Consider the following 72,089-nt stretch of genomic DNA (forward strand, 5'->3'; position numbering starts at 1 on the left):
AGAGTCATATTACTCTCTACTTGATGAGGAAATTAAATGGTATAAAAGTGCTTGAGGTCCAGTTATGTTTTTCTAACTTCTTGACTTTATCCATGAAAAAAAAATATGGGCAATTAGGGGCTGGAGAGATGGCACAGTGGTTAAGAGCTCTAGATGATCTTCCAGAAAACCCAGGTTCAATGGTTCAACTCCCAGCACCCACGTGGCAGCTCATGTTGCTCATCTATAACTCCAGGTCCAGTGGGTTGGCACCCTCACACAGATGTACATGCAAGCAAAAGACGAATGAACATAAAAATAATTTAAAAAAAGAAATATGACCATTCAAATATACACTATTTCACACTTCTAAAGACAGAGTTGACATTGAGCTATTTTAGACATGTGGACTGGCATGTTTTAACAAAGAGCTTCTTAGGTTTTAGAATAGGGCATTCCATTTCTGCCTTGGTAACCTGAATAATTGCTTTTTCCATGATTGTCTCTGTTTACACATGGGTGTTTATACATGTATTACAACAATTTAATAATCCCCACTGAAACTCCACCAGCAGTGGTGGAACTAGCCAGTAGGTTTCCACTTGCTTGCTCAACTATACTTAACTCTCATAATAAGACTGAGATTAAGGGACCAGGACATGACACAGGAGCCCAGTGCACATGCTAAAGATAGAAACCAAAGAGATTTCTTGTATTGCCTCTAAAGTCTTTGAACACCAGCCAACATAAGTCAATATGTGTGAATATGTGTACCTATGTGTTTTGATAACATTTTAATGACCCCTTAAAATTGTGTGGTCAAGGCTACAGTCAGTTACTTCTGCTTTCTTGTCCAGTGATATTCCTTTTTCCAGGCTTACATTAAGCCTGAAGCTGAGGGATTTGAATATAAGACTGGAACACAGCAGAACCTTGAAGATGTGACTCTGAGTTTGCTGCCAAGACAAATGGAGCAAGGACACTAAGATATTCAAGCATGCAAAGGGCTTTACCTTCAGAAGCATCTTTCAAAGATTAATACCAACAGTTGCTGTACCCTGGATCTAATATCATATCATTTTATCTGAGTTTTTAAGGTGAAGGCAATAGGTAAAGATACTCAGCTGCTACCTAGGATTGTGTGCATATTGAAATAGAGATGCTGTCGCTGTGTTTAACTTTAAATATTTTCCAGAAATATTAAGTATTTCAGACCAAAGGCAATCTTCTCACTGGTAAACAAAGGTAGGTGTCAAGTACTGGAAGGGGATTTAGTGTTAAGAAGAATTCATAAGGTAGCCTGGTTCTGATATAAGGAATTAGACAAGTGTTGAGAGCTTTTCGATGGTTTAATGTGTGGCTGACACATGTTAAAAATCAATGCAAAAAAATGTTTTCCAAGAAATGCAATTCTTCAGATTTTTCTCAGATAACCTTGTAATACAAAAATGTAAAGATACATATGTTGACTTGGAAGAAAGAAAGAGCAATGTTTCTCTATTCTGATTTCATCTCCTCCAGCTTATACAATCTTCCTTTCATGAAAAGCATACCCAATAGATAGGATGCTTAGGTCAATCATTCACTGAGGTGACAGCACTTAAGAGACATGTGATTCAATAGTGAAATATTTATTGATGATGTAATGATACAAAGAATGATGTTACGAATAAAGGTCTCCTTTGACACCACACTTTTCACGCCCAACAATCCACTGCACTGCTTTTCTTGGTGCTTTCTGTGTGGCTGTGACATTTCACCAGTTATGGGCATTATTTCTCTGCCTCTGGTATTGCAATTCATCCAGACAGTGACAAATTTTTATCTCCACTGTTAAAGTTTGAAGTTTCCTATAACAGCCCGAAATAGAGCCCTACTGTGATTCTATGACATTGGGCCATCATTGGTTGTCCCCATGGCTGTTGATGCCCTTAAGTATTTGTATTTCCATCAGACTGAACATGGACCCAGAATAAGACTTGGCTGCACTTGTGTGTGATATAGCTAGCATGTGGCATAAGTCATGTGCCAACTGTTCTGAAAGGACCCAAAAACTGTGTGAGGAAAGACTGAAGGATATATTGATTAGATGTATGCTTTTTAAATTCCTAACAAACTCAACGTCAGGGATACAATCAAAACTAATGTGGGGGAGTCGGGCTCTATATTTTGATTATCAGGTTTTGGTGCCAAGTCTTAGGGGTGCTGCAGATGTGTGAGAAAGTGGACTGTCTATGATGTACCCAAGTTTATCTGGAAACTCCTTGACTTTTCAATTAAATAGCCAATCAGGAAGTGTTTTTCTAGTATCTTTACACTAAAATTGAGATGAAGAAGTAACTCCTTCTTATTGCGTGCTCAAAGAGTGATTTCTCCAATAAATAGAGTGGCTTTGGAACTATATATAAGTGCATTTAAATCCGAGTCCCAACATGCAACTGTTGCAATTTTGTGGAAGTATAGTCTCTTTTCATCTCTTCTTCTTCGACTGGGGCTAACTAAAAGCTGCTCCTCCAAGAATACATAAAAGAACCATTCACCAGACAACTGAGGCTTGAGATAAATGGACTCTTGAGGCCATCGTGACTGTTTCTTCCCAAAACTTACAAATGAGTCTGCTGATGATGCCCACTGGAGAAAGGAAGCAGGAACAGAGGAGGGGAGAGTAGGTTTCTAGTTGAATCCTGTGGGTTTGTATTGGTGGTGGTGGTGGTGGTGGTGGTGGTGATGATGAAGGTGGTAGGGGTGATGGTTGTTTTTCGTTTGTTTGTTTGTTTGTTTGTTTTGTTTTTTCGAGACAGGGTTTCTCTGTGTATCTCTGGCTGTCCTGGAACTCACTCTGCAGCCTCAGACTAACAAAGATCCGCCTGCCTCTGCTTCCAAAATGCTGGGATTAAAAGCAAGCAGCACCATGCCCAGATTGATTTCTATGTTTCTGACAGAGGTTAAAATTAGAAATCTGTGTTCGGACCCAGGAAGCTTGATCCTGTTTCAGACCTATAGCATCTCACATGGGTCTCCCCCTACTATCATGCACATATGCATACCCACACACCCCACAAACACACCACACACACATACACACACACAGTTTCTGCGCTTCTACACTTGCTCAAACCAATACTGATACTGATACTGTTGACAGCAAACAGTTCACATTCAGATTTTCATCGCTCACTGAGTTAGGATGATGGAATGAGAAGGGGTGAGACCACTGCTGCAGTTTCTCAGGGCAGAGGGTTTAGCACTGCCTCTCACAAAGCACATAAACCCCGCATTTAGTGAAAAACAAATGATCGTTCAGAAGAATTCTAGAATCTCCATACGTCCATATCCAAGAGTCTCCACATACAATGTAGAATACAACTGATAATAAGAATAATAACAAATTAGGAAAAGTTAACTTGATAGTGGTCCTTTTACTTTTTTATAGGAAAGCCAGAATCTTTGCCCCTCAAGTAAAATAACTGACAAGAAGAATTACAAAGATTTCCTTAAAGCGATACAAATTGACTTTAAAAAAAAAAGAGAGAGAGAGAGAGGGAGAGAGGTTTACTTGGACCATTGGAAGTTCAATATCAAAAGCAGCAAAATGAACCATGGTAAATTTTCTCTATTATAAATATTCTAAGTGAAACTACTAATGTATTTTCTTTTCCAGTGTTACTCATTGTAGAAAAAATATTTTCTATGTGGTAATTTGATTATCAAGTTAACTGCAATATTAGATTATGAACAACAATCTATTCCAGGTGCTATAGCCATAAAAAAGAGCTTCTGAATTATATCTTAGAAGCTTAGGAAAACAAGATAAACAGCCTGATGCCTGAAACAAAACAAGCAAACAAAGAGGGTGTTTTGATGGCTATGGAAAACTACACCAGGGTCAAAGAACTTATTTTCCTTGGCCTGACCCAGAGTCAAGAAGTCAGCGTGCTGCTGTTCCTTTTCTTTCTCATGGTGTATGTGACAACTCTGCTGGGGAACCTTCTCATCATGGTCACCGTGACCTGTGAGCCGCGCCTTCACACCCCCATGTACTTCTTGCTCAGGAATTTGTCTGTTGCCGACATCTGCTTTTCCTCCATTACTGCACCTAAGGTCCTGGTGGACCTTCTCTCAGACAGGAAGAGCATCTCGTTCAATGGCTGCCTCACTCAGATGTTCTTCTTCCACCTTATTGGAGGAGTGGATGTGTTTTCTCTGTCAGTGATGGCTCTAGATCGATATGTGGCCATCTCCAAGCCCCTCCATTATGTGACCATCATGAGCAGAGGCCGTTGCATTGGGTTAATAGTGGCCTCCTGGATAGGAGGCTTTATCCACTCCATCGTGCAGATTTCTCTCTTGCTGACACTTCCATTCTGTGGACCCAATGTTCTTGACACTTTCTACTGTGATGTCCCACAGGTCATCAGACTTGCCTGCACAGACATCTTTGTTCTGGAGATGCTGATGATTTCCAATAATGGGATGCTCAACACACTGTGGTTCTTCATGCTCTTGGTGTCCTACATGGTTATATTATTATTGCTAAGGTCTCATTCAGGAGAGGGCAGAAAGAAAGCCATCTCCACCTGCACCTCCCACATCACTGTGATCACCCTGCACTTTGTACCCTGCATCTATGTCTATGCCCGGCCATTCACTGCCCTCCCCACAGATAAGGCCATCTCTGTCACCTTCACAGTCATCTCCCCTCTGCTCAACCCCTTAACCTACACTCTGAGGAACCAGGAGATGAAGTCAGCCATGAGGAGGCTCAGAAAAAGACTTGGACCTTCTGATGGAATAGAGAAGTAACTTCTGCTTGTTGACACCCTAAATGTTTCTAGTATAAATAAACTATTTTCTATTCTGCCTTCTCAATTGTCTTCTTCTGATATATTAAGACACCAAAAAAAATATCAAGTTTATCGGTCTTATTCTCTTCTACATTTTCACTGTTTGGAATCATGCCTAAACCACGGAGGCTATGAGTAAATCTTGCTAAAATCTGTGGGACTGAAAGATATAAACAAATGTTGAATATGATTCCAAAGTCAATTAAACTCTTTAGCATTCTTTTTTTTTTCCTTTGGTTTTACTTTTTAACATAGGATCTCATTATGTTAGTCAGTCTAGCTCGACATTCACTATGTAACCCAGGGTTTCCTGAGACACAGTAAACCTCTTGTACTTGGTACCAAGTGCTAAAATTGCAGATGTGTGCCAAAATACCAAAATAGTTTCAGTTACTCAAATCTACTGTGTTTTTGTGTGTCAATGAAGCTTTATTTATAGACACTAAAATCTGAATTTCATGGGATTTTAGTGTATTAACTTTAGTTTTTGAAGAGACGTTTCTTCACTGAAACCAAGAGAACCAGAACTAATCATTGAGGTGTGCTGCAGTTCTCCCTTCCTGAGTATCCGTGTGTGCCTTTATGGTGCTACAATCAAAAGACAGACGCAAACACTTTGTTAGAACTCAGTTACAGCCCAAAGCAAGTTAAGGCTTCTCAATCGTCCTGTTTTATGACTATGTGCAGGCAGATGTCTACACAGTATTGCAATCAAACATCAAAGATTATACGTTCTACTCAGTCAGTGAGTGTACACACTATTCTGCAGGTCATGGAAGCTTTTCCAAAATATATCACATCCTAAGACACAAAACAAATCTTAGAAATTCACAAAAATTTAAGTAACACCATGTATCTTATCTGACCACAATACCATAAAATTTAAAATCAACAGCAAATGAATCTCTAGTAAGTATTAAAATGCATGCAGATTAAACAATATATTTCTGAATAATAAATGGGTCAAAGAAGAAAGAAATTAAAATTTTCCTGAAAAGAAAAGAAAATGAAAACACAATGCAACAAAACCTCTAGGACGCATTAAAAGCAGTTCTGTGGGGGAATGTGTAACTATAAACACTTGCATTTAGAAGTCGGAACTGACGACCTCATCCATCAGACCCTTCACACTACAAGTCCCACTCTGCCCCCAAACCCACCTTTCCCCCTGCTACCTCAGAGGAACTCTGAAACACGGGTTGCAAATTCAAGGAGAGGACCAAGCAGTGAGTGACCACTTACCCAGCAAGGCACCCCACTCTCTAGGCCATCCATACCAGGGCAAAATCCTGGGCCCCTCCCCCACCTGCCTCAGCTTCTCTAGCCAGTCAACAGGCAAGCTTCCTACAGGTAAGCTGCTTCAACACTCCCACCTGACCAATCAGACCCTGCAAGCTACAAGTTTCACTCCACCCCCAAAACCCTCCAATCACCACCACCCCCACTCCCCACCCATTCAACCTCAGAGGAACTCTGAAACAGAGCTGCAACTACACAAGAGGGGACCAAGAGAGGAAATCTCAAGCACAGACTGTGACTGAACAGAGGGGACCAAGAGAGCAAACCAAGAGAAGAGACCAAAAGAGCCGAACAATAGAGACCTCAGTGGCTCCCTGAAACACAGACAGCAACATCACAGAGCAGACCTAGAACAGTTCTCAAAGACACAGACAGTCACTGCAAGGACTGGACCAAGAAGCAAAGACACTGCTGGCACCTATTGGAGGGTGGATAGCTGCCAATGCAAGAATTCATTCAGCAAACTAAAAAGCAGCATTGTTTGTCATAGCCAGAAGCTGGGAACAACCTAAATGCCCCTCAACCAAAGAATGGATAAAGAAAATATGGCACGTTTATACAGTGGAGTACTACACAGCAGAAAAAATTAATGACATCTTGTAATTTGTGAGCAAATGGATGGATCGAGAAAACATCTTATTAAGTGAAGTAACCCAGACCAAGAAAGACAAATATCATATGCACTAATTCAAAAGTGGTTTTTAGACATAAAGCAAACAAACCAAAAAAAAAAAAAACCTACAATTCACAATCGCAGAGAACCTGCAAGATCTCCTGGGTTAATTGGGAGCATGTGGAACATGAGAGAAGGTAAAAGAGGAGGAGAAAGGAGGAAAAATATATAGCTCAATAAAAAATATTTTAAAATAAAAGAATATACCTTCTCCTCAGCACCTCATTGAACCTTCTCTAAAATTGACCACATCCTTGGTAACAAAGCAACCTCAATATATACAAAAAAATAACTCCCTGCATCTTATTGGATCACCATGGTTTAAAGTTAGAATTTAACAACAACACTAATTGCAGAAGTACAGCACTGGAAATTGAACAGTGCTCGATTGAACCACCTCTGAGTCAAGGAGGAAACAAAGAAAGAAATTAAAGACTTCCTAGAATTCAACGAAAATGAAGGCACAGTGTACACAAACCTATTGGACAGCATGAAAGCAGTGCTAAGAGAAAAGTTCATAGCACTAAGTGCCTACAAGAAGAAAGTGGAGAAATCTCACACTAGTGACTTCACAGCACACCAGAAAGTTCTAGAACAAAAGAAGCAGACTAATCCAGGAGGGTTAGAAGACAGGAAATAATCAAATTGAGGGCTGAAATCAATAAAATGGAAACAAAGAAAACAATACAAAGAATCAATAAAACAAAGAGATAGTTCTTTGAAAAATCAACAAGATAGACAAACCCTTATCCAAACTAATCAAAAGGCAGAGAGAGAACAATTCTCAAATAAATTAACAAATTAACAAATTAACAAATAAAAAATGAAAGGAGGACATAGCAACATACACTGAGGAAATTCAGAGAATCATTCGGTCATACTACAAAAGCCTTTACACCTCAAAATAAGAAAACGTAAAAGAAATGAAAATTTTCTAGATAGATACTACATACCAAAATTAAATCAAGATGAGATGAACAACAAATGGTGCTGGCATAACTGGATGTCAACCTGTAGAAGAAAAAAATAGATCCATATCTATCACCATGCACAAAACTCAAGTCCAAATGGATTAAAGACCTCAATATAAATCTGACCACACTGAACCTGATAGAAGAGAAAATGGGAAGTAGTCTGCATGCAAATGGATGGATGTTGGGCCACAATTATCTCAGGGCCTGTACCTCAAGACATTTAGGACAGAGAAAAGCCTGGCTCAAGTTTGAGGGAACTCAGTGAGAATGAAACAGTAAAAACTAGGCAGAGGCCCCTCGAGCCAGAGGGAGGGCTTGACTGTCTCTCATTGGCTGGAGGTATCCCCACATCACACCATATCACTTAACCTATATAAGCTGATGCTCACAGTAATAAACTGAGTTCCTGCTTTGTCTTGACTCCCTTTTGCATCTGATCGTCCTGCATCATGAATAGCACACTCACCTTTCCCTAGAAAATAAGAAGGCTAAGGAGGCCTAACAATTGTCACCCAACATGAGGCAACTAGTCCCAGGGCAAGGCAATCATCAAGGTGAGTGGGACCCCATGACACGTAACACAACTTAACACAAAAATGACTCAGCACTTATGGTGTTGAGATAGATGCTAGGGTACTATATTGAATAGATATGGAGAGAATGGACAGCTTTGTCTTGTTCCTGATTTTAGTGGAATTGCTTTGAGTTTCTTTTCATTTAGATTGATTTTGTTCTTGGCTTACTGTATATTTCCTTTATTATGTTTAGAAATGTTTCTTCTATCTCTGATCCCTCCAAGACATTTATCATGAAGGGATGTTGGATTTTGTCAGTCTTTTTTAACTTCTAATGAGATGGTCATGTTGTTTTTTCGCTTAGTTTATTTATATGATAGATGACAGTGATAGATTTTCATATGGTGACACATCCCTGCATTTCTAGGATGAAGCCTACTTGATCATGGTAAATGAATTTTATGATGTGTCCTTGGGTTCATTTCCCAGTATTTTATTGAGTATTTTGCATCAATGTTCATGAGGGAGATTGTTCTGTAATTCTCTTTCTTATTGCTTCTTTGTATGATTTGGGTGTCGGGGTAACTGTAGCCTCATAAAAAGAGTTTCACAGTGTTCCTTCTGCTTCTATTATGTGGGACAATTTGCTGAGTATCAGTATTAGTTCTTTGAAATTATGGTAGAATTATGCGCTGAAACCATAAGACCTTGGATTTTTTTTGATTGTGACATTTTTTTAATGACTATTTAAATATAGTACCTGAAGTCCTAGGTAGAGAAATAAGACAACAAAAGGAAATAAAGAGAGTATAAACTGGAAAGGAAGAAAACAAACTTTTGCTATTTGCTTATGATATGACAGTATATAGAAGTGACTCCAAAGATGCTACCAGGGAACTCCTACACCTGATAAATAGATTCAGCAATATGGCAGGATATGAGATTAATACAAAAATCAGTATCTCTCCTATATACCAATAATAAAAGGGCTGAAAAAGAAACCAAAGAAACACCAGACTTCACAATAGCCACAAACAACATGAAATATCTTGGGATAACTCTAACAAAACAAGTGAAATACCTGTAGACAAGGTCTTTGAAGAATGAAATTGAGAAGATATCAGAAAATTAAAATATCGCCCACAATCTTGCATAGGTAGGATCAATATAGCAAAAAATAACAATCTTATCAAAAACAATCTACAGATACACTGCAGTACACATAAAAATCTCAACACAATTCTTCACAGACCTCAAAAGAACAATACTACATTTTATATGGAAAAACAAAAGGCCAAGAGAACAAAAACAACCCTATACAATAAAAGAACATCTGGAAGCATCACCATCCCTGACTTCAAACTCTATTATACAGCTACAGTAATGAAAATAGCTTGGAATTGGCATAAACATAGACAGGTGGACCAACTGAATAGAATTGAAGACACTGATATTAACCCACAAACCTATCAGTGTCTGATTTTTGACAAGGAAGCTAAAGATATAAAATGGATAAAAGAAAACATCTTCAACAAATGGTTCTGGTAAAACTAGATGTCAACATGAAGAATAATGAAAATAGATCCATATATATCACCATGCACAAAACTAAAGTACAAATGGATCAAAGACCTCAGAATAAAACCAACCACACTGAACCTCATAGAAGAGAAAGTGGGAAACAGCTTTGAATGCATTGGCACAAGAGACCACTTCCTAAATATAACCCCAGTAGCACAGACACTGAGATTGACAATTAATAAATGGAACCTCCTGAAATTGAGAAACTTGTGTAAAGCAAAGGACACAGTCAATAAGACAAAACACCTGCCTACAGAAAGGGAAAAGATCTTCGCCGACCCCACATCTGACAGAGAGTTGATCTGCAAAATATACAAAGAACTCAAGAAACTAGACATTAAACTACCAAATAATCCAATTTAAAAATGGGGTACAGATCTATACAGAAAATTCTCCACAGAAGAATGTCAAATGGCAGAAAGACACTTAAGCAAATGTTCAACATCCTTAGACATCAGAGAAAGACAAATCAAAACAACTCTGAGATACCATCTCAAAAAAAAGTAAAGCTGGTGACTAACTGGTATCATCCTAATCTCTCTCTCTCTTTATCTCTCTCTCTTTCTCTCTCTCTCTCTCTCTCTCTCTCTCTCTCTCATATCTATAAATTTATATAAAGATGTCACAGAAAGGAAAATGTGAGTGGGTCAAATACTTTAAGAAAGTTTAAATGTTTAGTAAGTGGGAAAATTGATTACATCCACTGCATGCAATTATCAAGTAGCAAACCCATAATCTAAAAGATATCCGTGCCCTGAAGTTTAAGAGGTTTGATTAAACATGCCTCACATCTTATCTACTAGGAGTTGTTGCTTCCAGATGACATCATAATGATGATGAAATGAAAGTGAGGCATCCTGAAGTCAGACAGCTGGTGATAAGTACTTGGTGGGTGCAGAAGGAGAAGTCAGTGAACAGAAAAGAGTTAAAATATGGAAGAGGAAAGGATATCCAGGAGTTGGTATATTAATGGCATAACAGATGTCCTCCAACTTACAGTGATATTATCCTAATGAACCTAACGCAAGTTGAAAATATCCTGTCATAATACATTCAATGTATTTAGCCCGCTGCACAACACAACTTAGCCCCCTTAAACACACTCAGAATACTTACTTTAGCCTACAGTTTGACAAAAGTCACTTACCATAAAAGCCATTATATAGTGAAGCACTGACTGTCCACACAATTTTTTAGATTCAGTACCTTACAGATTACAGAATCAACTGCTTTCCTCTGAAATCATGGAGTTGGCTAGAGTCTGTGACTTCTTGCTGCTGTTTTGCCCCTCAAGACTATCATGCTGTAAACTGCTTGCTTGAGAAGAGATGAACCTTAAAATTTCAAATTTCAGTTCAATTTGTATTTAGCTTTTTTGTGCTATCTTAAGTAGAAAAATCATAATTTGAACCATTGTAAATCAGGGACCATCTTAACATGTGTTTGTACATATATATTTACAAATATATGTGTGTGTGTTTGTGTGTGTGTATGTGTACACAGATATATATATGTATGTAGATACATATATCTGACTTCAAAACTTTGTCATGTTTTGGAGTTATTATCAAAGGGACAAACCAGACATTGAGCCCTTGAGTGTTTTTTTCTGGGTAAATTAATCCTTTAAAATATTTCTCTAACAAAGTTATAAATTGTTTCTTGTGTTTTCTTGAAGTCTTCAAAGCAGATGTTCTACATTGTCAGGCAGGAAACTTTGTGCTGGACAGTAGAGTGACATGTTTCTATCATGGATTCAGCCACTTGAACACATGAGCAGAGTATACACTAAGAAACACAACTAGAGGTTTCCATATGGACTCTATTTGGTTTCTTTTGATCCTGTGCCAATCTAACTCTCTGTCCCTGTACACCCCCCTCCATCCCAGGCATTTTCTTCCAGTATCAGTATGACCTCACTGCACTCATAAGCACTCTGCTTAACTGGTACGTTACACATGTGGCTTCATGGATGAAAAACAGTCACCCTGATTTCCTCTCCTGACTTTTCCCTGAGAGAGCACAGCTAAGTAGCTATTTCAGAGACAATGGGAGCAATCTAATTTTATTTTTAACTTTTACAATGATGCCCTTGGAATGTTGTGAACCTTTTGGAAAACATGGATCACAGTGTGGTACCTCACGCCTTTGTGTGATACTCTGAGGAAGTGAAGTTGTATGTCAAATCTCATGGTTATCATCAAGTTTACCACAAGATTTTGTTCTATATCTGACGATAATTCTCTAGAAATTTTTTTGAAGTCTTCCTTCCCTGTCCTCTTATTTCATTTCCCATTAGTGGATGACTGGGTTACTTAATTTCTGCCCAGAATTGTGTAGATGACTAGCCATATTGGAAATGGGATTAGATTACATAAGCGATTCTCAACATTCTCTGCACCATAGGAATGTTGCAGTGTTAGCTCTGAAGAACATAGCAATTGTAATAGAGCTAATAGTATGCTATGTCTTGTGATTAGCATTGTGCATGTGTTATCTTAGTCTATCTCCAGAACTAGCCCTTGAGGGGAGAGGAGTAGTATTGCTTCTAATTTGCAAAATAAGAAACTGAGGATTTAAAAAGATAAGTCACTTACTCAAAAGCATGCAACTCGTGGGAAACTGAGCCAAATTTTTAATTAAAAAACATCGGAATCCAGACATTTTGGTATGTGTATGCATGTGTGTGTATGAGAGAGAGAGAGAGAGAAAGAGAGAGAGAGAGAGACAGAGAGACAGAGAGACAGAGAGAGACAGAGAGAGACAGAGAGAGAGACAGAGAGACAGAGAGAGAGTGTCTGTGTGTGTTTCCCAGAGGTTGACATTCGTTGTCTTTCTCTGTGACTGCCTTATTTTCTAAGACAATGTTAAAGTTTCCAATTTAGCTAGACTGGCTGGTCAGCAACAGAGATTCTCATGCCTCTGCCTTCAGTGCCGGGATTGAAGGACCCCAACTTCATTGGGGTCACAGTTAAAACTGGTTTTTAACCTTAACCACAGTTATAACGCTCTGCAAAGGGTTTCAGATAGCAAGCTCCATTAAGGCCTCCGGAGTCAGGACCTCCAGAGTGCTGAACAAATAACAGGCCTAATTCAGGACCTCCACAATGCTGAGCAAAGACACCTGAGCAAAGATAGCCTCATCTGGCTGCGAGACATAAGATTTATGGATAGGTCATAGGAACAAAGAAAGAGAAGATTGCGAGGCCTGAGTCACGTAGAAAGCGGGACTCATCACGGATCAGGGGCTATGCTATCAGACATCTAGTCGCCAACCAGAAAAGGGGAAGGCAGGATGAGAGGAACAATAAACCGCCAAGCAGTCCCCTCAATGTTATCTAGGTTAACAATTTACCACCCTGCATCTCGCTTCTGTAAACCTTGCTTTTTGCTCCCCTATAAAAACCCCTCACCCCCAACCTGCGGGGCGCAAAGTCCCCGAGAGGCTTTGTCGCCCGCAGGTACCTGTGTACCCCAAATAAACCTCTTGCTGCTTGCATCCGGCTGCGTGCTTTGACTGGTCTTTGGGCTTGGGGTCTCTCCCGAGGGAAGACGCCCAGCGGGGAGTCTTTCATTTGGTGCGTTGGCCGGGAATTTGGAGGCCCCTATCCCAGAGACCGCCGAATCACTGTCGGGAGGTGAGGTAAGCTGGCCAGCATTTCTATGTTCTATGTTGTCCTATGTTCTACTATGTTCTATGTCCTATGTCTTTGGCGTCTGATTGTTGCGCTGCGAATTTGAATTTGTGCGATTCAGCTGGGTCGGTTTGTATTTGGGCGGGCCTTGGAGAGGAGCTGACGGGCTCGAACTTTCCCCCCCCCGCACCCGGGGAGACGTCCCGCGGGAGTTTGGAAGCTCGATTTTCTTTTTTTTCGGGCTCATTTGTCTGAACCCACGACCAATCGTCTGAAGGTACGGGGTTCGTTTGGGAGGTGGGGGTGTCCGGAGCCCCTATGGTAACCTCCGTTTGAGTGGCGTGTCTGATTGTCGGTCTGTTTGTCCTACTGTGCATCTTTGAAGTTTGCCTGTTTGTTGTTGGAACACCAGCATGGGGCAGTCTCTAACCACCCCTTTAAGTCTGACTCTAGATCACTGGTCAGATGTCTCTAAACGAGCGAGCAATCAAATGCTAGAAGTCAAGAAGAAAAAATGGCAGAGTCTCTGTTCCTCGGAATGGCCCACATTCAACGTGGGCTGGCCGCGGGACGGCACTTTCAGCAAGAATGTTATTTTGCAGGTCAAGGAACGAGTCCTCGATAAAGGGCCCCATGGGCGCCCTGACCAAGTCGCTTACATCGTTACTTGGGAGAGTTTGACTAACGACCCACCCCCCTGGGTGGCTCCCTTTGTTTTTCCAGGGAAATCCCAACCCTCCCTAGGTCTCACTCCTTCGGCCCCTTCTCCGCCTCCGTCTCCGCCTTCTCCGCCGCCTCCGCCTTCTCTGCCTCCGCCTTCCCCTCCTCCGCCTTCCCTATCAAAGACCCCCGTCCCTACAGTCTCCTCCCTTTATCCGGCACTGACGAAGGAGGAGACCCCCAAACTACATGGGGGACCGAAGGAGACCCATAAGCAGCCATCTGTCCTCCCCCCTGACCCAGATTCCCCTCTTGTCGACCTCCTATCCGAAGATCCTCCCCCCTACAACCCCCAGCAGGAACCCGGAAGTAATGAAGCGGATCCTGCGACCCCCTCACCCTCGTCACGGAGCTCCCCACCTATTGCCTCCCCTGTCGCTAGCAGGCTCCGGGGAAAGCGTGAACCGTCTCCCCTGGACTCCACCTCTCAAGCATTTCCCCTGCGACAGGGAAATAACGGCCAGTTTCAATACTGGCCCTTTTCCGCCTCTGATCTATATAACTGGAAACAACACAATCCTCCCTTCTCCAAGGATCCTGTGGCATTAACCAGCTTAATAGAGTCTATTTTACTCACACACCAACCAACATGGGACGATTGCCAACAATTATTACAGACCCTCCTCACTTCTGAGGAAAAACAAAGGGTCTTCGTAGAAGCACGAAAGCAGGTTCCCGGAGAAGATGGGAGGCCAACCCAATTGCCCAACGAGATTGATGCTGCCTTCCCCCTCACTAGACCTGACTGGGATTTTACTACGATCGCAGGTAGGGCACACCTACGCCTTTATCGCCAGTTGCTTATTGCGGGTCTCCGAGGGGCTGGTCGTCGCCCCACAAATTTGGCACAGGTAAAGCAAACGATTCAAGGGGCAGATGAGTCTCCAGCAGCCTTTTTAGAAAGGCTTAAGGAAGCATATCATATGTATACGCCTTATGATCCCGAGGACCCAGGACAGGCTAACGGCTTGTCGATGTCCTTTATCTGTCAGTCAGCACCTGACATCAGGAACAAGTTACAGAGGCTGGAGAACTTGCAGGGGTATACGTTACAGGATCTACTTAAGGAGGCAGAGAAGATCTTCAACAAAAGGGAGACTCAAGAAGAGAGAGAGGACCGTATCCGTAGAGAGAAAGAAGAAAGGGAAGATAGATTGAGAAGGGAAGCAGAGGAGAAGGAGGAGGCTAGAGATAGAAAAAGGAACAGGGAATTGAGCCGCCTCTTGGCCGCCGCAGTTCAGAGCCAGGAAAGTCGACAGGGAGATAGGGTGGGAGAGCGAAGAGGCCCTCGCGTGGAACGCGACCAATGCGCCTACTGCAAGGAAAGAGGACACTGGGCGAAGGACTGCCCTAAAAATACTCGTAAATCTAGAGGCCCCAAACCACGAGCCTCACTCCTGGCCCTAGATGAGGACTAGGGAGGTCAGGGCCAGGAGCCCCCCCCTGAGCCCAGGTTAACACTTGATGTTGGGGGGCAGCCGGTCACTTTCCTAGTAGATACTGGAGCTCAGCATTCGGTTCTTACCCGGTCACCTGGACCGCTCAGTGGACGGACCGCTTGGGTACAAGGAGCCACTGGCGGAAGACAATATCGCTGGACCACCGAACGGAAGGTGCAATTAGCAACTGGTAAAGTAACTCATTCTTTCCTACACGTTCCAGACTGCCCCTATCCATTACTAGGGCGAGACTTACTCACCAAACTGAAAGCCCAAATTCATTTTGAGGGGGCAGGAGTTCGAGTGTCGGGCCCAAACGGGGACCCCCTCCAGGTCTTGACTTTACAATTGGAGGACGAATACCGGCTATATGAACAGGACCCCAAGGTACAAGGGGCCAGGGACTTGGACATATGGCTTACAGAGTACCCACAGGCATGGGCTGAGACGGGAGGCATGGGGCTAGCGCTACAGCAGCCCCCATTGATTGTAGCCCTAAAGGCCTCAGCCACTCCGATCTCAGTCAAGCAATACCCCATGTCAAATGAGGCCTACCAGGGGATAAGGCCACATATCAAGAGGCTATTAGAAGAAGGCATCCTAACCCCCTGCCGGTCACCTTGGAATACCCCCCTCCTCCCAGTAAAGAAACCAGGGACGAAGGATTACAGGCCGGTGCAGGACCTCAGGGAGGTAAATAAGAGAGTTGAAGACATACATCCGACCGTCCCCAATCCGTATAATTTACTAAGTACCCTGCCACCTTCTCACACCTGGTACACGGTGCTAGACTTGAAGGACGCCTTCTTCTGTCTCAGATTAAGCCCCAAAAGTCAACCCCTTTTCGCCTTCGAATGGAGGGACCCCGAATTGGGGATTTCAGGCCAACTGACGTGGACCCGGCTCCCACAGGGCTATAAGAATAGCCCCACCCTATTTGATGAGGCTTTGCACCGGGACCTTGCAGACTTCAGAGTTCAACACCCGTCATTGATCCTGCTCCAGTATGTGGATGATCTTTTGCTGGCAGCCCCCACAGAACATGACTGCCGACAAGGTACGGGGGCCCTGTTGCAGACCCTGGGACGGCTGGGCTATCGGGCATCCGCCAAAAAGGCCCAGATATGCCAGACTGAGGTGATTTATCTGGGATATAAGTTAGAAAAGGGACAGCGTTGGCTCACAGCCGCACGCAAAGCGACTGTATCCCGCATACCTGTACCCCGAAACCCCCGCCAGTTGAGGGAATTCCTGGGGACAGCTGGGTTCTGCCGCTTATGGATACCAGGCTTCGCTGAAATGGCAGCTCCCCTCTATCCCCTTACCAAGCAGGGGGTCCCATTTGAATGGACAGATAAACAACAAAGGGCTTTCGAGAACATCAAACGGGCCCTCCTCTCCTCCCCGGCGCTGAGTCTGCCGGACGTTACTAAGCCATTCGAACTGTTTGTTGATGAAAAACAAGGATATGCCAAGGGGGTTTTGACCCAAAGACTTGGACCATGGAAGCGCCCTGTCGCATACTTATCAAAGAAATTAGACCCAGTGGCCTCAGGCTGGCCCCCTTGCCTACGGATGGTAGCAGCCATTGCCGTCCTTATTAAGGATGCTGGCAAACTGACTTTGGGACAGCCCTTGACCATTCTGGCACCCCATGCCGTCGAGGCCTTGATTAAGCAGCCCCCTGACCGATGGCTCTCCAACGCCCGCATGACCCACTACCAATCCTTGCTGTTGGATACGGACCGAATCCAGTTCGGACCTGTAGTCGCCCTTAATCCGGCGACCTTGCTACCCGCACCGGAAGGACCAGACCAGCATGACTGCCTTCAGATCCTCGCAGAAATGCACGGAACCCGGACGGACTTGACTGATCAGCCCCTCCCAGATGCGGACCACACCTGGTACACTGATGGGAGCAGCTACCTGCTGAATGGAGAACGTAGGGCGGGAGCCGCAGTTACCACGGAGACCCAGGTAATCTGGGCCAGTGCCTTACCCAGCGGCACCTCGGCCCAACGAGCTGAACTCATCGCTTTAACTCAAGCTCTTAGATTGGCAGAAGGTAAGAAGCTGAATGTTTATACTGATAGTCGATATGCCTTCGCCACTGCACACATACATGGAGAAATATACCGGAGACGAGGGCTCCTGACCTCAGAAGGCAAGGAAATTAAAAATAAAGCAGAGATCCTTGCTCTATTAGAGGCCTTATTCCTCCCCAAAAGACTGAGCATTATGCATTGTCCCGGGCACCAAAAAGGAGATCACGCCGAGGCCAGGGGAAATCGGCGGGCGGATGAAGCAGCCCGAGAGGCTGCATTGGGACCACAAATTCTTCCCCTAATATCCGAGGCCGTCCAATCCACAATAGACTGGGCCTATGATAAAGAGGACATACACATGCTCCAAAAATTGGGGGCAGAATACAACTCAGCTAATAGACGGTGGATTTATCGGGGAAAAATAGCAGTGCCCATAAAAATAACCCATGAACTTATAAACTACTTACATAAATTGACCCATTTGGGTACAAAGAAAATGAAAATCCTCCTAGACAGAATGGAGACTGGACAATTCCTCCTGAACAGGGATAAGGCACTCCAACAGACAATAGACAATTGCAGGGCCTGTGCCCAAATTAATACAGGCCACTCGAAAACCCTCCAAGGGGTGCGTCTCCGAGGACACCGGCCTGGCATCCACTGGGAAATAGACTTCACCGAAATTAAACCTGGTTTGTATGGATACAGATACTTGCTGGTTTTTATAGACACCTTTTCAGGATGGGTAGAGGCCTATCCCACCAAACATGAAACAGCCAGGATGGTTGCCAAGAAGTTATTGGAAGAAATTTTTCCCCGATACGGGATGCCAAAGGTATTGGGATCTGATAACGGGCCAGCCTTCGTCTCCCAGGTAAGTCAGTTGGTGGCCAAGTTACTGGGGATTGATTGGAAATTACATTGTGCTTATAGACCCCAGAGTTCAGGACAGGTAGAACGTATGAACAGAACTATTAAGGAGACTTTGTCTAAATTAGCACTCGCAACTGGTACAAAGGATTGGGTGTTGCTCCTACCCCTGGCTCTATATCGAGCCAGGAATACTCCTGGGCCACATGGCCTTACCCCATTTGAAATATTGTATGGGGCACCACCTCCAGCCGTACATTTCTTCGATACGGACATTGCAGACTATGCTAACTCCCCTTCTCTACAAGCCCATTTACAGGCCCTGCAGCTGGTACAACAAGAGGTCTGGAAACCCCTGGCAGCAGCCTACCAAGACAGCCTCAACCAGCCGGTGGTGCCCCATCAGTACCAGATTGGAGACACCGTTTGGGTCCGCAGACATCAGACCAAGAACCTGGAACCGCGCTGGAGAGGACCGTTCACTGTTCTCCTGACCACCCCAACGGCGCTTAAGGTGGACGGAATTGCTGCTTGGATCCACGCCTCACACGTGAAAGCCGTCAGCCCAGGAGAACAGACGACTAGCCAGAAGAAAGGATGGAAGGCCCAACGTTCCCAGAACCCCCTAAAGATAAGACTGGTGCGGGAATAATGTTATGGGTATTACTCTTTCCAATGTTGATCTCGGGATCCATGGGGGCTCGTAATGGAAGCCCCCACATAATTTACTCCTTAACTTGGCAGATTATTTCCCAGACCGGGGAAATAGTCTGGAAAAAAACTGGCCAGCATGCCCTCAACACCTGGTGGCCGCCCCTGACCCCAGACTTTTGCCAATTAGCAGCTGGTTTAGACACCTGGGATGTTCCCATCGAGGATCCTACCAACCCTGAGGACAACCTGCCACGCGCCAGGCGTGCGACCATGGAGGTTAGCTCATCCGGACACATACAAACTTCCCCCGGATGCAGGGACAATTGGGCTAAAGATAGGCTGGCTTCATTAGATTTCTATGTATGCCCTAGGGATGATAGAAGCAGAGACAAAGCATATGCTTGTGGCGGATATGAGCAATACTTCTGTGCTCAATGGACATGTGAAACCACTGGGGATGCCTACTGGAATCCCTCCTCCTCCTGGGACAAAATTATTGTCAAGAGAGGCTGGGTTAAAAATGGGGCAGGAACCACTTCGCTGCCCCTTAACATTACATTCACTGACAAGGGTAGACAAGCCCGGGAATGGCAGAAAGGTTATACCTGGGGACTACGCTGGCATATGTCAGGGACAGATAAAGGGGTGATATTCAAAATACAACTTGAGGTAAAGACAGCGGCCATAACAGTCGGCCCTAATCAAGTTTTGGCAGACCAGCGGCTTCCATCTGTACAGGAATATAAGGGACCATCAATTAAGCACAATGTACTACCTGTTATGCCCAGTCCACCTAGGACCCATGGCCCAACTCCCACCCCTAACCCCCCAGCAGCCACAATTGAGCCGGAAAGAGGAACGGGAGATCGTCTTTTAGGTCTCATTAGGGGGGCTTACCAGGCCTTAAATCATTCAGATCCAGATCGGGCCAACAACTGCTGGCTCTGCCTTAACCCAAGTCCCCCATACTATGAAGGGATAGCCCTCTGGGGTAACCATAGTAATGTCACTTCGCCACCCCCCACCTGCCAGGGCATGGATCACCATCTAACCCTTACCCAGGTGACAGGCACCGGATCTTGCATAGGAGCTGCGTTTGGCCGGCCCTTTTGCACTTCCACCACGACCGTCATCAAGGGGGACTATTATTTAATTCCACCGGAGGGGACCATTTGGGCGTGTAACACTGGCCTGACTCCCTGTGTATCGGCAGCAGTATTCAACCAAACTCATGAGTATTGTGTTCTGGTACAAATTTGGCCACGCATCACATACCACTCGGATGAGACCGTCCTCCAATATTACGGATACTTACCCCAAAAGGAAAAGCGGGAGGCTGTTACCTTGACCCTGGCCGTGCTCCTAGGGGTGGGGGGGGTGGCGGCAGGAATAGGCACTGGGGCCGCCGCCCTGGTGCGCACGGACCAATATATGCTTTTACATCAAGCTATGAATGAGGACCTGAGGGCCCTTGAAAAGTCGGTTAGAGCCCTGACGGAGTCATTAGCTTCCTTATCCGAAGTGGTGCTGCAAAACCGGAGAGGATTAGATTTGCTCTTTCTAAAGGAAGGAGGGCTTTGCGCAGCCTTAAGAGAGGAATGTTGTTTTTATACTGATAACACCGGAGTGGTAACTGAAACCTTAGATAAGTTAAAAGAAAGGCTAGAAAAACGTAAGAAAGAATTTGAGGCCCAGCAGACATGGTACGAAGGGCTTTGGAACCGATCCCCCTGGTTCACTACCTTAATCTCTTCCCTAATGGGACCCATAATCCTGTTGATGTTAATTCTTACAGTTGGCCCTTGCATTGTAAATCGGTTGATTCAATTTACTAAGGACAAACTTTCAGTCATTCAAACCCTGGTCTTAACCAGCCAGTACCAAAAATTGAGCCAAAGCGAAAAAGAAATCCTATAAATACTGGAGTAAAAGGTTTTACTCCATGATAAAAACATAAAATGAGGGAATGAAGGACCCCAACTTCATTGGGGTCACAGTTAAAACTGGTTTTTAACCTTAACCACAGTTATAACACTCTGCAAAGGGTTTCAGATAGCAAGCTCCATTAAGGCCTCCGGAGTCAGGACCTCCAGAGTGCTGAACAAATAACAGGCCTAATTCAGGACCTCCACAATGCTGAGCAAAGACACCTGAGCAAAGATAGCCTCATCTGGCTGCGAGACATAAGATTTATGGATAGGTCATAGGAACAAAGAAAGAGAAGATTGCGAGGCCTGAGTCACGTAGAAAGCGGGACTCATCACGGATCAGGGGCTATGCTATCAGACATCTAGTCGCCAACCAGAAAAGGGGAAGGCAGGATGAGAGGAACAATAAACCGCCAAGCAGTCCCCTCAATGTTATCTAGGTTAACAATTTACCACCCTGCATCTCGCTTCTGTAAACCTTGCTTTTTGCTCCCCTATAAAAACCCCTCACCCCCAACCTGCGGGGCGCAAAGTCCCCGAGAGGCTTTGTCGCCCGCAGGTACCTGTGTACCCCAAATAAACCTCTTGCTGCTTGCATCCGGCTGCGTGCTTTGACTGGTCTTTGGGCTTGGGGTCTCTCCCGAGGGAAGACGCCCAGCGGGGAGTCTTTCAGGATTACAAGGGTTTTATCTCAACTTTTTACCTGGGTGCTGGGAATCAAGACCCAAACACTTTGTCAGCTGAGCCAGCATTTCCCCAACATCAGACCTGGCCGGTCTTTTAACAACTTTTTTATATTGGCTCAAACCCTGTTTTGAAAATTTGTGTATTCAATTTAAACCTTTAAAAACAATAAGCAAATAAGCTAATGATTTTTTCAGGTAAGCTATGTAGAAACAGTAATTTATGTTGTCCCCAACTGACCGCATCACTGAAAACATGAACAAATTAGCTAAACCACAGTCCTTAGGGAAATTGTACCGGTGGAATAGCCCTGATGTAACCTAACTCTCGGGTATGGTGATTTTTCATCTTGCTAATTTATGCTTCCCAAGCTGACCTCAGTCACCTCAGGGGACTAACAGTGGCTTGTTAGCCAAGTTATGATTCCTGGTTGATAATATTTTCAAATCTGAAAACTGGTGCAATTCTAAGGTTAAGTCCGAAGCTACAAAGATGTCGTAAGTAAAGAATCATTTGTAACTGTGAACAAAGAAAAGGATAGGATGGAATGTACACCTAGAAGAGCTAATGAGGAGGAACCATGTCTGGTTTTCAAATGATTTACCATCATGCTGTCAATTACAACATTAGTGATCTAGAAGAGGTCACCACTGCAGCCTGGAGATTTTGCAAGGACACAAAAGCCTTAAGGCACAGACCTTGAATTCTCAGAGTTTTGCCAGGGATTCTTCTAAATTCACAATATATAGAAAGAAGTCCAAAGAAGTTCATCAAAAGGTAAGAATCGCATCCCTTATCTCAGATTTTATATTAAAAAACTCCTGTGCCTGTCATCAGGCCAAGGCTTGGGCAGTCATTGGCCAGGGGGAGGTTGAGTGTGGAGCTTCACAAAGCAAGCCGTTGTGTAGTTCCTACTCAGAAGCAGCATTTGATGCCTGGAAGCCTTTCAGGAACTCAAGAACTGTGGAGCCAGTGCTTGTCAACTGATGCCAGGCAGAAAGAAACATCTGTTCCCGAAGAGGTCACCCATCCTACGTCAGATAATATATACTCAGCACTAAATCAGCCTTGCGAAAGGGACATGAATATGTTCAAGGAATTTCTGCTATTTAAAAATAGTCACAATTTTTATTTCATAGTAGTAGAGAATAGAAAATATTTAGTTGTATTAGAGAAGAAATAATCAGATGTTTTGTTCACATGAGTCCTCTTTATGCATTAAAGTAACTGTGACAGCGCACGTTTTGCTAAAAGACATCACTGCAACCGTAGCACATTGTCCTTCTACAGCCGCCCCAGCTGGATTTGCCTGGTGTGACTTTACTCTCTTTGGCAGTCAATGTTGAACTTTCTTGTTTTCAATTCTTCCTTCCCCAGAAACTAGAGCCAAACCTTGTATAAGATAAAGTCTCAAAAAAGAAAAAGATAAGATAAAGACTCAATAATATTTGTTAAAGTAAACTTAGGTGTTGGGTGCACACCTTTGATGGGCGCCTTTGATTCTAGCACTCAGGAGACACAGCAGGCTGAACTCTGTGAGTTTGAGGCCAGCTTGGTCTATGTATCAAGTTCCATGCCAAACAGAAATACCCAGTGAGAGCCTGATCCCAAACCCCGTTCCTCCCTCCTTCCATTCCATCCTCTTTCCTCCCCTCTCTGTGAGCTTGGGTGGGTGTGAATTTCCCTGGAAACACCACTTCCTCCCGAAAACACACAAACACGGCATGGGGGGAGAGAAGAGAGATTTCCCAAAATTATTCATGAAAATAAATATTTAAAAAGTAAGTGATGAAAGAGGAAGATTGGAAAAGAGAGGTTCAAAATCAGCATGATTTCTAAAAATTTATTTTTATGTGTGTGGGTGTTTTGCCTGCATGTATGTATATGCACTGTGTACCTTCTTGGTGCCCACAGAGGAACCAAGTCAGTAAAGCACATTAAATTTACTAGGACATCACAAATTATGCTGATTTCAGGTAGAGAGTTGACTCAATGACTGTGAGCTGTCATATGGGTGCCACGCATACTCTTAAGTATTGAGCCAACTCTCTAGCCTGAAACTCAACATAATTCTCTAATGGGATGCTTGTGGTGCAACACTTTATAGTGGCATACTTTATCAGTTAAAAAAAAGTCAGAAAACAGAATTAAAGGCCTTTCCCTCTCGAGGACAGCTGTCACTTACTCTGCACTTAGTATGTGTTCAGTGCCCTATGACTTAGTATGACAGACTTAATTCCAAGTTGATCTAAGTGTTAATGCCCTGTCATTTACTAACTGGGCAAGTTAGTTAAACTTTTGAACCTCAGTTTATTTATTCAAAAACTATGAGGGGCTGAAGAGATGGTTCTGCAATTAAAAGCATTGGCTGCTTTTCCAGAGGACCCAGGTTCAGTTCCCAGCACCCAACCCACATGGTTTCTATCACTTCTAACTCCACTTCCAGGGGATCTGATTTCTTCTTTTGCCCTCATATGGGTATTCACAAGGTTTACATGCATACATACAAGCAAAACACCCATACACATAAAATAATAATAATTTCAAAATTAAACATACATGAACAACAAGTCACATGTTTTATGGGATGACGTCACAGTTCACTTGTAGACATAAGTCAACCACATCAATTGCCTGGGTACTGCCATTGTTGAACTTCAGGAGCATGCGATCAGTAAAGGGTCCAACCTTGGCTCTCCTTCCATTCTAGATGCTACTGACAAAAAACAAACAAACAAAAGCCTCAGCAAATCATACAAAACTGTTATTGAAGAATATCACAGTTAAAGCCTGGTGGCAGTGACCCACAACTTTAATACCAGCATTTCAGCCTACTCTACAATTTCAGGCAAGTCAAGGCGTCATAACTAGATTTTGTATCAAAAAAAATATTTCTTATAAGGATATAATAGTTTTTGTTTGAATGCATCTAACATTGAAACCTGTAGTGTTGCTGCTGCTGTGGTTGCTGCTGCTATTTTTTGAGAGGAATCCAGTGTTATTGTTTACTGAAAACTAAGGCCAGCGAGATAAAGGTATTTTCACTGAATCAAAATTGCTTTGATCCTTTGCCAACAAGACCATCCATTATAGAACAAAAGAATAATTGAAGGAGCTAATTAATAGCAGAGGAGTCCAATTTTGTTCTGTCTACATTTTTTTAAACTCCTGTCCTCACATGCTATGAACTAGACACCAGCAGCTCTTCCCTGACAGCTGCTGCCAGTGTCTCCAGAAGCTACCACGTGCTGTAGCGCATCGGAGCTTTTGCCCTGGCTACGATGGTTATGATGCTGTTCCTCCACCTCTGTTCATCTCACTGTCAGAATCCCAAAACGAATGCTATATTCCCATCCTTGAGTAAATCCAAAATTTTGCCAATCTCTAAATTAAGGTCAGTCCAGTCATGCAGATGAGCTTAAAGTCAAAATATTTTAAGATGATGCTAGGGAAATGGCCTTGGATCTGTGTTAGAATCCTTAGCATCCATGTGAAAAACTGGGCCTGACCACACTGTGTTGGGACAGAGACAAGATCACTGGGACTTAGTGACTTTTAGCAGAACTCAAGTAGTAGGCTCTAGGTTTGGAGGGAAACTCTGTCGTGTGGGAAGGCAGAGTGCACATATGTGCCCAGCACCACCACCATCACCCCCAACACACACTTTTACATAAGCTAGTGTCTTCTTAACAGTAAAAGGTGATGTAGAAAACTGGAAATGGAACCAAGTAAGCCATAAAACCTCTTCCAGAAAATATAAGATAGGTTGCCACATATTCTATCCACTCAGAAATTATTTTCATCTCCAGGACTGACAATGAAAGAATCCATGAATCTACCCACTTTTCAGAGCATCTAATAGATATTTTAGATTAATTTTTCATAAATGTTGTTTAACTTGCACCTAACAATAACCTTCTAGTGAAGCAGTGAGATGTTAGTCTGAAGAAATAAGGTGAACTGACTTACAAGATACAAAACTAGTTAAGTGAGAAGGATGGGATTCTAACAGATCCCATGCAATCCCATCAAAGCCTACTTTTAGCCACTCCTAAATTTATATAATGTATAGGAGCATGCACATGTATTACACACATATAACTGGAATTGCATTATATAATTAAGAAGGCGATTTTATTTTACCTAAAGCCACTGAGATTTTCTTTGAAGTTTTTAGCAAAATAATGTTTCTTTTAATATACTTTTTCCTCCCTGTGATTAAATGCTGTCTACATGACAAAAGTTATGGAACCTAACAAGGTGGGATTATGCAAAGGTATTAGTACATGGTGTTGTCCCATAGAGGAGATGGCATTCCTTCATCTTTGAGACCCCTTTAGCATCTTGTGACTAATTTTTTCACTTTTTTATTGAGCTCTACATTTTTCTCTGCTCCCCTCCCATGACTAATTTTTAAACTGATCCATTATTAATCTTGGACAAATCGAACACTCTTCTCCTCAAAGAAAGAGACTAGGTAGCCTAAAGAACTCTCACTCTACAGGAATCTATTGCTAAAGCCACTCGCCAACTAGTACAGGGGTAAAACAGCCAAGGGTAACAAACATGTAAGCTCTTCTTCTTGGTTCACGCTGGTGAACAATCTCAAGAGGTAACAATAAACTCTCTTCTTTTTATTAAGGAGAGGCTTCTTGAGAGTTTTTCTGAGTTGTACCTGTCTCAGAAGAAATGGCCTGCTATTTTAGTTGTTTTCTTTAAAAATGGTAAGAGGGGAGCTATTACCAGTGTAGATTCCAAACTTGGAAACTTTGGGGAATTTTGTCTTGTATTAGGAGATAGTCAATCAATGCTCTAAATCAACACATCAAATTAATTTGCATTCCTGTCCCCTAATCAGCAACAAGATAGTTTACACTCTTAAGAATTTAGAGATTAGTCACAAAGGGAAAAAAAAGAAACATTTACTTGAAATCTTGATAATGGCTTTTATTCTCCCAAACTCACACAAACAAACCAATGTTTGTTTTGATATAAAATTATTGTTCCCAATTTTTCCAATTAAAAATGATTATTAAAATGTCCTGTAACTTCAGTTTTCCAGGAACAGACCTTTGTCCCATTTAGATCCTAGAGCATAACACATTCCAGGTCAGGAAGGATGCACATCAGTGTCACCCCAAGGCAGATGTGAAGATGGGATCAGCACTGTTTAGAGCTGTATGCTTTCACGAAGCCCAAGGTTTGGCTCAGTAATTTGTCATCATATGGTTAGAAAGCTGTGTCAGAACTTTCTGGATCATGTTGCAAAGGCTGCATCTACTTAGCCTCTTCGTTGCAATGACAAAAGCTCTTCGTATATGCTAAAGTTAATTCTGCTTCCATATGTGACCTAACTCACTGTTTTCCTCATCACCAGGTAGAAAGGGAAATAGTGAATGTGACGCACTTACATAAAAATTACGATGGTGACGTGCCACCATTTTGATGCTTGGGGTTCTGTTTGGTTTAGTGAAGTGCCCTGGGTTATGCAGCATATTTCAATGATTTTCTTCTCCTTTTCTCTACGCTTTATGAAGAAATGAAAGATATGGAGTCACTGAAATACAAGTGCTTTATAATTAGGTACATTTATGCTTACAATGGGACTTCCTGCGCCTAAGAAGGCTTAAGAGAACATGACAGAAGGCACCACTGAGACCTCTCATCTCGAGAGTCCCAGTGAACCGAGAAGTTCATTGTTTATAGATTTGCTTTAATTTCAAGATACTGTTCTGATCTTTGAACCAGAATCTTGACAACCAGGAAGAAGGTATTTCAAATGCTAAACACCTAATGAAAATCCTTGGAGCACTTGCACCAGTGATCAGCTCCGCAGTGAGTTTGAGGTCAGCCTGGGCTACGGAACACCCATTCTCAACAAGAGCAAAAGGAAAATGAAACAATAAAGCCTCTAGGTTTTGAAATACACAAGAGTTTATAATACAGTATCATAAAATACCAGTAGCATAATTCTCTCTAAATGATGACACATTTGCCTATACAGTCATAACTGTATGGCATTGGATGCTTCAGTGTGTCATACATTATACCCTCTGTGAGTTCCTCTGTGGGTATTCTGTGGCCGCCCTGAGTCTTGGAGACCTTGCAGGTATTGTTCCACAGAACCAGTCCCTTCACGAGCTTCAGCAGGACCCTGATTGGGTAAATTCGAGGGTGGGTCAACCCAAGGCCTTGTTGGGTCAGAGTGAGCCACTGGAGCCACCCGCCTCCAGTGGAGGGATGAAGTTAGCTTTCCTATATGCATGCCCTCAGGGAAGATTCATCTTCACCTCTGGTGAGAGGTGGGGGCCGTCTCTCCCAAGTGCAGGGGCCAATTCTCTGCATGTAGTGGCCAGGGAGAGGTAAGGTCAGCTTTCCCAGGCAGGGAAGAGGTGGGGCCAGATCAGCATAGCCCTCTAATTTCATCTCACATGGTTCCTACCTAAGACCTCCTGAGGGAACAATGGACACAGACATCAACGTAGACCCCGGTGGTGCTGGGCCATGGACCAGACATGTACCTAGGCAGAAGTTTGGGCCCAGACAACATCCTGGCTCTGAGAGGAAGGCATGGCCATTCAGGTGGGAATGGTTCTGGCCGCTGTGTGCCCATTGCTTTGTTTCAGTTTTATTTTTAACATTAAACGCCAATCTTACATAACAAAATATAAAGACATGTTTATTCAAATTCTTCTTCAACAAGGTGTATTACATAGCCCAAAGGCTTCTCTTACTGTCTGATTATGCTTCATTTGTGAAACTGTTCATCGTTTTGACAAGGGTACCCTTGCCTCTTCTACCTGTATTGATCCTGCTCCTTTCGTCATAACAGTTGCTCTTCACTAACCACACTAGATAAATGTCTGGAAAAGAAATTTTAAAAAAGTCAAACTAAATGTTTGTCTAACCCTGGATCGCTGTGATGGAACAGAGTTTGTGGCCCTAGAAATTGCAACAGTTAGGTTCAGGAGCCTCCATTGCTTTCTGCTTGATGTGAAGAGTTATGAGACCACTAGAGGTCCAATCTTTCTAACTTCTTCACAGCCTGTTTCCATGGTACAAGGATATACATTCAAATGCACATCTTTCATAGTTTTTGAAAAGATAAATAAGAACCCTAGAAGTTTTTCGATATGTGGTTTGGTATGCTTTATAAGAGCAGAATAAGCTGGGAATACAGGGATGGATTTGATTGCTCTCCTGTTGACAACCTGAACACAGACAATGTAGTGGGTTTTTTCCATAACAGGTCATTGTTTCTTTATATATCAGTGTATCTGCCAACAACAATTTAATAATTACCACTGAAATTCCATCACCACCAGTGAAACTCGCCACTTCAATTCCACATCCTTGCCCAAGAGTTACCCTCTGTCTAACTCTCATAATAGACCTGAGACTAAGGGATCAGGACACAACACATAATCCCAGGGCAAAATGTTGAATACACAAATCAAACAGTCTCTTCTGTGGCCTCTCAGGAATTCGGACACCAGCCAAAATGTGCTGATGTGTACGTGCGTGCACATGCGAGTTTTGATAGCAATTTAATGAATCCCATTGAAACTACATCATCAAAACCAGAACCAGTTACTGCTACTTCCCTGCCCAATGACATTCCCTTTGTCATTCTTACATTAAGCCTGAGGTTAAAGGGTTTGAGCATGAGACAGAAACACTGTCCAAGTTCAAGAACCTTAACTAGGCAAATCCTTGAGTTTGCCATCTCTCTCCTGAAAATGGAGCAAGGACAATTAAATCTTCAATAGTACATTTTTTTCCAAGAATTAATGTTGTTGAATGCTGCACCAAATAGCATATGATTTCCACTTGAAGTTTTAGGATCAAAGATAACAGGTAAAGATATTTAGTAGCTAGCTATCTAACAGTAAGTTTGGATTGCTGAAATTCAAATGCTGTCATTGATTACATATAACAAAGTTGACTTTGAATATTTTCCAGTGATATCAGGTATTTCAGGCCAAAGATGATCATCTCACTGACAAGCACAACAGAGGTGGGTGTCAAGTACTGGTAATACAAATGTATTTAAAAGGATGTAGAATATATAAGAAAAGGATGCAGTATAGATAAGTCATTTGGAATTTGTTGAGAGTCTTTCAGTTGCTTACTGTGTCGCTCCTGCATGTTAAAAACCAATGTAAGGAGTTTCTATCAAATGAGATTCCTCAGCCAGATGTTTTCAAATGTCACTGTAAGACAATATGTAAAACCATATAGCCTCAGTTGGGCGGGGGGACAATGCAGGTCCATTCTGTTTCTATATCCTCCTGATTATGCAAGCCTGCTCACATGAAACACAGACTTAGGAGGTAGTGGGCTTAAATCACTCATTCGTTTATCAAACAATACCTAAGAAGCATGGAATGCAACCGAGAAGGAAATATGTCTGAATGAGGTGAGGACTGATGGGACGGTCTGTTTCCCAGAAAAGACCCTTCACTGGCACTTCCTACACTGAGGGACTGCACTGCTTTTTGTGTCCTCTGCATGGCTGTGCCATTTCACCACCGACTGGTGTTGGTTTTCCACCTCTGTTATTCTTCCAGACCGTGACAATCTTTGCCTCCTCTAGAAACCCTTCCCACACAAGCCCTAGACAGAATGCTGCTGTGGTTCCCATGGCTGTGGATTGACTTAAATACCTGTGTTTCCATCAGACTGAACATTTTTCCAGAGTAAAACTTCACTGCACTTGTGTCTGTATTGTGAGTCCAACCCCCTCAGTGCTGTAAGCACCACAGAAGCGGGAGAAAGGACTGAAAGGCAAAATGTTTGCCTCTGAAATTCCTAATCAATTCAGTGTGAGGAATGCAACTGAATTTAACTTGAGGGAGTCTGGCTCCGTTTTCTGAACATGGTCTGCTCTGCAGCCTTACGGGAACTCCTACAGATGTGTGATACACGAGGGTGTTTTTGTGCTAACTTCAGATTTACCTGGAAACTTTACAATGCTTTAAACAAGTAACTCATGTGAGACTTTTTTCTACTACCTTGAACTCTAAAATTGACTTGAATAAATAACATAATCCTCCTGAATTCTTGTACAATTGCTGCTGTACGACATCAAATGGCTTTGGAAACAAACATAATCATACTGAACTTCACTTTCACAATGTAGCAGTGTACTGAGTTTGGGGAAAATAGTTCACCTTTCTTCAGCTACTAGAAATAATTAAAATCCCCTTTCTCATAGGAATACACAGTGAGCCCTTCACTTTGAGGACTGCTTCCCAGGAAAGACCCTTCACTGGCACTGCCTACACTGAGGGACTGCACTGCTTTTGAGACGAGAAGATTGTCCAAAAACCCTAACTCCACAGTGACTCTTCCTCAGCAATCTACAAATGGATATGATGATGATGGTGATGCAGACAGGAGAGGAGAATGAGGACCACAACAGGAGAGGGGAGCAGATCTCCAGTCAGTGTCTTTCCTTTGGCAAGGGCTGAAATTGGGAACCCACACTAAGTCACAAAAGCTACATCCTTCTTCAGTCCTCTGGCCTTCCATGTGAGTCCCCCTTGACCCAGCTTCTTCCTTCTCCCTGATTGCTCAGATCAATACTGTCCATAGAATCCACGGTGGATAATTCAGAACCCCCGTAGCCCAGCTAATCAGTGGTAGGATATGAAAGAGTAAATTCAGTGCTACACTGTCCTAATACAGTGTTCGAACTTCCTCCCTCTCTAGAAGTATGGCTCTTCTTTTAGGGAAAAAAAAATCATGTGTCAGATAACCAAAACTTCCATATGTCCTTTGTCCAAATGTGATTCGTACAATGTAGAAAATTGATAACAGTGTCAATACAATGGGGACAAACACAGGAACCTGAATGTGGCACTTCCACACTATGTTCTTAAAAAGTCAACCATAGTAAGATAACTGACCAAGAAATTTGAATAAAATTTATTAAAGCAGAAAACCCTGATAAAACATTAAACTGTACCTCAGTAATGTTTTCTTTTTAAAAGATGATGCTTAAGTGTCAGTACTTAATATTTTTTTCTTTCCTAACATTGTTCTGTAGGGAAATAATAACTCTTTTGTGGGTGGTAATTTCATTTGATTACCAAACTGATTATAATATTTAAAATGCAGAAGACTTGATCACTTTTAAGCACGATGAAAAAGCAGAATTCAATTTCATCCTAGGAACTTACGAAAGCAAGATAAATACAGAGAGGCTTGAAATAAAACAGTTCAGAAAGACACTGATTTAATAAAGATGGAAAATTACACCAGGGTCAAAGAACTTATTTTCCTTGGCCTGACCCAGAGTCATGAAGTCAGTGTGCTGCTGTTTCTTTTCCTTTTCATGGTGTATGTGACAACTCTGCTGGGGAACCTTCTCATCATGGTCACCGTGACCTGTGAGCCGCGCCTTCACACCCCCATGTACTTCTTGCTCAGGAATTTGTCTGTTGCCGACATCTGCTTTTCCTCCATCACTGCACCCAAGGTCCTGGTGGACCTTCTCTCAGACAGGAAGAGCATCTCGTTCAATGGCTGCCTCACTCAGATGTTCTTCTTCCACCTTATTGGAGGAGTGGATGTGTTTTCTCTGTCAGTGATGGCTCTAGATCGATATGTGGCCATCTCCAAGCCCCTCCATTATGTGACCATCATGAGCAGAGACCGTTGCATTGGGTTAATAGTGGCCTCCTGGATAGGAGGCTTTATCCACTCCATTGTACAGATTTCTCTCTTGCTGACACTTCCATTCTGTGGACCCAATGTTCTTGACACTTTCTACTGTGATGTCCCACAGGTCATCAGACTTGCCTGCACAGACATCTTTGTTCTGGAGATGCTGATGATTTCCAATAATGGCCTGGTTGCTATTCTGTGGTTTATGTTGTTGGTGGTATCATACACAGTCATCCTGATCATGCTTCGGTCTCATTCAGGAGAGGGCAGAAAGAAAGCCATCTCCACCTGCACCTCCCACATCACTGTGGTCACCCTGCACTTTGTGCCCGGCATCTATGTCTATGCCCGGCCATTCACTGCCCTCCCCACAGACAAAGCCATCTCTGTCACCTTCACGGTCATCTCCCCTCTGCTCAACCCTTTGATCTACACTCTGAGGAACCAGGAGATGAAGTCAGCCATGAGGAGGCTCAGAAAAAGACTTGGACCTTCTAATAGAGAAGAGCAATAGCTTCTTCCTGTAACCACATTGAAAACATTTGTATGTAAAATAAAATTTATTCTTTATACTTATCATTTCTCTTCTCACAGTGGCCTTAAACAATCTGAAAGACCTCAAACTAATAGTTCTAATTCTTCTGTATATTTTCAGTGTGCCAAGTATTATCTCGTAGAATCACCAATTAAATCTCAATGTAATCTGTGGATTATGAAGAAACAGACACATAGAAAAGATCATTGCACACTACAATACTTTAAGGTTTTGCTTTGGATTTTGTTTTGTTTTCTGAGACAAGTTTAATTCTGCAGTCCTGTTTGCTCCAGAACTCTTTATGTAGCCCAACTAGCCTCAAATACCCTGAAATCTTCCTGTCTCCAACTCAGAACTCAGAGATTCACCTGCCTCTGCCTCCTGAGTGCTGGACCTAAAGGCATGCATCACCACTGCCCGACTTAACTCGATAGAACAGACACATGTTCATGGAAACCAAATGAAATAGAAACGACTGAGTCAGAAAGTGCTGTGATTTTACATTCATGACTTGGGTTTCGTATGTCTTAATCAACAGTTAGAATAAAAGAATTGCTAGAATCCATGCACACAATAGTATAATTACAATGCAGTCAAATAGTATCTGTAGTGTTTTAGAAACATTCTAAGTTCCATTCAGCCTATACTATTAGCAAGTATGAAAAGTCCTGGATGCCTGAACTCAGTGTAGTTATATACAGAAAAGCAAAATGCATTTCCTCCTTCCTTCTGTATCGTTGTATGAGGGAAGACTGGGGTAAAAGATTCAATGAAATGCATCTAATAGTTAATAATAGTGATTATCATAACTGTGAATAATACAAGGCAGAGGGAAGTTGAGGGAATGGGACTGGGAGAAAAGGAGGGAGGAAAAACTGTGACTGGGGTGTAAAATAAATAAATGGATGCATTATATTTCCAACAAAAACAAAAGAAAAAATTAAACATTCTCGATTAAATAAAGTAGGTTATATATAAAAAATTAATGAAATTTCTAGAAAAATGCTTCTAGGTTTAAAAAAAGAAGATAGAGGCACAGGTAAAGACTTTCTTTTCTTTTAAACAACTTCATTTACTATTTATTTGGCCGCAGTTTGTTCTTCGTCCTCTCTTCCCAGTCCCTCCCCCAATCCTCCCTCTATTCCCACCCCCAATCCATTCCTCCATTTCTGTTTGGGAAAGGACAGGTCTGATATCAACAAAACATGGCACATCAAGTTGTAGTAAGACTAAGCACCTCCGCTCGTATTATGGATGGGCAAGACTATACATACATCAGAGCTTGCTCTGAAAGTGGGAGAGATGGCCCCACCCCTCGCCAGAGGCAGCACTCAAGTTCTGGCCCTGCCCTTGGCCTGGGGAAAGCAGGAGAGCTGGCACGAGTGGAGCGGGCACAGGAAAACAGGCAGGCTGACCAAGTCAGCTACCATCTACCTAATCTAAGAATTGCTGGAACATGGAAAAGAGGCCAGCCCTGAAGAACCGAAACTGCAGGATCTCCATGACACAGGGCAACAATAGGATATCAAAAGAAGTCCCAAAAAGGATCCAGTATTGATAGTGTAGCAGAAACCAGAGGTCTTGAACCAGACCAATGACTCTTTGCAATGAACATTTGCAAGTAAAGCTATATGGGCAAAATAGTTTATTGTGTGACACACTGTGACACACTGCAAGTTCCATAGTGAGATTTCATTTATTTGTTGGGGTGGGGGGTTACAAGGGTGAAGGGCAGATACAGAGGGATGGGAAGAGAAGGGTGAAAGGCAGATATGGAGGAACGGGGACTCAAGGGAGGAGGATAGATATTGAGGGATAGGGAGACAAGGGTGGAGAACAGATATAGAGGAATGGGAAGACAAGGGTGGAGGGCAGGCATAGAGGGATGGGGAGATAAGTGTGGAAGGTAGATATGGAGGAACGGGGAGGCAAGGAAGGAGGATAGATATTGAGGGATAGGGAGACAAGGGTGGAGAGCAGATATAGAGGAATGGGGAGACAAGGGTGGAAGGCAGATATGGAAGAACAGGGAGGCAAGGGAGGAGGACAGATATTGAGGGATAGCGAGGCAAGGGTGGAGGACAGATGTAGAGGGATGGGGAGATGGGTGGGACTGGGGTGCATGATTCATAGAGAATCTTTAAGAAGTTTTTAAAAAAGAAAAGAAAAAAGAAATAAAGTGACAACTACTGAAAACAAAGTAGGGAAGTGTTGTCTGGGTTTCTGTCCTGCCTCCCACCAGGTCCCACAGCCATTTAGCCTCAAAGAAATCACACAGAGGTCTATATTAATGGTAAACTGATTGGCCCATTAGCTCAGGCTTTTTAATGACTCTTATAGCTTATATTGGCCCATTATTCTTGTCTATGTTAGCCACATGGCTCAGTACCTTTTTCAGCAGGGTGGATTACATCTTGCTTCTTATGTGGTCGGGCTCACGACTGCAGAGGAATGGACTTCCTCCTTCCCAGAATTCTCCTGTTCTTATTGACTCACCTCTACTCCTGTCTGGTTGTCCCTCCTATACGTCCTGCCTAGCTATTGGCCAATTAGTGGTTATTTAAAACATAACTGACAGAATATAGACAATTGTCCCACACCAGGGAAGTCCTTACTAACTGCTGGTAGGAGTGTAAACTGGTACTATCACTCAGAAATCACTGTGGAGATCCATCAAAAAGCTAAACATAGACCTGCCATATGACACAGCTGTACCACTCCCAGATACATACTCTGTACCCTACAATAGAGACACCTGCACATCCATGTTCTTTACTACCCTCTAGCTAGGAAATGGATTCAAGCTAGATACCCACTAAATGATGAACAGATAATAAAAACGTGGTACATTAAAACACGGGAATTTCTTTCAATCATGAAGAAATGCTCAGAGAAATGGAGACCACTGGAAAACATTACACTTAGTGAAATAACCCAGACCCAGAGAGACAAAGATTACATTCTCTCACTCTTTTTATGTGTATTTTAATTTATCTTTGTGTTTAATCTTGAAAGATTTATACAGAACACAAAAGATCCAGTTGAGGAAATGGAGAGAAAACATCCTAAAGAGATATATACGGTGAAAATAAAATTAGAAAGGGCATCCTGGGCTAATGAGGCTTAAATGGGGAAGTGATGTGGAATTCCCCCCTTATGCTGTGAATACCATTGATTAATAAAGAAACGGTCCTGGGCCTACACAGGGAATAGAGGTAGGTGTGGAAAACTAAACTGAATGCTGGGAAGAAGAAAGCAGAGTCAGGGAGAAGCCATGTAGCCCCACTGGAGACAGAAACCAGAACTTTAGTCAGTAAGCCACAGCCCCATGGTGATACACAGATTACTAGAAATGGGTTAAATTAAGATATAAGAGTTGGCCAATAAGAAGCCAGAGCTAATGAGCCAAGCACTGATTTAAATAATATAGTTTCTGTGTGATTATTTCAGGTCTGAGCAGTCAGGAACCAACAAGCGACCTCCTTTCAACAGGGAAGAAGATGAGATGGATGAAGGAAAGAGGTAAGGTGGAAAGCAACCATAACTAAGTATACTAGAGGATATATGGAAACATTTAAGTCTGTGATCTAATTTTTAAAACACATTTTAAGTTTGAACAGAGGGACCCTACATGGGTAAACACTGCCAATTCCAGAAACCATGAGTGACCAAATGAATATCCCAGTACCAGCTGCAGAGTATCTCCTCTTGAATTTGGCTAGGACAGCTTCAGAGGTTCCCAAAACAACACAGGGCATTACCGTTACCCTTATCTGCCCCATCATGACTACACGGCATGATCCTATTGCTACAGGCAGCATGCACCAAGACTGTAGGACATAATAAAATCAATGTAGAATTGAACTGCAAGGTCATTCCCTGCTGCCTACTGCACATAATACAAGAAAGTGCTATGGGAGCTTCTAGAGAAGCAAACTTAACAGTCTTATACAACGTTGAAGCCTGTGACCTAAAACACTAACCTGCCAATCAAGAGGTGCCCGCTGATACAATAGTGGTGAGGCTGTTCCCAAAGTAACCAACCTCTCTTGGTTTGAACAAGGAGGAATTCCTATATGGTATTGTGAACCTAATCAAAGCCCAAGTGTAGGAAGTCATAGGCCCTGGGAGTGGAATTACGACTAATGCTTCGCTGATTTGACATGTTAAACTCCCTTCTAAATATTTTTGTTTATATCCATAGACAACGGCTCCTCTAATCATGATCATAGAAGAATCTATTTACAGTGAATAGCTGTGAGTAGCAGAGATTCACGGCTTCTCAGAGGGCTGAGAATGAGTGGCAGGTGAACCCTCAGCCTTTAATGGGTTATTTATACCACCCTTTAAGGTTAAGGGAGCATCACAGAAGAGGGAGGGAGCAGAAAGAAGGTAAAAGCCAATGATGGGAAGAAAGGCTGGAAAATGCTGCCTTCTAGGGAAGGCAGAGCAGCTTCAATCATAAGCCGGCAGCAACTGCTATTCCTTGCACTCGTCTAGAACATTATTGGTCCTGCCAACAGCCAGTCAGAAACTGGGGTGGGTGTGGAGGGATCTTGGAGCATTACCTCTCCCTGGGAAACTATTGGCTCTCACAGGTGGCAGAAGGAGGGGAAGTCACTGTCTTTGTTTATGGGCATCCTGGTGAGTCCACCAGGCTCTGATAGATAGCTGACACTGATGATCATGCAAACGACCCAGGTTAAACTTAATAGGTCACAAAACAAAAGGCACAAATATGGAAAATGGAATTTATAGTGTAGTTGACTGGGGTGGGAGGGCGATAAGAGGGAATGGATGCTCATAATCGTAATATGTTATGTACATTATTAATTTGTCAAATACTATTTTTAAAGAAAAAAAACAAAAACAGTCAGACACAATGATGCACATTTTTAATCACATGCTCTGGAGTGAGAAGCAGTTAGATCTCTATGAGCTCCAGGCCAGCGTAATTACATAGCACATTACACAGCAGTCAGGGCTACATAATTAGACCCTGTCTTAAATAAATAAAGTAAAATAAAATTTAAATTTAAAAAGATGCTTTCTTTAATTGGGCACTTAGTGCTATGAACTTTCCTCTTAGCACTGCTTTCATAGTGTCCCATAGGTTTGAGTATGTTGTGTCTTTGTTTTCATTAAATTCAAGGAAGAGTTTAATTTCTTTCTTTATTTCTTCCTTGACCCAGGGGTGATTTAGTAGTTGACTGTTCAGTTTCCATGAGTTTGTTGGCTTCCTGGGGGGAGCATTGTTGTTGAATTCTAATTTTAGTCCATGGTGATCTGACAAGACACAGGTAGTTACTAATATTTTTTTGTATCTGTGGAAGTTTGCTTTGTTACCGAGTATGTGGTCAATTTTCGAGAAGGTTCCATGAGCTGCAGAGAAAAGGGTATATTCTTTCCTATTTGGGTGGAGTGTTCTATAGATGTCTGTTAAGTCCATTTGATTCAATACCTTCAATAGATCTCTCAATTCTCTGTTAGGTTTCTGTCTGGTTGACCTGTCCATTGGTGAGAGAGGAGTGTTGAAGTCTCCTACTATTAGTGTGTGTGGTTTGATGACCGCCTTGAGTTCTAGAAGAGTTTCTTTTACATATGTGGGTGCCTTTTTATGACTACGTGCAGGCAGATGTCTACACAGTATTGCAATCAAACATCAAAGATTATACGTTCTACTCAGTCAGTGAGTGTACACACTATTCTGCAGGTCATGGAAGCTTTTCCAAAATATATCACATCCTAAGACACAAAACAAATCTTAGAAATTCACAAAAATTTAAGTAACACCATGTATCTTATCTGACCACAATACCATAAAATTTAAAATCAACAGCAAATGAATCTCTAGTAAGTATTAAAATGCATGCAGATTAAACAATATATTTCTGAATAATAAATGGGTCAAAGAAGAAAGAAATTAAAATTTTCCTGAAAAGAAAAGAAAATGAAAACACAATGCAACAAAACCTCTAGGACGCATTAAAAGCAGTTCTGTGGGGGAATGTGTAACTATAAACACTTGCATTTAGAAGTCGGAACTGACGACGCTATCCATCAGACCCTTCACACTACAAGTCCCACTTTGCCCCCAAACCCACCTTTCCCCTGCTACTTCAGAGGAACTCTGAAACACAGGCTGCAAATTCAAGGAAAGGACCAAGCAGTGAGTGACCACTCACCAGTAGGGCACCCCACTCTCTAGGCCATCCATACCAGGGCAAAATCCTGGGCCCCTCCCCCACCTGCCTCAGCTTCTCTATCCAGTCAATAGGCAAGCTTCCTACAAGTAAGCTGCTTCAACACCCCCACCTGACCAATCAGACCCTGAAAGCTACAAGTTTCACTCCACCCCCAAAACCCTCCAATCACCACCACCACCACCTCCCACCCACGCAACCTCAAAGGAACTCTGAAACACAAGCTGCAGCTACACAAGGGGGGACCAAGAGAGGAAATCTCAAGCACAGGCTGGGACTACACAGAGAACACCAAGAGAGCAAACCAAGAGAAGAGACCAAAAGAGCCGGACAATAGAGACCTCAGTGGCTCCCTGAAACACAGACAGCAACATTACAGAGCAGACCTAGAACAGTTCTCAAAGACACAGACAGTCACTGCAAGGACTGGACCAAAAAGCAAAGACACTGCTGGCATCTATTGGAGGAAGATACGGGTAGGTGATAATGCAAGAATTCATTCAGCAAACTAAAAAGTAGCAATGTTTGTCATAGCCAGAAGCTGGGAATAACCTAAAGGCCCCTCAATCAAAGAATGGATACTGAAAATATGGTACATTTATACAATGGAATACAACACAGCAGAAAAAATTAATGACATCTTGAAATTTGTGGGCAAATGAATGGATCTAGAAAACTTCTTATTGAGTGAGGTAACCCAGACCAAGAAAGACAAATATCATATGCACTAATTCAAAGTGGTTTTAGACATAAAGCAAACAAAAAACCTACAATTCACAATCGCAGAGAACCTGCACAGCAAAAGAGACATACAAGGATCTAGTGTGCATGAGAAGTAGAAAAAGACAAGATCTCCTGAGTTAACCGGAGCATGTGGAACATGAGAGAAGGTAAAAGAGGAGAAGTCGACCTATGGAATCGAATAGAAGACCCGGATATTAACCCACAAACTTATGAACACCTGATTTTCGACAAGGGAGCTAAAGGTATACAATAGAAGAAGGAAAGCATCTTTAACAAATGGTGCTGGCATAACTGGATGTCAACCTGTAGAAGAATGAAAATAGATCCATATCTATCACCATGCACAAAACTCAGGTCCAAATGGATTAAAGACATCAACATTAATCCGACCACTTTGAACCTGCTAGAAGAGAAAGTGGGAAGTAGTCTACAAGATATAGGCACAGGAGACCACTTCCTAAGCAGAACCCCAGGAGTGCAGACAATAAGAGAAATAATGAATAAATGGAACCTACTGAAACTGAGAAGCTTCTGTAAAGCAAAGGACACTGTCAGTAAGACAAAAAGGCTACCTTCCGACTGGGAGAAGATCTTCAAAAACCCCTCATCAGACAAAGGTCTGATCTCCAAAATATACAAAGAACTCAAGAAACTAGACACAAAAACTCTAATTAACCCAATTAAAAAATGGGGTACTGATCTGAACAGAGAATTCACAACAGATGAACTTTGAATGGCCAAAAGGCACTTAAGGTCATGCTCAACCTCCTTAGCGATCAGGGAAATGCAAATCAAAACCACTTTGAGATATCATCTTACACCTGTCAGAATAGCCAAACTCAAAAACACCAATGATAGCCTATGCTGGAAAGGATGTGGAATGAGGGGAACACTCATCCATTGTTGGTGGGAATGCAAACTTGTGCAGCCACTGTGGAAATCAGTGTGGCGGTTTCTCAGGAAACTGGGAGTCAACCTCCCTCAGGACCCAGCAATTCCACTCTTGGGAATATACCCTAGAGATTCCCTAACATACTACAAAAGCATTTGTTCAACTATGTTTATAGCAGCACTATTTGTAATAGCCAGAACGTGGAAACAACCTAGGTGCCCCTCAATAGAAGAATGGTTAAAGAACGTGTGGAACATATATACATTAGAGTTTTACTCAGCGGTAAAAAAAACAATGACATCTTGAATTTTGCTTGCAAATGGATGGAAATAGAAAACGCTTTACTGAGTGAGGTAAGCCAGACCCAAAAAGAGGAACACGGTATGTATTCACTCATAAGTGGATTCTAACCATAATTAAAGGTCTTTGAGCCTATTATTCATGATCCTAGAGAAGCTAAATAAGAAGATGAACCTGATGAAGATTATTTAGCTATCCGCCAGGAGATAGGAAATAAACAAGAGTCCCAGGTAACCTCGGGTGCATGGGGGGGGGGAGGGTTGTTGGAAGGGGAGAGGGTTAGAGAGAAGGGAGTAGGGGAGGAATGAGGAAAGCTCGGTGGACCGGGATTGGGGGGAGGGAGGAAGGATGAATATGGGATCAGGGAAGAATATATTTCAACTAAGGGAGTCATTTTAGGGTTTACAGGAGACTTGATTATATATGGGATCCCAGGTCCAAGGAGAGATCCCCAGATTGTTCTCTGGACAGAGGAGAGGGTGCCTGAACCGGCCTTGTCCCATAACCATACTGATGAATATTTTGCTTATCACCATAGATCCTTCATCTGGCGATGGATGGAGATAGAGACAGAGACCCACATTGGAACACTGGACTTAACTCCCTAGGTCCAAACGAGAAGCAGAAGGAAAGAGAATGTGAGCAAAGAAGGCAAGACCAGAGGGAACCTTCATCCGACGATGATGGCGATACAGGTGGAGACCCACACTGGAGCACCGGACTGAGCCCCCCAAGGTCCAAATGAGGAGCAGAAGGAGGAAGAAAATGAAAAAGTAAATCAGGACTGCAAGGGATGCGATCACCCACTGATACAAGGGGACTGATCTAATGAGAGTTCACCAAGGCCAGTTGGACTGGGACTGAACGAGCACGTGATCCAACCAGATTCTCTGAATGTGGCTGGCATGGGGTCTTTCTGAGAAGCCATTGACAATGACACTGAGACTTGTTTCCTCTGCATATACTGGATTTTGGGGATCCAGTCTGTTCGGATACTCACCTTCCTGGACCTGGAGGGAGGGGGGAGGAACTTGAACTTCCCACAGGGCAGGAAACCCTGACTGCTCTTAGGGATGGAGAGGGAGGAGGAGAGGGAGTGGGGGAAGTGGGAGGGTGTTGGGAGGACAGGTGGAAATGGAAACTTTTATAATTTAATAAAATTACTTTATCAAACAAAAAAGAGGAGAGAGGAGGAAAAATATATAGCTCAATAAAAACAATTTTAATATAAAAGAATATACCTTCTCCTCAGCAACTCATTGAACCTTCTCTAAAATTGACCACATCCTTGGTAACAAAGCAACCTCAATATATACAAAAAATAACTCCTTGCAGTTTATTGGATCACCATGGTTTAAAGTTAGAATTTAACAACAACACTAATTGCAGAAGTACAGCAATGGAAATTGAACAGTGCTCGACTGAACCACCTCTGAGTCAAGGAGGAAATAAAGAAAGAAATTAAAGACTTCCTAGAATTCAACGAAAATGAAGGCACAGTGTACACAAACCTATTAGACAGCATGAAAGCTGTGCTAAGACAAAAGTTCATAGCACTAAGTGCCTACATAAAGAAAGTGGAGAAATCTCACACTAGTGACTTCACAGCACACCAGAAAGTTCTAGAACAAAAAGAAGCAGACTAATCCAGGAGGGTTAGAAAACAAGAAATAATCAAATTGAGGGCTGAAATCAATAAAATGGAAACAAAGAAAACAATACAAAGAATCAATAAAACAAAGGACTGATTCCTTGAAAAATCAACAAGATAGACAAACCCTTATCCAAACTAATCAAAAGGCAGAGAGAGAACATCCAAATTAACAAATAAAAAATGAAAAGGAGGATATAGCAACATACACTGAGGAAATTCAGAGAATCATTAGGTCATACTACAAAAGACTGTACTCCTCAAAATAGGAAAATATAAAAGAAATGAACAATTTTCTAGATAGATACTACATACCAAAATTAAATCAAGATGAGATGAACAACAAATGGTGCTGCCATAACTGAATGTCAACCTGTAGAAGAAAAAAATAGATCCATATCTATCACCATGCACAAAACTCAAGTCCAAATGGATTAAAGACCTCAATATAAATCTGACCACACTGAACCTGATAGAAGAGAAAATGAGAAGTAGTCTGCATGCAAATGGATGGATGTTAGGCCACAATTATCTCAGGGCCTGTACCTCAAGGCATTTAGGACAGAGAAAAGCCTGGCTCAAGTTTGAGGGAACTCAGTGAGAATGAAACAGTAAAAACTAGGTAGAGGCCCCTCTAGCCAGAGCGAGGGCTTGGCTTTCTCTCATTGGCTGGAGGTACCCCCACATCACACCATATCACTTAACCTATATAAGCTGATGCTCACAGTAATAAACTGAGTTCCTGCTTTGACTTGACTCCCTTTTGCATCTGATTGTCCTGCATCGTGGGATTGCAGAAAAGGTGGATAGCACACTCACCTATCCCTAGGAAATAAGAAGGCTAAGGAGGCCTAACAATTGTCACCCAACATGGGGCAATTGGTCTCAGGACAAAGCGATCATCAAGCTGAGTGGGACCCCACAATGGGTAACACAACTTAACACAAAATGACTCAGCACTTATGGTGTTGAGATAGATGCTAGGGTACTATATTGAATAGATATGAAGAGAATGGACAGCTTTGTCTTGTTCCTGATTTTAGTGGAATTGCTTTGAGTTTCTTTCCATTTAGTTTGATTTTGTTCTTGGCTTACTGTATATTTCCTTTATTATGCTTAGAAATGTTCCTTGTATCTCTGATCCCTCCAAGATGTTTATCATGAAGGGATGTTGGATTTTGTCAGTCTTTTTTAACTTCTAATGAGATGGTCATGTTGTTTTTTCTCTTAGTTTATTTATATGATAGATGACAGTGATAAATTTTCATATGGTGACCCATCCCTGAATTTCTAGGATGAAGCCTACTTGATCACGGTAAATGAATTTTATGATGTGTCCTTGGGTTCATTTCCCAGTATTTTATTGAGTATTTTGCATCAATGTTCATGAGGGAGATTGGTCTGTAATTCTCTTTCTTATTGCTTTTTTGTATGATTTGGATGGCAGGGTAATTGTAGTCTCATAAAGAGTTTCACAGTGTTCCTTCTGCTTCTATGATGTGGGACAATTTGCTGAGTATCAATATTAGTTCTTTGAAGTTCTGGTAGAATTCTGCACTGAAACCATCAGGACCTTTTTTGGTTGGGAGGTTTTTTTTAATGACTGTTTCAATATAGTACTTGAAGTCCTAGCTAGAGCAATAAGACAACAAAAGGAAATCAAGAGAGTATAAACTGGAAAGGAAGAAAACAAACTTTTGCTATTTGCTTATGATATGACAGTATATAGAAGTGACTCCAAAGATGCTACCAGGGAACTCCTACACCTGATAAATAGATTCAGCAATATGGCAGGATATGAGATTAATACAAAAAAATCAGTATCTCTCCTATATACCAATAATAAAAGGGCTGAAAAAGAAACCAAAGAAACACCAGACTTCACAATAGCCACAAACAACATGAAATATCTTGGGATAACTCTAACAAAACAAGTGAAATACCTGTAGACAAGGTCTTTGAAGAATGAAATTGAGAAGATATCAGAAAATTAAAATATCGCCCACAATCTTGCATAGGTAGGATCAATATAGCAAAAATAACAATCTTATCAAAAACAATATACAGATTCAATGCAGTACACATAAAAATCTCAAGACAATTCTTCACAGACCTCAAAAGAACAATATTAAATTTTATATGGAAAAACAAAAGGCCAAGAGAACAAAAACAATCCTATACAATAAAAGAACATCTGGAAGCATCACCATCCCTGACTTCAAACTCTATTATACAGCTACAGTAATGAAAATAGCTTGGAATTGGCATAAACATAGACAGGTGGACCAACTGAATAGAATTGAAGACACTGATATTAACCCACAACCTATCAGTGCCTGATTTTTGACAAGGAAGCTAAAGATATAAAACGAATAAAAGAAAACATCTTCAACAAATGGTTCTGGTAAAACTAGATGTCAACATGAAGAATAATGAAAATAGATCCATATATATCACCATGCACAAAACTAAAGTACAAATGGATCAAAGACCTCAGAATAAAACCAACCACACTGAACATCATAAAAAAGAAAGTGGGAAGCAGCTTTGAATGCACTGGCACAGGAGACCACTTCCTAAATATAACCCCAGTAGCACAGACACTGAGATTGACAATTAATTAATGGAATCTCCTGAAATTGAGAAACTTGTGTAAAGCAAAGACACAGTCAATAAGACAAAACACCTGCCTACAGAAAGGAAAAAGATCTTCGCCCACCTCACATCTGACAGAGGGTTGATCTGCAAAATATATAAAGAACTCAAGAAACTAGACATTAAACTACCAAATAATCCAATTTAAAAATGGGGTACAGATCAATACAGAAAATTCTCCACAGAAGAATGTCAAATGGCAGAAAGACACTTAAGCAAATGTTCAACATCCTTAGACATCAGAGAAAGACAAATCAAAACAACTCTGAGATACCATCTCAAAAAAAAGTAAATCTAGTGACTAACTGGTATCATCCTAATCTCTCTCTCTCTCTCTCTCTCTCTCTCTCTCTCTCTCTCTCTCTCTTTTTCTCTCTCTCTCTCATCTATAAATTTATATAAAGATGTCACAGAAAGGAAAATGTGAGTGGGTCAGACACTTTTGGAAAGCTTAAATGTTTAATAAGTGGGAAAATTGATTACATCCACTGCATGCAATTATCAAGTAGCGAATCCATAATCTAAAAGATATCCGTGCCCTGAAGTTTAAGAGGTTTGATTAAACAGACCTCACATCTTATCTACTAGGAGTTGTTGCTTCCAGATGACATCACAACGATGATGAAATGAAAGTGAGGCATCCTGAAGTCAGACAGCTGGTGATAAGTACTTGGTGGATGTAGAAGTAAAGTCAAGGAACAGGAAAGAGTTAAAATATGGAAGAGGAAAGGATATAAAGGAGTTGATATATTAATGGCATAACAGATGTCCTCCAACTTACAGTAATATTATCCTAATGAACCTAACACAAGTTGGTTTTGTCATATGACAGGAATGTATCCTGTCATAATACATTCAATGTATCTAGCCCGCTGCACATCACAACTTAGCCCCCTTAAACACACTCAGAATACTTACTTTAGCCTACAATTTGACAAAAGTCACTTATCATAAAAGCCATTATATAGTGAAGCACTGGTTGTCCATACAATTTATTAGATTCAGTACCTTACTACCGCACCAGCACAGTCTGGAACCACGAGTCTCGGCGGAGGGTGTCCAGGTTGAATGAAATCCACAGAGCACGAGGTTGAGGTGAAACAGCAGCTCTTTTATTGTTCTACTGGGGCTAGCTTTTATACCATGGCACCAAATGGGGAGGGGGCTGCAAAGGGACTGTCACCTGACCCAAGGAGGAACTTTCATCTGACTCCAGTAGGGGTCAAGGACTGATCACTTGCACTCCATCTTCATCTGTCCCCCAGTAGGGACTGTCACCTGACCCCAGCAGGGATCAAGGAATAATCATGTGCACTCAAACTTCCTCATCCAACTCCAGGAGCAGAGGGAAGTTAAGATTCTTTGCAGATAAGCACCTCAAATGGGGGCAGGGAAATATAACTCGGGGTAGCAATTCCCTCAATTCCCCCAACTTTATTTTATAATGAGGGGTCCTGTCTTAGGTCCTGTGAGGGAAGTACCTTCCCTTACCCATCACTGGGCCCCTGATACCCTGTCTTATGCGGGGGGTCACCCCACAGGTTGCCCATCCTTGGAGACCCTCATTTTTTCAGCATCTGCAGCCATATCTCATGACTTCCAGGAGAGTCATGGGCCAGACTGAGTAACACCTGACAGTGGACAAGCTCAGTCTTAGTGAAGGTGTTTAGAAGTCGTTTTAAGAGGAGCAGACCTACTGCTACCCCTACTAGTCCCAAGATCCCCAGGGACAAGGCACCTCCCCATCGCTGTGCCCAACCACCAATCTGGGCCATGACATTCCACCATCCCTCAGCACATATAGGTTTAACATGGGTTTCATTAATTGCAATAATCTGATGTACCAAAGAGTGGGTAAAGTTTACAAAGGAATCATTCCAAGGCCCTCTAAGGTAAGCATTAAGGCGTTGCACCTCAAAGGACATATTTTTCACTTCCATAAGGGTCACACAGGCAGAATGATAGAAATGAGAACAAGAAGCTTGTTGCACCATCCACAGCACATTAATCTGTTCCTGCAATAAGGCTGTTTGCTGATTTAAATTTAACATCCCCAATTGAATATCTGAGTCCATGGTATTTTGAGTCTCTAAGGCCTTGGTAACACGGGCAGCAAGAGTGTTAACTCTGCAGTAGCTGCATTCTGGAACACAGTGATTCCCGCAACGGTGGCAGCAGTGGCTGATATGGCGATGGCTGCGATGACTGCGGTGGTGATTTCAAAGTCTCTTCTCTCTCGATACAAGATAAGCTCTCGTCCATCATGTGGGTCTTCTACCACCAGGGGAACCAGAGCAAGAATTCTCACCATCAGCATGGACTCATCCGTCGGGGACCAGCAGTTGCTCAAAAAGCAAGAGCTGGAAGAACAATTAAGGACACCATCCTCCCCGACCGACCCATTAAAGGAGACAAACATAAAGGGAGGCAGAACACAAGCCAGACTGACAATAGAGAAATTCATTCCCACCGCATAGTTAATCTGGAGGGATGTTTCAAAGATGTCTGATGTGTTCCATCTGGCTGTAGCATTGAAAGCCAAGCCCCTTTGAAGAGCTAAAGGCCTTATATCTGTACATGCACGAGGGCCACAGAGAAACATGCCCGCGAACGTAGGTGAAACTCCTGCCATATTTGGATTTCTATAGGAATAATCAAAGGCCCCTCTCAAGGAGTTTTTAGAGGTAGGTCGGTGACCAAACCATAAATATTTATCTCCCTCCAATTTCCATGGTTCCTTGGGAGCACAATTTCCCCAAGATAATGGTAAGTACAATCTGAAGGATTGTGGCGTCTTCTAACATAAGGGAGCTGGTCTCGGAGGAGTTGAAAGTCCAGAAACATTTCTTTTAAAATTTATTGGGTAAAAGATATCTCTCAATCCAAAACAAGGATGCCCAGAAGAATCAGAGGAAAAGTCTCCCAGAGAATAATTACTAAGGACCACACATGGTCCAGAAAGAGAGATACTAGGCATCTCTGAAATATTGCCAATCTTTCGGAATCTGAGGCGTGAGATATATCAAACGTTAAATTACCCAATGAAGATCTAATGCTATATTTGCTGCAGGAACCCCCAATGTATAATTGGTGGAATAAAAGGATGGAAAAACAGAGCTTACTTTACTTACTGGCATCAGTATGGGTGGATACCTCACCAGTGCCCATCTCAGGGCTCCCTCGATGTTCTTCACTTGAATCCATATTGTCAGGACCAGCAGGGCCTGGCTCCACTGGCCGAACATTCTGCTCAGGCACCCAGATGGGTTTTTTGGTTCCTGGAGGGAAGACGCAAATGGCCCCCCTCACCCTAGCCAACATGGGTGTGGGTGACTGCCACTGTCCCGTGATACTATCCTTCCATCTAACCCAACCCAGAGATTGGGAAGGTTTCTGCCAATGTCTCTCCATTGCTGATAGACCTTGTTTTTATCTACTGTTAAAAAATTTAAAATGTATAAAATTGTAGATAACTGGGTATTTGGGGAGGTGATATACTCCCCCTTCTTTATTTTACAAAAAAAAATTGTTTAAGGGTAGCATGCATGCACTCCACTATGGCCTGTCCTGTGGGATTATGTGGAATTCCAAAGGTATGTGTAATTTGATGTTCTTGGCAAAATTTTGCAAACCTTTGGCTGGTATAAACTGGTTCATTGTCTGTTTTAAGAAAATCTGGAATGCCCATACAGGCAAAAGCCTGTAGACAATGAGCAATAACATCCTTAATCTTTTCTCCTGAATGTAGGGAGGCATAAATTACCTTGGAATAAGTGTCTACAGAGACATGTAAAAATTTAAGTCTGCCAGCTTGAGACAAATGGGTAATGTCCATCTGCCAAAGGTGGTTAGGACGGAGGCCTCGAGGATTGACACCTTCATTGGGGGCATTATGAAATGGAGCACAAGCTGGACATTGGGATGTGATTTGAGTAGCTGTGGCTAGAGTACAGCCAGAGTGAAACTTTAGAGAAGAGGCATTTAAATGATACTTTTCATGAAGATGATGGGCTCGTTGTTCCTCAGAAAGGAACAATGCCATTGGGCGGGTGAGGGAATCTGCAAGCTTATTTCCCTCTGCCAAGGGCCCTGGCAGATCAGTATGGGCCCAAATGTGGCCAACAAAGGCAGGAAACACTCTTTGGCATATAAGACTTATGCAACTGAACCAAAAGGTGGAAAATCTGAGAGGTAGGTAATATATATGGCGAGGTTTCCAATGGCCCAACAATCCCTGCCACATATATACTATCAGTATACAAATTGAAAGGTTGATCCTTGAAAAGCGAAAAGGCCATAAGGCAGGCTGTGAGTTCTGCAGCTTGGGCAGAAATCGGACCTAGGGGCTGCTTTTCTTTAATTGAACCAGAGACCACCACTGCATAGCCCTTGGAAGAACCATCAGTAAACACTGAACACACTCCCTTAAGGGGAGAAGTGTTAATAATTCTTGGAAAGATAACGGGATGATTCTTAAAAAATGAACTTAAACGAGAATCACGATAATGGTTGTCAAAATTGGCTCCAGTTTTTGCGATGAACAAGGTCCATCCATCTTGAACCCTCTGTAGCCGTGTTATTTCCTCTTTTTGATAAGAGATTAGAAATTTATTTGGGATCCTGCCAAAAACTTGTAAACTAAAATCATATGCCTTCCATAGAAGCTGTAACACCATTTCATAATATGGGGTCACTACCTTCTTAGGGGAAGCGGGTAAATGTAACCAATAAATGGGTCCCCCTTGCCAAAAACGCCAGTAGGTGAAAATTGTGAGCTTGGGACGAGCCCCTAAATTCTGAGAGGAAACTGTCCCATGACTCATTTGCCCCTCCCTGTCTGGAGGCTTTTTCCTTTTAATCTTTCGCTCCTCTACCTTATCCACGAGCAGTTTGGCCTCCTTATCAGAGGCCATATCAGAACAAAGAGAAGCCTTTGCCTCATTACCTTGAATCTCAGATAACACCTCTTTTGTAGCTTCCAAGCCCTGCTTAACCCAGACTTTCTATGTAAGCAAAGCATCCCTGATCAGTCTCCAAAGGGAGAACGTGGCAATTGGCAGGACTTCAGGCCCCTTCTTTCTCAAAGTTTTTTGAAGATCCCCGCGAACCTGTTCCCACTAAGAAATATTGAGGGCTCCACTGGTGATGAACCAGGGACTCCACGTTTCTGTAGTTTTAAGAAAATCATCCAAAGTCTTAGTTTTTACAGCTGTTCCTTTCAACAACCTCTTTAACTCTGATTTACCCGGGGTATTCCCCATTTCTTAATTATCTCTTAATTATCTCAAGTATCTCTTATTTCTTAATTATATCTTAATCCCCAATGCATCCTGGCCGGCTGCAGGATGACCCGGTCCACTTTCCTCACCTTTCCGATCTTGGTGGGAACCTCCAATTACCGCGCCAGCACGGTCTGGAACCACGAGTCTCGGCGGAGGGTGTCCAGGTTGAATGAAATCCACAGAGCACGAGGTTGAGGTGAAACAACAGCTCTTTTATTGTTCTGCTGGGGCTAGCTTTTATACCATGGCACCAAATGGGGAGGGGGCTGCAAAGGGACTGTCACCTGACCCAAGGAGGAACTTTCATCTGACTCCAGTAGGGGTCAAGGACTGATCACTTGCACTCCATCTTCATCTGTCCCCCAGTAGGGACTGTCACCTGACCCCAGCAGGGATCAAGGAATAATCATGTGCACTCAAACTTCCTCATCCAACTCCAGGAGCAGAGGGAAGTTAAGATTCTTTGCAGATAAGCACCTCAAATGGGGGCAGGGAAATATAACTCGGGGTAGCAATTCCCACACCTTACAGATTACAGAATCAGTTACTTTCCTCTGAAATGACGGAGCTGGCTGGCATCTGTGACTTCTTGATGCTATTTCGCAGCACAAGACTATCATGCTATAAACTGCTTGCTTGAGAAGAGATGAACCTTAAAATTTCAAATTTCAGTTCAATTTGTATTTAGCTTTTTTGTGCTATCTTAAGTTGAAAAATCATAATTTGAGCCATTGTAAATCGGGAACCATCTTAGCATGTGTTTGTACATATATATATATATATATATATATATATATATATATATATATACACACCGTGTGTGTGTGTGTGTGTGTGTGTGTGTGTGTGTGTACAGATATATATATGTATAGATATCTGACTTCAAAACTTTGTCATATTCTGGAGTTATTATCAAAGGGACAAACCAGACATTGAGCCCTTGAGTGTTTTTTTCTGGGTAAATGAATCCATTGAAATATTTCTCTAACAAAGTTATAAATTGTTTCTTATGTTTTCTTGAAGTCTTCAAAGCAGATGTTCTACATTGTCAGGCAGGAAACTTTGTGAAGGACAGTAGAGTGACATGTTTCTGTCATGAATTCAGCACTTGAACACATGAGCAGAGTATACACTAAAAAACACAACTAGAGGTTTCCATATGGACTCTATTTGTTTTCTTTTGATCCTGTGCCAATCTAACTCTCTGTCCCTGTACACCCCCCTCCATCCCAGGCATTTTCTTCCAGTATCAGTATGACCTCACTGCACTCATAAGCACTCTGTGTAACTGGTACGTTACACATGTGGCTTCATGGATGAAAAACAGTCACCCTGATTTCCTCTCCTGACTTTTCCCTGAGAGAGCACAGCTAAGTAGCTATTTCAAAGACAATGTGAGCAATCTAATTTTATTTTTAACTTTTACAATGATGCCCTTGGAATGTTGTGAAACTGTTGGAAGACATGGATCACAGTGTGGTACCTCACGCCTTTGTGTAATACTCTGAGGAAGTTAAGTTGTATGTCAGATCTCATGGTTATCATCAAGTTTTCCTCAAGATTCTGTTCTGTATCTGACGATAATTCTCTAGAAATATTTTTTAAGTCTTCCTTCCCTGTCCTCTTATTTCATTTCCCATTAGTGGATGACTGGGTTACTTAATTTCTGCCCAGAATTGTGTAGATGACTAGCCATATTGGAAATGGGATTAGATTACATAAGCGATTCTCAACATTCTCTGCACCATAGAAATGTTGCAGTGTTAGCTCTGAAGAGCATAGCAATTGTAATAGAGCTAATGGTGTGCTATGTCTTGTGATTAGCATTGTACATGTGTTATCTTAGTCTATCTCCAGAACTAGCCCTTGAGGGAAAAGGAGTAGTATTGCTTCTAATTTGCAAATTAGGAAACTGAGGATTTAAAAAGATAAGTCACTTACTCAAAACCATGCAACTCGTGGGTAGTTGAGCCAAATTTTTAATTAAAAAACATCGGAATCCAGACATTTTGGTATGTGTATGCATGTGTGCGTGTGTGTGTGTGTGAGAGAGAGAGAGAGAGAGAGAGAGAGAGAGAGAGAGAGAGTGTCTGTGTGTGTTTCCCAGAGGTTGACATCCGTTGTCTTTCTCTGTGACTGCCTTATTTTCTAAGACAATGTTAAAGTTTCCAATTTAGCTAGACTGGCTGGTCAGCAACAGAGATTCTCCTGCCTCTGCCTTCAGTGCCGGGATTACAAGTGTTTTATCTCAACTTTTTACCTGGGTGCTGGGAATCAAGACCCAAACACTTTATCAGCTGAGCCAGCATTTCCCCAACATCAGACCTGGCCGGTCTTTTAACAACTTTTTTATATTGGCTCAAACCCTGTTTTGAAAATTTGTGTATTCAATTTAAACCTTTAAAACAATAAGCAAATAAGCTAATGATTTTTCAGGTAAGCTATGTAGAAACAGTAATTTATGTTGGCCCCAACTGACCTCATCACTGAAAACATGAACAAGTTAACTAAAACACAGTCCTTAGGGAAATTGTACCGGTGGAATAGCCCTGATGTAACCTAACTCTCGGGTATGATGATTTTTCATCTTGCTAATTTATGCTTCCCAAGCTGACCTCAGTCACCTCAGGGGACTAACAATGGCTTGTTAGCCAAGTTATGATTCCTGGTTGATAATATTTTCAAATCTGAAAACTGGTGCAATTCTAAGGTTAAGTCCGAAGCTACAAAGATGTCGTAAGTAAAGAATCATTTGTAACTGTGAACAAAGAAAAGGATAGGATGGAATGTACACCTAGAAGAGCTAATGAGGGAGGAACCATGTCTGTTTTCAAACAATTTACCATCATGCTGTCAATCAGCAACACCAGTGATCTAGAAGAGGTCAACACTGCAGCCTGGAGATTTTGCAAGGACACAAAAGCCTTGAGACACAGACCTTGAATTCTCAGAGTTTTGCCAAGGATTCTTGTAAATTCACAATATATAGAAAGAAGTCCAAAGAAGTTCATCAAAAGGTAAGAATCACATCCCTTATCTCAGACTTTATATTAAAAAAACTCCTGTGCCTGTCATCAGGCCAAGGCTTGGGCAGTCATTGGCCAGGGGGAGGTGGAGTGTGGAGCTCCGCAAAGCAGGCCCTTGTGTAGTTCCTACTCAGAAGCAGCATTTGATGCCGGGAGCCTTTCAGGAACTCAATAACTGTGGAGCTAGTGCTTGTCAACTGATGCCAGGCAGAGAGAAACATCTGTTCCCGAAGAGGTCACCCATCCTACGTCAGATAATATATGCTCGGCACTAAATCAGCCTTGAGACAGAGACACGAATATGTTCAAGGAGTTCTCTGCTATTTAAAAATAGCTACAATTTTAATTTCATAGTAGTAGAAAATAGAAAATATTAAATTGTGTTAGAGAATAAATAATCAGATGTTTTGTTCACATGAGTCCTCTTTATGCATTAAAAGTAACTGTGACAGCGCACATTTTGCTAAAAGACATCACTGCAACCGTAGCACATTGTCCTTCTACAGCTGCCCCAGCTGGATTTGCCTGGTGTGACTTTACTCTCTTTGGCAGTCAATGTTGAGCTTTCTTGTTTTCAACTCTTCCTTCCCCAGAAACTAGAGCCAAACCTTGTATAAGATAAAGTCTCAAAAAAGAAAAAGATAAGATAAAGACTCAATAATATTTGTTAAAGTAAACTTAGGTGTTGAGTGCACACCTTTGATGGGCGCCTTTGATTCTATCACTCAGGAGGCACAAGCAGGCTGAACTCTGTGAGTCTGAGGCCAGTTTGGTCTATGTATCAAGTTCCATGCCAGACAGAAATACCCAGTGAGAGCCTGATCCCCAAAGCCCCTTTCTCCCTCCTTCCATTCCATCCTCCTCCCTTCTTTCTCTGTGAGCTGGGGGGGGGGGTGAATTTCCCTGGAAACACTACTTCCTCCCCAAAACACACACACATGGCATGGGGGGAGAGAAGAGAGATTTCCCAAAATTATTCATGAAAATAAATATTAAATAAGTAAGTGGTGAAAGAGGAAGATTGGGAAAGAAACCAGCTTGATTTCTAAAAATTTATTTTTATGTGTGTGGGTGCTTTGCCTGCATGTAGTATGTGCACTGTGTACCTTCTTGGTGCCCACAGAGGAACCAAGTCAGTAAAGCACATTAAATTTACTAGGACATCACAAATTATGCTGATTTTCAGGCTAGAGAGTTGACTCAATGACTGTGAGCTGTCATATGGGTGCCACGCATACTCTTAAGTATTGAGCCAACTCTCTAGCCTGAAACTCAACATAATTCTCTGATGGGATGCTTGTGGTGCAACACTTTATAGTGGCATACTTTATCAGTTAAAAAAAAAAAGGTCAGAAAACAGAATTAAAGGCCTTTCCCTCTCTAGGACAGCTGTCACATACTCTGCACCTAGTATGTGTTCAGTGCCCTATGATTTACGATGACAGACTTAATTCCAAGTTGATCTAAGCGTTAATGCCCTGTCATTTACTAACTGGGCAAGTTAGTTAAACTTTTAAACCTCAGTTTATTTATTCAAAAACTATGAGGGGCTGAAGAGATGGTTCCGCAATTAAGAGCATTGGCTGCTTTTCCAGAGGACCCAGGTTCAGTTCCCAGCACCCAACCCACACGGTTTCTATCATCTGTAACTCCAGTTCCAGGGAATCTGATTTCTTCTTTTGCCCTCATATGGGTATTCACAAAGTTCACATGCATACAAACAAGCAAAACACCCATACACATAATATAATAATAATAATTTCAAAATTAAACATACATGAACAACAAAGTCACATGTTTTATGTGATGACTTCATAGTTCACTTGTAGACATAAGTCAAACACATCAAATGCTTGGATACTGCCATTGTTGAACTTCAGGAGCATGAGATCAGTAAAGGGTCCAGCCTTGACTCTCCTTCCATTCTAGATGCTACTGACAAAAAACAAACAAACAAAACCCTCAGCAAATCATACATAACTGTTATTTAGGAATGTCACAGTTTAAGCCTGGTGGCAGTGACCCACAACTTTAATACCAGCATTTCAGCCTACTCAACAATTTCAGGCTAGTCAAGGTGTCATAACTAGATTTTGTATCAAAAAAATATTTCTTATGAGGATATAATAGTTTTTGTTTGAATGCATCTAACATTGAAACCTGTAGTGTTGCTGCTGCTGCTGTTACTGCTGCTGTTTTTGAGAGGAATCCAGTATTTTTGTTTAATAAAAACTAAGGCCAGCAGGATAAAGGTATTTTCACTGAATCAAAATTGCTTTGATCCTTTGCCAACAAGATAATACATTATAAAACAAAAGAATAATTGAAGAAGCTAATTAATAGCAGAGGAGTCCAATTTTGTTCTGTCTACATTTTCTTAAACTCCTGTCCTCACATGCTATGAACTAGACACCAGCAGCTCTTACCTGAATCTCCAGAAGCTACCACGTGCTGTAGCGCATCGGAGCTTTTGCCCTGGCTATGATGGTTATGATGCTGTTCCTCCATCTCTGCTCATCTCACTGTCAGAATCCCAAAACTAATGCTTTATTCCCCTCCTTGGCTAAATCCAGGATTTTGCTAACCTCTAAATTTAGGTCAGTCCAGTCATGCAGATGAGCTTAAAGTCAAAATATTTTAAGATGATGCTAGGGAAATGGCCTTGGATCTGAGTTAGAATCCTTAGCATCCATGTGAAAAACTGGGCCTGATCACACTGTGTTGGGACAGAGACAAGATCACTGGGACTTAGAGACTTTTAGCAGAACTCAAGTAGTGGTCTCTAGGTTTGGAGGGAAACTCTGTCGTGTGGGAAGGCAGAGTGCACATATGTGCCCATACAACACCACCACCATCACACCCAACACACACTTTTACATAAGCTAGTGTCTTCTTAACAGTAAACTGTGATGTAGAAAACTAGAAATAAAATCAAATGAGCCATAAAACTTCTTCCAGAAAATATAAGATAGGTTGCCACATATTCTTTCCACTCAGAAATTATTTTCAACCCCAGGACAGACAATGAATGAATCCATGAATCTACCCACTTTGGGGAGCATCTAATAGACATTTTGGATTATTTTTCATAGATGTTGTTTCATCTGCAACTAACAATAATCTTCTAGTGAAGCAGTGAGATGCTAATCTGAGGAAATAAGGTGAACTGACTTACAAGATACAAAACTAGTTAAGTGAGAAGGATGGGATTCTAACACATCCCATGCAATCCCATCAAAGCCTGCTTTCAGCCACTCCTAAATTTATATAATGTATAGGAGCATATACATGTATTATACACATATAACTGGAATTTCATTAATATTCAAGTAGGCAATTTTATTTTACCTAAAGCCACCAAGATTTTCTTTGAAGTTTTTAACAAAATAAAGTTTCTTTCAATATACCCTTTCCTCCCTGTGATTAAATGCTGTCTACATAACAGAAGTTATGGAAACTAACAAGGCAGGATTATGCAAAGGTATTAGTACATGGTGTTGTCATTCCATCATCTTTGAGACCCCTTTAGCATCTTGTGACTAATTTTTTTCACTTTTTTTAATTGATTTTTATTGAGCTCTACATTTTTCTCTGCTCCCCTCCCATGACTAATTTTTAAACTGATCCATTATCAATCTTGGACAAATCGAACACTCTCCTCCTCAAAGAAAGAGACTAGGTAGCCAAAGAATTCTCACTCTACAGGAATCTGTTTCTAAAGCCACTCGCCAACTAGTACAGGGGTAAAACAGCCAAGGGTAACAAACTTGTAAGCTCTTCTTCTTGGTTCACGCTGGTGAACAATCTCAAGAGGAAACAATAAACTATCATCTTTTTGTTAAGGAGAGGCTTCTTGAGAGTTTTTCTGAGTTGTACCTGTCTCAGAAGAAATGGCCTGCTATTTTAGTTGTTTTCTTTAAAAATGGTAAGAGGGGAGCTATTACCAGTGTAGATTCCGAACTTGGAAACTTTGGGGAATTTTGTCTTGTGCTAGGAGATAGTCAATCAATGCTCTAAATCAACACATCAAATTAATTTGCATTCCTGTCCCCTAATCAGCAACAAGATAGTTTACACTCTTAAGAATTTAGAGATTAGTCACAAAGGGGAAAAGAAAACATTTACTTGAAATCTTGATAATGGCTTTTATTCTCCCAAACGAACAAACCAATGTTTGTTTCGATATAAAATTATTGCTCCCAATATTTCTAATTAAAAATGATTATTAAAATGTCCTATAACTTTAGTTTTCCAGGAACAGACCTTTGTCCCATTTAGATCCTAGAGCATAAAACATTCCAAGTCAGGAAGGATGCGTGGTCAGTGTCACCCCAAGGCAGATGTGAAGATGGGAGCAGCACTGTTTAGAGCTGTATGCTTTCACGAAGCCCAAGGTTTGACTCAGTAATTTGCCATCATATGGTTAGAAAGCTATGTCAGAACATTCTGGATCATGTTGCAAAGGCTGCATCTACTTAGCCTCTTGGTTGCAATGACAAAAGCTCTTCATATATACTAAAGTTAATTCTGCTTCCATATGTGACCTAACTCACTGTTTTCCTCATCACCAGGGAGGAGGGGAAATGATGAATGTGAAGCACTTACATAAAAATTACGATGGGTGACGTGCCACCATTATAATGCTTGGGGCTCTGTTTGGTTTAGTGAAGTGCCCTGGGCTATGCAGCATTTTTCAATGATTTTCTTCTCCTTTTCTCTATGCTTTATGAAGAAATGAAAGATATGGAGTCACTGAAATACAAGTGCTTTAAAATTAGGTACATTTATGCCTAAAATGGGACTTCCTGAGCCTAAGAAGGCTTAAGAGAACATGACAGAAGGCACCACTGAGACCTCTCATCTCTAGAGTCCCAGTGAACCGAGTAGTTCATTGTGTATAGATTTGCATTAATTTCAAGATACTGTTCTGATCTTTGAACCAGAATCTTGACAACCAGGAAGCAGGTGTTTCAAATCCTAAATACAGCACAAGTGATCAGCTCCGCAGTGAGTTTGAGGTCAGCCTGGGCTACAGAACACCCTTTCTCAACAAGAGCAAAAAGAAAATGAAACAATAAAGCCTCTAGGCTTTGAAATACACAAGAGTTTATGATACAGTATCATAAAATACCAGCAGCATAATTCTCTCTAAATGATGACACACATTTACCTATACAGTCATAACAATTTTTATTCTAAGTTTCATAGAATCTATATTTTGTTTCTCTGTTTTGCAGCTTTGAACTTTAAATCGGTCTTATTCATTGATTTGTTCAGCACATATTTGGGGAACTCCTCTACAACAGGAATGGTGGTCCACACTGCACTCAGATGTCATCAAAGATCCCAGCACTGAGGATTCCTCAGTCTTTGTTACTGGACAGAAAGAAAAGAGAGACGAGGAGATGGCAAATGTACAGGTCATCTGTTCCATGGACTTCTGTGGAATAAACTAGGCATGTTGCTGAGGTAGCTCGGAAGGTGCTCTAGCAACGAATGGAGGTTGAAGCAGGGCATCAAACTCAGCGAGAAATACCTTGAGACGCCTGCCGTTTTTCTTTGAGGTAGGCCTTGTACACTCCCCCATGGAAACAATAAATAAAACAGTTAATATCCAATTCTTCTTCCGTCCATTCTCCCCTGACCCTGGGGTGCAGATGGTGATTTTTGTGGCCTTTTTAGTGATGTACCTGATCAGCCTCAGTGGAAACGCCACAATCGCTGTGGTTGTCCATACTAACCACTCGCTCCACACACCCATGTACTTTTTCCTAGCTAACTTGGCAGTTCTGGAAATCTTCTACACATCAGCCATTGCACCTCTGGCCTTGGCAAACCTTCTCTCTATGGGCAAAACTCCTGTTTCCATTACTGGTTGTGGCACTCAGATGTTTTTCTTTGTCTTCTTGGGTGGAGCTGACAATGTCCTGCTTGCAGTCATGGCGTACGACCGGTTTGTCGCAATCTGCTACCCTCTGAGATACACACTTATTATGAGCTGGTCCTTGTGTGTGGAGATGGTGGTGGGGTCCCTGGTCCTGGGATTCCTTCTGTCAATGACACTAACTATTTTAATCTTCAATCTCCCATTCTGCCATAACAATGAGATCTACCACTTCTACTGTGACATGCCTGCAGTCATGCGCCTGGCTTGTGCAGACACACATGTTCACAGGACTGCCCTGTATATCATCAGCTTCATCGTCCTAAGCATCCCCCTATCTCTGATCTCCGTCTCCTATGTCTTCATCATCACAACCATTTTACAGATCCGGTCTGCTGAAGGGCGACATCGAGCCTTCTCTACCTGCTCTTCCCACATCATAGTGGTCCTCCTGCAGTATGGCTGCACCAGTTTTATATATTTGTCTCCCAGTTCCAGTTACTCTCCTGAGATGGGCCGAATGGTGTCTGTGGTCTACACTTTTATCACGCCCATTTTAAACCCTTTGGTCTACAGTATGAGGAACAAGGAACTGAAAGACGCTCTAAAGAAGGCCTTGAGAAAGTTCTAGGGAGGGTGAACTTGTGATTTATTTTAATCAAGGCACTTCTGAAAATGAAATGGAATTCTTTTACTAATTATGAAGGCTCCAGACATACATGGTGCAATCTGTGATTCTGGTACTCGGGAGGCAGAAGCAGAAGGATTGCAAGTTGGAATCCGACTAAGCTACATAGGAAAATCCTGCCACGAGACAAATAAAACAACTGATTATAATAATAGAATAATGGTGGAATGACATGCATAATTCAGAAATGTCCTCAGCACTTGGAGACACATGGTCTGATATGCAAAGTCTCATTTGACTTCCAGAGAAAATTTATGCTTCTGTCATTCTGAAAATAAAGCTATATCACATAAAACAATATTATGCCCTGGACATGAATGAAGAGAGGCAAAACAACATTTGTAGGGCAGCTATTACATACCAGATGCTTTGTATGGATTAACTCATATATATCATGCTAATTTTTCAGAGGAAAAAAATTATAAGTAGCTAAAAAAAAAAGTTAAATCTAAGATGAGAACACAGTATCTACACATCTAAAGGCTAAACTCTCTATGTGTGATGTTCGTATAATTCGGGCTTGCTTTGCCCGAATTACTTGTCTGTAAATGCAGACAAGCTTCCCCATCTCTGTGGGCTCCAGTTTGCTTATTGTACAACCAGGTACTGAACGAGAAAATAATTAATAATAATAGTAGCAACATGTAGGAGAACTTTTCTTTCATATTTTGTTGTTTTTGTTAATGAAAACGAAAACTCCCAACAGGACTCAGGACTTTTAAGGAGATTTTCAACAGTGAAAAAGTGCGAAAAGGGGAAAGTTGCTTAATGTAATAAGTGAAAATAATGGGAGTGATGAAAGCGAGCATCACTGAATCTTACAATTTTTGAGAATAACTCTGTCGTCATCATCGTTGTCTCCTGCTCCTGCTCCTGCTCCTGCTCCTGCTCCTTCTCCTCCTTCTCCTCCTTCTTCTTCTTGGAGATTGACAGATGGCTCAGCGGATAAGAACACCTGTTGTTCTTGCAGAGGACCTGTGTTCAGTTCCCAGCACCCACATGGTTGTTCATTGCCATCCCTAACTCCGGTTCTAGGAAAGATGATGCCCTCTTCTGACCTCCTCAGGCACTGAACACATGTGGTACACATACATGCATACAGGCCAAACACTCATACACATAGTATAAATCAAAAAGAGTTTGTCTTCTGGACAGTCATCAGGATCCGCTCTGGCTCTCCGTAGGAGTCATCACTACCTTGTAAGATGGACCATCCCTTACAAGACAACTCAGGTTGTTAAACTTCATCTCAGGCTAAAGTCTATCTATGACTCACATCCTTCCGTGGGTCCTCTTGTTTCTCCTCTCTAGAGGTCACTTCTATCTGACAGTTCTTTAAACATATTGTGACAGATTCTGTATTTTATTTTATACCATAACACAAAATCAACTCATGATTTAGGAATGTAACTTAGTTGGAAGAATCCCTGTCTGACAAAGAGGAAGCTTGATCCCCAGCACTACATAACTATATGGTTCATGCCTATAATCCTAGTTCTTGAGAGGTGGAGACAAGAGATTCAGGAGAGCAAGCTCATCCTCTGTTACAAAGAGAGTTCAAAACTAACCTGGGTCAAACCCTGTCTCAGCAACCCCAGAAAAGAATGAAAAGAAAATTAACACGAGGAAGAGGAGGGTAGGGAGTATGAGAGAGGACCATGGTCAAAGTATATTATATACTTATATAAAATGTCGTTATGATACCTAGTACTGTCCACAGTGGATACTAATTTTTTAAAGAGCAACTTGGAGCTGGTGATATATTTCAGTTAGTAAAATGCAGGATCTGAATTAGATTTCCAGTACCAATACCTGGCAAAGTGTTGTGCCTTTGGGATCCCATCACTTGGACAACAAAGACAGGAAGACCCCTAGGGCTCTCTGGCAAACCAGCCTAGCTAATTGTTAGTCTCAGATCCCAATAAGAGACTTTAATCTCAAAAATAGAGATGAAAGACTCCAGAGGAATGATCGTTGACTTCTGGCCTCTCCACGCATACACATGCTCATATGCCTGCACACATGTTCACACACACATGCTTGGTGGGGGGAATTAATTCAAAATGGATTAAAGACTGAGAGCTGGAAAGATGCCTCAAAGGTTAAGAGCACTAGTTCTTCAAGAGGACCACAGTTCAGTTCCCAGCACCCATGTTCAGTGACTTACAACAGCCTTTAGCTCCCTTTAGTTGAAAGGGATCCTGGTTTTCTTCTAGTATCTGTGGGCACCTCTACATATATGTGTACAGAAATACATGTCCACACACACACAAACATGCACATAGGTAAAATAATTTTTTAAAAAATTCTTAAAATAGATTTAAGACTTAAACATTAGATCCAAATTATAAAATGCCTACAAGAAACATAAAAGGAAATACTCCAGATATTGGTCTGGGCAATTGAATCAAGGGATGATGCCAAATACATGAGCCACAGAGCAAAATTAGGTAAGGAAGGCAACATCAAGCTAAAAGGTTTGTGCATAACAAAGGAAAGAAAAGAGTGAAAAATGGCACAAAATAAGATATTATGTTTAATCATTACACATCAGAAAAAGGTTAATCTCAAAAACATGTATAGAATTCATACAACTCAATACTGAACATCTTTAAAACTAGCTATTTGATCTAAAAATGACCTAAGAACATGAATGAACATTTCTCTCAGAAGACATACAAATAGTCAACAGGTATACAAGAAGATGCTCAGTGCTGTAAATCATTAAGGATTTTGTAAATAAAAACCACAATACCATGTTAAGATAACTACTATCAAAAACAAAGATACTAAACTAATAATAATAATAATTAATTAATTAATAAACAAAACAAAAGATAGTACTGGAAAGATAAATTGGCAGTTAAAATTATTGGCTGCTCTTCAGAGGACCCTAGTTCAGTTCCTAGCACCCACTTGATGATTCAACCTTCTGTTAACTCCAGTTCCAGGGGATCCAACACTCTCTTCTGACTGCTTCAGGCACAGCACACACATGGCACACATATATATACACATATGAAGACAAAATATCAAGTATATAAAATAAATAAATGCATTTGTATTTTTGAAAACTAAAGACAATACTCTTGTCAAAGATGCAAAGAGTTATAAACACCTAACACAATGTTGGGAAAGCAAAATGATGCAACCACTGTTGAAACACAGTATATACCCAGGCAGTGGTGGCGCATGCCTTTAATCCCAGTACTCGGGAGGCAGAGGCAGGTGGATCTCTGTGAGTTTAGGGCCAACCTGATCTACCAAGTGAGTTCCAGGACAGTCGGAGCTATTACACAAAGAAACCTTGTCTCAAAAAAGAAAAAAAAAACAGTATAAACTCTATTCAAAAAACTAAAAATAAAAAAAAATTAAAAAAAATAAAATAAAACTAAAAATAAAATTACTGTTGTGGTCCAAGGCTCCAAATCAACCCAAGGAAACACAAGAGGTACCACAAAGCAAGATTTAATTCAGGCAGCACAAAAGAAGGGGGCAAGTGGAGAAAACTGAACAGACTCGGGAGCTGAACTTCAAACCCAATGTCAATTTAAGCAAGTATTTAAGCACAAAATCACAAACATTTGTTGCCAAATTACACTTACAATTTTCATCCATCAGAATTAAAAAAGCAGGGTCTTTCCTTAAGTGTTTCATTATTGTCAACCAACGTACAATGCAAGCCTTTCAGTCCAACCAATCAGATTCTTCTGATCCTTCTGTTGTTAGAAACAGCCATACTGTTTCCAGAGAACTACAAGTCCATAACAACTATTTCCATAGTTTAGGGAGGAGGTGCGTAAACTGGGAACCTGAACTTTGTTTCACACTGCAGGTAAAATGGAGTCTGAAGTCAAAATGTCAGCACTTAGGACAAAATGCTTTTGCCTGTTCCCAACATTACCATGCAACATAGATACCGCACTTATTAGTATTTATTATAAATAATTGGAACTAGCCAGGTGTGTTGACACATACCTTTAATTCCAGCCCTTGGGAGACAAACGCAGGTGGATCTCTGTGGTTTTGACACCAGCCTGGTCTACAAAGTGAGCTGCTGAGAACCCCGTCTCAAAAAACCAAATGAAAAGGAATCATTGAAATCATGTTCAGGAAAAGGCATTGGTACCAGGCTTCTTCACAGCACTGCTGACAGAAGCTGAGACAAGGAAACAACTCAGATGCCCATCAAAATGACTACATGACAAAAATGTGGGAAACACATATAATTAAATATCACTTATTCTTTAAAAGGAAAAAACTGGGCAGCAATATGATTTAATTGTGAGGGTAATGCACTATACAAAATGAGCCAAGCACATAATGACAACTGCTTCATAATTCTATTTATATGAGATTCCAAACATTTAAACTCATACAAATAAAAGTTAGAAGCTTGGATACCAAGACAGGGTGGAAACGTAAGTTGAGAAATTGCTAATTAATAGGTGTGGTGATTTAAAGGAGACCTGTCCCCCATAGGCTTATGTATCTGAGCACCTGCTCCCCAGGTGGTGGTGGTAGTTGGAGAGGTGGTAAGACTTTAGTGGAGGAAATACACCACTGGGCATAAGGTTTGAGAGTTGCCAGCCTCATCCCACTTCAGTTCACTTTCTCTGCCTCCTGTCTCCATAGGAAAAAAAAAATCATCTCTTGGCTTCCTGCGGCTTGCTGCCATACCTCATCACCATGATGGACTCTTATCTCTCTGGAACCACCAACCAAAATAAACCCTCTTGGCCATGAATTTTATCACAGGAAGGAAAAGCAGTGAAAATCAATACAACAGGCATAAAGGCTTCAGGTGTGCAAGTAAGTTCAAGAAATGTCAGCAAAATTCTTCCTGTAATGGTAGTGTGCACCTACAAATCTGTTGAGTGGATGAATCCTAAGTCAATTATTCTTACCAAAATATAAAAAAAACTTTCATATTATAAATAAATGGACAGAAAATTTGTTCAAAGAAAGGATCAAAGGCATCATGCCTGTATTCAAAATAATATCTTTTGAGCCATTACATCAATATTTGAAAACTGTTATCCTTTATTTACAAGAATGCATTTCTTGTCTCCAGTTATTAGTTGAATTCTTCTTATTAAAGTCAATTTAAAACAAATTCAACTCTCTTTAGTCACAAATATCACTAAATGCTACAAACTTTAATGTGAAGATTAATATATCAAGCTTGTATATGTATCTCTAAACACCGTTGTTTCATATGAGACTCAGGTTAACACATCAGGAAAATGGATAATTATTGTGTTTTGACATGAATCTCAAGACAAATCTCTTAGCCTGATGTTAACATTCAAAGTTACTGCTTCCTTTCTTGTTTGCTGTCCATGTTTTAAAACTATTTTCCTTTGTCTGAAAGTTTATTCCCTATTAACTGTTCTTCATATGAAAGCACAAAGGACTCTGAATAGCTAATGCCATGATAACCAGGAAGAACGGTGCTGGAAGAATACAGCAATGTCTGACCTCAAGAATTGTACTACAGAGTTGGATGTAGGGGTTCACCCCCTTAAACTCAGCACTCAGGGGGCAGAGGCATGTGGATCTCTCTGAGTTCAAGGCATACTTCATACGGTGTGCTAATATATAGACTATATGGAAAACTGAGAAGAAAATTAAATACCAACACTCATCCAGGGGCTGGCAAGCTGTCTCAGCAGTTAGGAGCACTTGCTGCCCTTGCAGAAGACCCAGTTTGATTCCCAGCACCCAAAGAGCATCTCACGACCATCTGTGGTTCTGGTTCCAGGAGAATCTATCCCAAATTCTGGCTTCTTTGGGCACTGCATACATGTGGTTCACTGACATACATGCAGTGAAAACACCCATACACATAAAACAAAAATGAGTAAAATATTAAATTGCTGTAAGTTAAATTTACATTCATTTATGTAAATATTGAGCTGAGGATTGACATCAAAATCTTGTTCAAGTTGGGCAAGCACTTGACTGAGAAGCTATTTCCACAGTCCAAAGATAAATTTGTAAGTATTAATGGGCGCGTAAACATCAATCGGTGATGTGTTCTAAACACAAAGGAGTTAAGCTGCACTACACCTATAAAATAAATATTTCTTCACATGAACTCTTAAGTACCATTTCCTAAGTTAAGTCTTCGCCTGATGATTAAAAGGGCTTATTCATTTATTTGAAAAACATTTCTTAATCATCATGCCAGGCGTGAAAAGGAGAATAAGATATGTTTTTTCTACTGTAAAAGATTATAGATCTGTGAGGAATTAAAAATACACACAAGACAAATTATCATAAAGCTAAAGTTTGTTTTTTTTTTAAAGCTATGCAAGGGACTGGTAAGACATCTCAGCAGAAAACAGCACTTGCCACCTATCCTGACAACCTGTGCTTCATTCCTGGGACTCGCATGACAGAAGAGGAGCGCACACGTCTGCGAGTTGTTCTGATGTCCACACAGATGACAAGACACTTGCATGTCCATATACATACATGTATGCATATGTGCATGCACACATATACACATACAGGAAGTAAATATAATTTTCATATTTATTTTTAATTTTGTGTATGTGACAATGGGTGCCTAAAGGCCAGAGGCATTGGACTGGAATTACAGGCCATTGTAAACCACCTGATGTGGGTACTGGGAATCAAATGTGGCTCCACTAGAAGTGAAGTATATGTTCTTAAATGCTGAACCATTTCCTCCACTCCTAAATATGTTTGTTTGCTTGCTTGTTTGTTTGTTTGACACAGGGTCTCTCTATGTAGCTCTGTTGTCCTATAACTAACTCACCATGTAGACCAGGTAGGTTGGCCTCTACCTCTACCTCCAAGTGATGGGATTAAAGGTTTGCACCACTATGTCCAGCTTCTAAATATACGTTTAAAGAGATATACAACACATACTTTCTCTACCTTGAAAGGGAGATGAGATGTCTATAAACTCCACAAAGTGTTACAGGAATTCTGTCATCAGTTTGCTAACCAATCACAAGGAGCATTTGTGTCCAAGGGGCGGAGATTTTGTTGGGGGAGTTTGTGACCCAAAGATAAGGCAGAATTAGAAGAATGTGCAGGCCCTTTTGGAAAAAGGAAGCAGAAATGGCAGTGTAGCAGCTGATGACCTGACTAGGATTCTCCATTCTTTTTCATGATAATTGTGCATAAATTTCACTTGTTAATAAATGGTAATCACTTGACTTCCTTCATTACCATAGCCCAGTGACTATATTGCTTTTTGTTGATTTCTGCACGTTTCTTAACTTGTGGTTAGGAGCATAGAGGATGTTTACAAACAGATTGCAACTACAGTTAAGGGCCAGTGTACTAAAGCACTGTGTACTAGATACAATGTAACCACCAGATGCCATCAATGGAGTGACCATACTGAAGGCTGCTGAACTGACAGTGTTGACCCTTTCTTCTCTGTGGGAAGAAAATCATTCCGAAGAAAAACTGCACTGTCCTTTATATAAAACAATGACCCCAATGTACATTACAGATTATGAAAACCATAACATCTATGACTGTACACCTAGTACCCAGTAGGTTTATGTTGGGCAGTGTAAAGGTTCAGAAATGCAGAGCTTAGTAATTTATCTAATTCTTGCTGTGGGATAATGCTCTTGTACACTGCAAAGATTTGTCACTCATATTAGTTTAAAGCAACACTAATTAGACAGTAGCCAGGGAGGAGGTATAGGTAGGACAACCAGCCTAGGAAAATTCTGGAAAGAGGAAAGGCTGAAATATAGTCACCAGGCAGATGCAGAGGAAGAAGGATGAAAACGACTTACGAGAAAAGGTACCAAGTCATGTGGCTAAACATAGAAAAGAATCATCGGTTATATCAAAATTCTTCACAGACCTCAAAAAAACAGTACTCAACTTCATATAGAAAAGCAAAAAATCCAGGATAGTCAAAACAATCCTGTACAATAAAAAGAACTTCTGGAGGACTCTCAATCCCTGACTTCAAACTCTTCTACAGAGCTACAGTACTGAAAACAGTCTGGTATTGGTATAAAAACAGACAGGAGGACCAATGAAATCAAACAGAAGACCCGGATATTAATCCACACATCTTTGAACACCTGATTTTTGACGGAGAAACAAAGAATATCAAATGGAAAAAAGAAAGCATATTTAACAAATGGTGCTGGCATAACCAGATATCAACATGTAAAATAATGAAAATAGATCCATATCTATCACCAGGCACAAAACTCAAGTCCAAATGGATCAAAAGCCTCAACATAAAGCCAGCCACACTGAACCTTATAGAAGAGAAAGTGGGAAGTCCACTTGAACGCATTGGCACAGGAGACCACTTCCTAAATATAACCCCAGTAGCAAGGACATTGAGAGAAATAATTAATAAATGGTACCTCCTGAAATTGAAAAGCTTCTGTAAAGCAAAGAACACAGTCAACAAGACAAAACGGCAGCCTATAGAATGGGAATAGATCTTCACCATTCCCACATCAGACAGAAGTCTGATCTCTACAATACACAAAGAACTCAAGAAATTGGTCATCAAAAGGATTAGTTGTGTTAAGAGATATTTATAAGGTTAGGGTTAGGGGGTTAGGGTTAGTGATCTTTCACTTCTTATATGTAACAATGGAACAAGGAGTATCCAGCAGGGGATGTGTTCACCATCTGCAGTGTGATATTGATTTCACGTGTGTGTAAAATATTCAACCCTTGTCAACTCTATACTATAAAAATTTATTTTTCCCTTATATAGCAGTAGGACCTTAAACATGAATGATATAGATCAGTGATTCTCAAACTGTGACCCCTTCAGGACCATATATCAGATGCATATGAGATATTTGCATAGCAATTCATAACTGCAGAAAAATTACAGCTATGAAGTAGCAATGAAATAATTTTATGATTGGGAGTCACAACATGAGGAACTGTATTAAACAGTCTCAGCATTAGAAAAGTTAGGAAACACTGATATAAATATTCTACTGATGAGAATTCCATATAGTAAGAACTGAATAAACAATAATTTTTAACTTCATATAAACTATATATCCAAGTCTTGGAGAAGAATTATCTCAGGATAAAGGATGATGGATACATTGGGAATGTTCTTGAATTTGGAATAGCCTTCTTTTTCATGTTTTGTTGTGCTTTGGGGTTTTTGTTTTGTTTTGTTTTTTGTTTGTTTGTTTGCTTTCGGGTTTTTGGTTGTTTTTTTTTTTTTAGTTTTTGAGACAAGGTATCATATTAGTCAAGCTGGCCTCACACTTACTAGATAGCTCAGTATGATAACTTTAAACCTCTGACCCTCCCGCTTCCACCTACTCTGTACATCACAACATTCAGTTTATGGAGCATTGGGCACTGAACCCAGGTCCTCATTCAAGCAACGTAGGACTCTCTCAACACAGCTACATCTACAGTCCCTGCTACAGTTACTGACTTTTCAGATATAGAGCTAAATCTTGTTTATAAAAGAAACTCAGGTCCTAAGGTTTAGTTCAGCCATTCAGCACTTGCCCAGCATGTGTGAAGCCCTCAGTTTCACCACCAACACCAACCAATAAATAATAATAAACTATAAAATCAATCTCTATAGAACATATGCTCAGTGTTGGACATATGGCCCAACCTTGCCCCCTTCTGGCTGTCTGAACACAATCTGTGAGGAAGATCATGTCAACCCTCTTCTCTAATACCCAAGTGTTTCTCTGTGCACTCGAAGATGAAGAACCCTACACTGAAAGTCCATGTGGTGGCTTACATGAGAATGTCCCCCATAGGGCTGTATGCTTGAATGCCTAGTCCCCAGGTGGTAAAAGGATTTAGGGAAGGATTAGGAGGTGTGGCCTAGTTAGAGGAGATGTACCACTAGAGATGGACTTTGAGGCTGGTTGCAAAGGCCCCTGCCATTCCCAGTTAGCCCTCTGTCTCATGCTTGCAAACCAAGATATAAGATATCAGCTGCTAGTCTCAGGCCATGCTTGTCTGCCTGCTGCCCCACCACCATGGCAGCCATGGACTCTAACCTTCTGAAACTCTTCTGTGAGTTGCGTGGTCATGGTGTCATATCACAGCAATACAAGAGCAATTTAACACAGGTCACATGGTCGTGCTTCGCTGCCCCCCGTACAGTCTTACTACACGTTCTTCCCACACAAAGCCCATCTCAGCCAGAGTGGCCACATTCCTACCAAGATTCGCCATTCTTTTACCACACTTTCAGGGACAGTAGCTTACTACTAAGTTACTTGCTATCCTTTCTCTGCTCTATTTTGTTCTATAGTGCTTTTTATCTTCTGAACTACCCCATAATCTTATTGATTTCAGCAGATACTTCTAACTTCACACTGGATTGTGAGCATAAGCACAAGGCTATCTGACTCACTGCCTCGTACCTGTCTAGAGGTGTGTAACAAATAGTAGTTAATGATATTTTGCTGAAATTATTTTAATGAAATTAAGTATTTTAATGAAAACTAGATTTTACACTTTCTACATGGTTTGGCTGTCATGACTTCTTCACCATGATGGATTCTGTACTCAGAGTGGGGGACAAAATTAATCCTTTCCTCTTTAAGTTGCTTTTTCTCAGGTATTTTGATGTAGCAATGAGACAAGTAAGTTGAGAACTTCTATACTTTGTGGAATTATTACTATACTTTTGAACTGTTTTTGAGTTGTCTCTACCCTGTATTTGTCCCATTCTTCTTTTTTGTATCTGTTTCCTTGTTTTTTAATTTGATGCACTGTATTATTAATGTCCTATTTTCATCTCCATTGCTATGATTAGCCTCACAAATTTAGAAGAAACATGATTTATTTCAACTTCAAATTCCAGGTTACAATTCATAATTTTGAAGGAAGTGGAACAAGGAACTTCAAACAGCTTGGCATATCACTTCCACAGCGAAGAACAGAGAGAAATGAACACATGCCTACTCACTTGCTTGCTTACCTGTGCCCAGCTCAAATTCCCCACTCTTATATAGGTCAGGACTCCACCCACGGTGAGCTGAGTCTTCCCACATTAGTTAACTTAATAAGACAGTCCCCCACAGACATACCCACAGGCCAACCCAATGCAGACAACCCTTTTCCTAGGAGACCATTTTCCTAGGTGATTTAGATTGTGCCAAACTGACAATTAAAACTATCACAATCCACCATTTGTCAATTTGACACACAAACACATCACTTTCAAACAATAACCTTCAGCTGCCTGTCCCCAAGTTCTCAGTTATTTTTCATAATGCAAAATATAATCCAACCTTAAAAGTCCAAATTTCCTCTAAAATTCAAAGTCTCTTAAATGTGGGCTTCTATAAAGTTTTAAAAATTATATAATTCCAACATATAATGACAGAGAATAACATTCGTATTCCAAATGGGAAGAATCGAAGCATCACAAAAAAATATGAGACCAAAACAAAACCAAATTCTAGCAGAGCAAATACAAAGTCTTATAGCTCAATGCTCAGCATCTGAATCTTGTTTTCTGGGCTCCAAGTAATTTATATTATTCCAATATTCCAAAATATTCCAAAAATATAGGACATTACAAGTCACTGGTCTTCTGTCCCAGCCTGATCAACGCACAGATTCTTAGCCAAGGTATCATTTGAATAGCCCTTATCCCTGTCCCTAATAGACTCTTCACTGCTTTCTAAAACCCCATGAACCAGGCATGAGCTGTCCACATTTTTCTCATGATTCTTAAATTTCAAG

The 72,089-nt window shown here is 41.4% G+C and overlaps 4 protein-coding genes across 4 annotated transcripts; all 4 read left to right on the forward strand.

Moving 5' to 3' along the window:
- Window positions 1–3,840: 3,840 nt before the first annotated feature.
- LOC148121393 (olfactory receptor 4D10-like) lies at window positions 3,841–4,782 on the forward strand. Its single transcript, XM_087908085.1, has one exon. The coding sequence runs from the start codon at window positions 3,841–3,843 to the stop codon at window positions 4,780–4,782; it is 942 nt and encodes a 313-aa protein (XP_087764211.1).
- An 8,917-nt stretch (window positions 4,783–13,699) lies between these two features.
- Window positions 13,700–19,634, forward strand: LOC148121394 (uncharacterized). The gene is given in 1 exon segment (XM_087908084.1): window positions 13,700–19,634. A coding segment is annotated over 1 exon segment (5,313 nt). The 5' UTR covers window positions 13,700–13,913; the 3' UTR covers window positions 19,227–19,634.
- Window positions 19,635–32,089: 12,455 nt separating this feature from the next.
- Window positions 32,090–33,025, forward strand: LOC148121395 (olfactory receptor 4D10-like). Its single transcript, XM_087907609.1, has one exon. It carries the CDS (start codon window positions 32,090–32,092, stop codon window positions 33,023–33,025), a length of 936 nt encoding a protein of 311 aa, XP_087763735.1.
- Window positions 33,026–59,384: 26,359 nt separating this feature from the next.
- On the forward strand, window positions 59,385–60,314 carry LOC148121396 (olfactory receptor 10V1-like). Its single transcript, XM_087907610.1, has one exon. It carries the CDS (start codon window positions 59,385–59,387, stop codon window positions 60,312–60,314), a length of 930 nt encoding a protein of 309 aa, XP_087763736.1.
- The last annotated feature ends 11,775 nt before the right edge of the window (window positions 60,315–72,089 follow it).

The sequence above is a fragment of the Myodes glareolus genome, chromosome 7, assembly GCF_982192425.1.
Source record: "Myodes glareolus chromosome 7, mMyoGla1.1, whole genome shotgun sequence".
Taxonomy (NCBI): domain Eukaryota; kingdom Metazoa; phylum Chordata; class Mammalia; order Rodentia; family Cricetidae; genus Myodes; species Myodes glareolus.

What these genes read in the sequence shown, in the direction of transcription:
- LOC148121396 (XM_087907610.1), top strand. Translation starts at nt 59,385, where the DNA reads ATGGAAACAATAAATAAAACAGTTAATATCCAATTCTTCTTCCGTCCA.
- LOC148121393 (XM_087908085.1), top strand. Translation starts at nt 3,841, where the DNA reads ATGGCTATGGAAAACTACACCAGGGTCAAAGAACTTATTTTCCTTGGC.
- LOC148121395 (XM_087907609.1), top strand. Translation starts at nt 32,090, where the DNA reads ATGGAAAATTACACCAGGGTCAAAGAACTTATTTTCCTTGGCCTGACC.